This window comes from Tachysurus vachellii, chromosome 5 (assembly GCF_030014155.1).
Source record: "Tachysurus vachellii isolate PV-2020 chromosome 5, HZAU_Pvac_v1, whole genome shotgun sequence".
NCBI lineage: Eukaryota > Metazoa > Chordata > Actinopteri > Siluriformes > Bagridae > Tachysurus > Tachysurus vachellii.
The window spans coordinates 25,957,312-26,010,370 of NC_083464.1; the positions used below are offsets into that span (position 1 = coordinate 25,957,312).

A 53,059-nucleotide genomic window follows, 5' to 3' on the forward strand; every position below is an offset into this window, starting at 1 on the left:
TTTTTGTTGTTGTTTTTTGTTAAAGAAAAAACAGTTGTTTGCTGTTAGTGATTTTCCAATGTAAATACTATTAATGCTAACTGACTTTTTTTAAGTTCTGTGTATATACAGTTCTCAGGTTATTGTTTAGTGTGTAGGGTATAGATGTTATTGTTGTTTAGTGCACATGTATCTCTCTCTCTCTCTCTCTCTCACTCACACACACACACACACACACACAAAACTTCTAACATCTTGCTTGCCTCTCACTCTTAGTACTATTCCATTTGCAGGGTTATGACAATTTTATTTCAAGAACAGAAGCAGAGGAATGGAGGATGCTAGGCAGATATTATAAAATACAATACATATTTGGAAGAACTTTCATGTTTTGTTCCTCACGTTTAGCGGAGCAAAATGGCACATGACTGGAAAAAAATGAGGCTCATTTAGTGTTTATTTACTACAAAGAGAATGAGGAAACACATGTCTTCTGTCTTTAAAATAAAACAATAAATAAAGCTTATAAAGATTTATTTATATTCTTTCCTTTCCAAAAGTCATCATGTCTCAGCTGCAAGCCGCAATGTTATCGCTCATTGCCATCTTTAAAAAATACGCTGGCAAAGATAAAGACGCAAATACTCTTTCCAAGGGAGAGCTAAAGGATCTTCTCAACGCAGAGATGGGAGGCATGTTTGGGGTAAGATATGCTCTTAGACCTTACAAAAGAGATTCATTAGCTTTTATACTGACAGAGATTTTTATTCTGATTTAGAGATTCTGCACAATATTAATGTGTTATATTGAACGATAAAAATAAATAAATCATCCGCTGTTTCTTTGGGTTTTGGTTAACAGGACTGCAATGATCAAGCAAAACTGGACAAGATTTTCAAGGACCTAGACTCTAATTCTGATGGTACTGTGGACTTCAAAGAGTTTGTCACCATGGTGGCCTGCGTTACTACAATGTGCAACAAACAATTGAGTTGCAAACCACAAAAGAAGTGATAAATGGGGACTGACCCTTAACAGCCAAAATGGCATCTTACAATGATAAATGCATGAAGCAGATAAACATTTGAAATAAAGAATTTTAATTCATTTTAAGACAGGCTGTGTTATTTTAATGTGTGTTGTGTGAGTATGCATTTCCAGAGGTAGCAAATAGCAGAACAGCAAATGCAATGTCATATTTTAAATAGAACATTTGAACATAACTGATGAGACGGCGAAACTCTAACACTAATGGACATGAATTAATATATTGGTTTATAATAATAATCTTCTAAAAATGAGGCTTGCAGGGTGTAACTTTTTAAAATCAAAGATCAGACTTGATCCTGGGTTGCTGCACAGATTAAAACATTTAGTTTGAAAATAGTTGCTTCTTAAAAGTCATAATAAACATGGAAATATAGATATAGAGTCAGGTGCCCAAATAAGCAAGAGCAAAAAGTTTAGCTGTTATATGTTAGAGAGAATAAGTATGTATTGCACATTATTCAATTATCCATATAAACAGATAATTATAAACAGATATGCTTGTATTTGAATTAGGGAATATATCAATTTTGAATAAAACAGTATAACGAGAGGCTCTTGCTCCTGTGTAAGATTTAAATGCGTGCATGCAACACGACTGAAAGGTTTGTTGTTTTAGCAGTTAATTGCATGCTATTCAAATGCATGTTTTCGCAGGTGCTTGTGTAATGTGACCTTATAGTCTAACCCGACGAGTGACATGGTTTTCGTGTGTGTTTCATTAAACAGAATAAATAATGCTACTGCAGATCTACAAGCCAGCAACATCATCTGAGCTTTCATAAGATGTTTCAGATGTTTGTGTCTTTGTTTTAGAAAGTCAATAGTTTATAGCAGTACTGTTCATGATATCTACAACCAATATGCAAATGCAATACTGTATGCTAACTTACTCCCTATGTGTAATAGGACAAGTCCTTGTTATGTATCACTTATTCATGTCTTGCTTTATGATGCTTATTATCATTTACAGTGTGCTTTCAGTATGCATTATTAGAGTACTTGATCATTTTGTATTCATTAATTATATATTATATTCATTGATAGATTATAGTAATTGATCGAGTCGCCTTAGCGTCTTTCCACTGACCAAAATTTAATTTCAGTCTGTTTAATCTGTATGTGTTTCTGTTTGTCTTTGGCTCTTCAAATCATGAGGCCGGTTTTCTGCATTATTGCAACACACTGTAGTTTTCTCTCTGGACACACCTAGCTTTACTGTACACACGGAGTTTAATCTGTTCATGAAACCTGGCCAGACTCGATGTACTGGGTTGAGCTTGTTTTAAAGCAACTTACTGTGCAGGTCTTAAAAATGTCTACAGATTTAAGTAAATATGAAACATTTCCAAAATTCTTGCTGGGAACGCAAGAGCTGTTCACATTTTTATAACTTAGGAACACATTTTTATTCCTTAGGAAACCAGACAAACATAGTTTCTATGGTAGGATGAAAGAAAAAAAAAAAAAAAACATTGTAGTGCTACATGGCAAATTTAGATATAGGAGCTTAAGCTGAAGTGTTATTTTTTTGCATCTTAGTGAAGTAATTAAGGTATTTTTATAAATATGCGACACATTTACAGGCATAAATGGAGACGGAGAGGGAAAAGGGGAAGGTCCAGGAAGGCAGGGGGCGTTTGGGGAGAGTGAAAAAGGAGGATGGGGCAATGGATGTCAGCTATTGCATATAAAGGTCAGTCCATCCTCCTCGACTCACTTCCTCCTTCCCTCTCTTCATTTGTGTTGGTCTAGCTCTCAGCTCACAAACTTAAAGGTAAGTATAGACTTGTAGGAACTTTGAATTTTGAACTTGGAATTGTGGGTGTGCTCAAGGAAAGGTTTTGCAGAGTGTATGTTTTGAGATCCTAGACTGAATTAAATTCAAGGTTGTTGTTGTTTTTTTTTTTTTTTTGCAATTCTGCTAGTGATTTTCCATTATAATTTTTTAATGTTCTGTGAATATATACTTTCAGGATATTGTTCAGGATATTGTGCAGGTTACTGCCCTCCTTCTCTCTCTCTCTCTCTCTCTCTCTCTCTCTCATACACACATATAAGTAACCTCCATCAAACATCTTGATTCTGTTTGATTCACTGAGAGTTTTATATGATTCACTTAGAGTTAGAGACTTAGAGGCAAGATTTGCACTGGAGGATGCTAGAAGGAGAAATATTTGACTTTGTTGAATGTTGGCTACAGTCAGCTTTCTTAACTCCATTTTCTTTGTTAACCTCTAGTCTTAATTATAGTGAACAGCCAGGGCGTTGGCCATAATCCGCTAAACCAACTGTTCTACTTTAATGTTCCTTTTTAATCCATCCTCCTTTTTGTGTATTTTTCCATGTCTCCTCCTTCATGGAATATTTTTTTCTTTTTGGGTGATTCATCCAATCACGGCACAGAAGGAAGTATTTACTAACTTCCCTTAGGCCAAAGCTAGGCGTGGCACACTGTGTGTGTGTGTGTGTATGTGTGTGTGTGTGTGTTAGAAGTTGTGCACAGCTTCTCCTTTACTTGCTGTTAGACATTTATTTAACCAATTAATTGCTGTTTTAAAATAATTATAAAGTGCAGTTTGATATTATATTTTTACTATAACCTCCTTTTCACCTTCATTCGTTGTTCAACAGATTATGTTCAGTAGACAAAACTCAGACTGCATGTTCCATGCATCCTTTATTTGTTATCTGCCTGGGGATGAGGCTATACATCTTCTGGCTTTGTAGGTTGCAAATTCAGTGAGAAAATAAAACTTGTGGTAATAATTAAAGTATATATATTTCCAAAAGCCATCATGTCCCAACTGCAGCAAGGAATGGGAATGCTCATCGCTACCTTTCATAAATACTCTGGCAAGGAGGGAGACAAATTGACTCTTTCCAAAGGAGAGCTAAAAGACCTGCTCAACGCCGAGATGGGAGACATTCTTGGCGTAAGATGCTCTTAAACGTTACAGAAGCAATTCATTTTATATTGACAGATTTGGAGATTCAACACAATATAATGTATTAAAAAAATAACTCAACCATCATTGCTTTGTACGTTTTGGTTAACAGAAAACCCAAGATAAAGCGGCATTGGACAAGATATTTAAGGACCTAGACGCTAATCAGGATGGTACCGTGGACTTCCAAGAGTATATCACCCTTGTGGCCTGCATTACCATGATGTGCAACGAATATTTCACAAAAAAGTAATACTGTACATGGCTGACCCATAACAACCAAAACAATGCAAAATACACACCAATTGTTTTTGTATATTTTTTTGTTCCTTCGATAAACAGAAAGAAATGTTTGCCATCTTACAATGATAAATGCATGAAACAGATAATTGTTTGAAATAAACTATTTTAATACGAATTAAAGACAGGCTGTGTTGAATAAAAGTGTGCTTGTTCTGTCTGTATATCAATACATTGTTGAAAATCACAATACACATGCAAATATAGAGATAAAGTCAGGTGCACAAATAATATCAAAGAAAGAAAAATATGACAACAAATAATAACAGATTAACAAATATCCTGTTTTGTACATGCTGAATATTTAACAAGGAGCCTCTGCATATTTGAACTTGTAAGGTCACAGCACATCAACAAATGATTCACTGTTTAAACTTTAAATGTAATCACCCAAAAGTTTTACAAGACAACGAGAATATATATATATATTAAATGTTAGACGAAGCATTAGGATCTATGTGCAGTACTTTGTTATACAATATCCAAACTCATAGTCAACACAGAGCAATACAAGACAGGAATAATTCATGATTATTAAGGAGACATGATATCTCAGGATTAAAATACAGGCTAAGGAGAAACTTTGATAACAAAAGCTCACAATTAAATTTACACACTGCATATTGAGGCTGGGGGGCACGGTGGCTTAGTGGTTAGCACGTTCGCCTCACACCTCCAGGGTTGGGGGTTCGATTCCCGCCTCCACCTTGTGTGTGTGGAGTTTGCATGTTCTCCCCGTGCCTCGGGGGTTTCCTCCGGGTACTCCGGTTTCCTCCCCCGGTCCAAAGACATGCATGGTAGGTTTATTGGCATCTCTGGAAAATTGTCCGTAGTGTGTGATTGTGTGAGTAAATGAGAGTGTGTGTGTGCCCTGTGATGGGTTGGCACTCCGTCCAGGGTGTATCCTGCCTTGATGCCTGATGACGCCTGAGATAGGCACAGGCTCCCCGTGACCCGTGGTAGTTCGGATAAGCGGTAGAAGATGAATGAATGAATGAATGAATATTGAGGCTTAGGTCACAGAACTGCTGCCTAAAATGAACCACCACTACAATGAGGTTTTCCACTAGGCCCCATCTTGTCTTTCTTCTTTTAGAGAAAGAAATTTGGGTTGCAGAAGACAAACAAATGTTTTTTTTCCACTTGGGGAAATGTATCAGGGTCGTTGGCAGGGCTATTTTTGCCTTGGAGATATTTACGTCCATTGGAACATGTGAAATCAGGTCGTTGAACTCAAATCAACTACACAGATGTAAAAAATAAATAAAGGTAAGTTGCTCTAGATAAGGGTGTCTGCTAAATGCCATAATGTAAGTAGCACAGATGATGAATACAAGTGTGTGAATTATGTATGAGCCTTAGATATTCTGTTATCCTTAGTTATGCCAGTGTATTGACTCAGAGATTTACTGTCTCCTTTACAATCTTGGACAGTCCCAGATTGATAAAATAAAGCAGGGAAATTAATCAAAGGTTGATTTTGCTCTCTGGCTTTGCATGCTGGCAGATGAGAGTAGGTGAAACAAACCAGCTCTGAAAACAATATGCAAAAAAAACAAAAACAAATATGTTATGAATGCAAGTAGATGGAAATCCAGATTGTTGGATGAACAGCAGAAAACTTGGTCAAACTGGCATCTCCAGTTCTGGTATGTATGCCTATCACAGAAATCAAATTCCCATTACTTCAAAGCTTTCCTTGGTGTCTCAGGGGTATCAGGAAATGCTGGATGCTGAAAAGGCTAAGAAATTAAAGGTTCCCCTCATGCTACTGTCTATTTTGTCTGTGTTTATGCTCTGCATGGCAAACATTTTGATATAATAAAAGTTGACTTGAAGACAATGCATGGGTGCACTTCACACAGACCATTACTTTCCTACTTAAAATGTCTTCACAACCATTTTGTCTATAGTCCTCTGGGCAGTGCCCATCCCATCTTGAAAAAAAAATTAAAATTAACATCCTGTTTTTTTTTCTGGAAAGTACATTTCACTCCTTTGTCATTCAGCAAACACAAGAACACTCAGAACATGTATGTGGTAGCGTTGAAGTGTGGAAAGTCTATATTCCCAAACCTTATAAGCACTATCTAAGGTATTTTGCAAATTCAAGGGTTCTGAGCTACAACCTCCTAAGATTCTCTCTGTATAGGCAAAAAAACACATCCCTTTTTGTTCCTGTAGTATAGGCCATGGAATAGGATAACACTTTAGCCATAAGTTATAACCATTTACACCCCCCCCCCCCCCCAAAAAAAAAAAAAAATTTTAATTTTTATTGATTAATGGACTGAAAAGAGCTGTAAGAATCTGTAAACAAAATCTTCTGAATGATTCTGAACTGATTCATAATTTTTTTTTATACAGAAGACATTCCCACTTACTTCATCTAATCCTCTCCCACAAATCAACATGCAAAGCATGTAAGTCAAGAACCCTAGACAAGGACCTTGAGCACCACCTACATGTCAAATTGGAGAAGTGTGAATTTCACAAAGCATTAGTGGCATTTCTCTCTCACTCTCTCTCGCTCATATTCTACCGCTTATCCGAACTACCTCGGGTCACGGGGAGCCTGTGCCTATCCCAGGCGTCATCGGGCATCGAGGCAGGATACACCCTGGACGGAGTGCCAACCCATCGCAGGGCACACACACACTCTCATTCACTCACGCAATCACACACTACGGACAATTTTCCAGAGATGCCAATCAACCTACCATGCATGTCTTTGGACCGGGGGAGGAAACCGGAGTACCCGGAGGAAACCCCCGAGGCACGGGGAGAACATGCAAACTCCACACACACAAGGTGGAGGCGGGAATCGAATCGAACCGGGAATCGAATTCTTTTGAATTTCTGATTCAATTTTTGTTAAAGTCAAGTCAAGAAGTAAAGAAGCTTTTATTGTCATTTCAAACATATATAGCTGTTGCTGTACAAAGTGAAATGAGACAACGTTTCTCCAGGATCATGGTGTTACATAAAACAAAGACAGGGCTAAGGATTGTTCTGTTTGCCATTGTTCAATGCTGCCAAACCACCACCCATAATAATGCATGATAAGTATTCTGGTGATCCATCACAATGTAGAGGTTCTTTTTAATTTCGCTCTCAAAAAACTGACAGAACACCAGATGCACCCTAATGTACATTTTTTATGGAGTTAATGATTTTCATCTCTGCTGAAGGGCTTCTTCAGAAGAGTAGATTCACATGGACCATTCAGATAGTAAATGCCTCCATCTTGTGGAGCATTTTTAAAGTCATGCTGATGCTCTAGAAACAAACAGAATCCATTTCTGTTTCTAAAATTCTAGTTGCCCATCAGTCCACTTGCAGCATTTAAAAATATTAGAAAATATCTACCACATAGAAAATAAATGGAAACATATATATATATATATATATATATATATATATATATATATATATATATATATATATATATATATATATATAATATTTCAAGAAAACAATTAAAATGATAAACAAAGCAAAGTATTAATATGTACATTTAATAATAAATGCTGTCCAAACTGTGACAAAAGAAAGAAAGAAAGAAAGAAAGAAAGAAAGAAAGAAAGAAAGAAAGAGGTGTATTATGTATTATGATCCTTACTGACATTTTTTTACTAATTCAGTCATTAAAAAATAAACATGTATATATCCATGAGAAAATATACACCTTTTGTAAACTGGTTCTAAATAAAAATATATCAGTCCAGCTACTATGAACAAACAAATAACCTAAGGTGACAGACTTTTTCCTTCAAAACGTAAGCCAACATCCAGAAACCAGATGGGATAAATAAGTACACCCTTTCCACTTCCACAGTTAATAAATACAATAATTAACTGTCAGGTATTTTCTAATGAAATGCACAAGATTATTTAATCATCAATACAGTAAGTGGGACTACTGCTGCATCCCAATTCACCAATTCTCTCTCTCACTCATTTTCTACCGCTTATCCGAACTATCTCGGGTCACGGGGAGCCTGTGCCTATCTCAGGCGTCATTGGGCATCAAGGCAGGATACACCCTGGACGGAGTGCCAACCCATCGCAGGGCACACACACACACACTCATTCACTCACGCAATCACACACTACGGACAATTTTCCAGAGATGCCAATCAACCTACCATGCATGTCTTTGGACCGGGGGAGGAAACCGGAGTACCCGGAGGAAACCCCCGAGGCACGGGGAGAACATGCAAACTCCACACACACAAGGCGGAGGCGGGAATCGAACCCCCAACCCTGGAGGTGTGAGGCGAACGTGCTAACCACTAAGCCACCGTGCCCCCCTTCAATTCACCAATTATACTATGTAATAAAAGTACTTTTTGTAAAGAAAAATATAAATTAATTTGAGTGTGTAGCAAAAGAGTATGTGAGTACTGGGACATACTAACATTTACATTTACAGCATTTGGCAGACGGCTCTTATCCAGAGCGACGTATAAAAGTGCTTTTAAGTCTCTATCATTGAATACATTAACCCTGGTTCACTAGGTTAGAGACTTAAGATACCTTGAGGAAGCTCAGCAGCGGGGTGGTATGCGAGAACGTAGGCAGGTTGAAAACAAGTCGTGCAGCTGCATTTTGGATCATTTACAGAGGACAAATTGTGTTCATAGGTAGACCTGCAGGCAGCGAGTTGCAGTAGTCCAGTCTTGAGATGACAAGAGACTGAACAAGTACCTGAATAGCCTGTGTGAACAAACATGGCCGAATCCTTCTGATGTTGTAGAGAAGAAACCGAAATGAGCGTGTTGATTCTCCATGAGAATTACCACAAGGTTGCAAGCTGTGATATTGCTTAAGATCATTACTTAGGGAGGAATCACCTGGGATGATCATCAGTTTGAGCGTCAACTGATCAGTTGTCATCCACGATGATATGTGTGCCAGACATGCTGAGATACCGAACAGAAGCTGTGGTATCTGAGGGAAGAAAAGAGACGATAAGTTGTGTATCCTCAGTATAGTAGTGGTAAGAGAACCCATGTAAGGGAGAAAGGAGAGGACCAAATACTAAGCCATGAAGGACATCAGTGGAGAGTCTGCATGGAGCAGATGTCACTGGAGATGTCTCCCCTCCAAGTTACCTGATATGAGCGACCTTTCAGGTAGGAAGCAAACCATTTCCATGTTGATTTGCAAATTCCAAGACTTCTGAGGGTGGACAAGAGAGTCTTGTGGTTAACCGTATCTAATGCTGCTAAATGGTCGAGGAAGATGAGGTGTGTTGATGAAGGGCAGAAGGTCTTGCGAGATGGTCTGGAGCATAGTAAAAGTAAGTGGATCCAATGGGCATGTGGTAGAATTTCAAAACCAGATGAGTTGTAAAATCTCTTTTGTTGCTATGGTTGACAAATGTGACACTGAAGGAGTAGGGGAATCCTGACTGTGAAATGTAACTTCAGTCGGGGCAGAAGTGAAAGTCCAGCAGATTTTCTCAATCTTCTTGTGGTAAAAATAAAAAAGTCTTCTGCAGTCAGAGAGGATGAAGCAGGTGGAGCCCAGGGGGTAGAGTTGAGAAGGGAAGATGTTGTGAAGCTTACAAGGGTCTTGTGCAGAAGCTTTGAGCTTTTCCTTGTATAGTGCCTATATTGTCTCCACTGTAACCACAATAAACTTTGCATTTCAGCTTGTCTTCATTCATTATTCTTTATGTAATATACATATTATAACTTTTCATTTTGCCATTCCCCAAGTTTCCACAATACACAACACATCTCTATAATTCAATTCAATTTATTTGTATAGTGCTTTCAGCAATTCACATTGTCTTAAAAATAAGAATAAAAATAAATAAATGAATACATACATTTAAAGTTTAAAATTGATTTAAAAATATAGTTTATACTATTTTAAATAATATTTAAAATAGTATATGTCTATCCCTAATGAGCAGGAACCAGAGGAATCAGACTCAGAAGGGAACCCGTCCTTATTTGGGCAACACTGGATAGTAAATAATGTAAATGTAAATAATTTCATTTCTACAAAAGATTATGATAGTGCAGCCGTGAGCTCCTGAGGATCTAATGGGTCAGCGCAAATTCTGAGTTCACCATGTAATTCCTTCCTGTCAAAATCTTCAAATGATTGCTGATAAAGACCAGCCCATACAGCTAACTGGTGCAACATTGGTTCAAAGAACTCATGACAGTCTCCGGGCAGCCCTATCCACATCCACAACAATCCCATGAGTCACTGGATGACCATGCAGATCATTATTATAATGCATATATACTATAATGCATCTTAAAAGCAGTAAAGCAATCAAACAAAAATTTCATAATTTCTAAGAGTAATGCATAGGGCTAGTGCCTCTTTGCCAAACTGTCATTAAAAACACTAAGCTGCACTCGCATCCGTCTTAGACTCTTTGTCCTGCAGAAAGCATTCCTCTCCACTGTTTCTGCCACTAACACCTTTCCACTGATGCCCACTCCAGAGCTTGTGCAATGACAGCTAATTACTGTGGATGGACATGGCCAAGGTAGCAGCAGTAATCAAGGAGCTGTGATGCTTCCTGAGTTTTGTCAAGTTCTATGGACACTACATTCATGGCTTTAGTTCCATTACACTTACCCTCCAACAACTATTCTATAACCCTGCACATGAACAAGCCATGTTCCAGCTCAAAGGGGACTTTGCTTCAGCTCCTATCCTCAAACACCTCGACCCACCCAGACCCTTCGTCGTAGATGTAGACACCTCAGAGACAGGCCAAGCTCCATTCAGCTGACATGACATTGGGATACTGGAAATTCTCTCGTTTCTTTCAAAGATTCTTGAACGCTTTGTCTATAATCAACTGTCTGTCTATCTCTCACAGAACAACCTCCAAGATCCCAACCAGTCTGGCTTTAAAGCAGATCATTCCACAGAGATGTCTCTGAGAAACTACATGCTGCTAGATCAGCCAAACTGTCATCCGTCCTCATCCTCCTTGACCTTTCGGGGTTTGATACGGTCAACAACAAGATTATCTTATCCACCCTCAGGGGTCTTTGGGATTTGTGGATCAGCATTTGAATGGTTTGCTTCCTACCTTGAAGGATGCTCATATAAAGTAACATAGAGGGGAGTGACATCTGCTCCATGCAGACTCTCCACTGGTGTCCCACAGGGCTTAGTACTTGGTCCTCTTTTTTTCTCCCTGTATACTCACTCTCTTGGTGAAGTTATTTCCTCACATGGGTGCTCTTTTCACTGCTATGCTGAAGATACACAACTTATCTTCTCTTTCCCACCCTCAGATACCACAGCTTCTCATCGGATGTCAGAATGTCAGGCAGAAATGTCATCATGGATGATGGCTCATCGGTTAAAGCTAAATCCTAGCAAAACTGAACTGCATCTTCATGTATCCACTTAATATTCACTTTATCAGTAAGATATTCATCATTCACTACCTCACATTGACATACTGAAAGTGTCAACCTGTTTGCACATTGCCTCTTGTACATTCCTTTGTATCCTAATATTTAAGATTACAGTTTACTTTCATGCACATTATTTTTCATTCTATATTTAATTCTACAGTATACATCTTTTATATTTTATTCTTATATTTTTATTGTTTACTTTTATTTCACTCTTTCATAGCTATATTTTTCATCTGTGTTGTATTTTTTAATAATTGCACTGTCCATGGAGCGGAGCTGACTCACATTTCACTGCTGGTTATATATGCTCTATATAATTGTGTATGTGACAAATAAAAATCTTGAATCTTGAATCTTGAATCTTAATCATCCCAGGTGATTCATCACCAATTCATGATCTTGCAATATCCATGCATAACAATCTGATCTCCCCTTCAGTCACAACTCGCAACTTTGGTGTAACCTTGGAGAAGCAAGTGTCCTTTTCCTCTCATGTTGCTTATGTGACACGCTCACGTCGGTCCCTTCTCTACAACATTAGAAGGATTCGGCAATTTTTGTCCACACAGGCTGCTCAAGTTGCTCTTGTCATTTCAAGACTGGACTACTGCAACGCACTGCTGGCAGGTCTACCTATGAGCGCAATTCGTCCTCTGCAAATAATCCAAAATGCAGCTGCACGGCTTGTTTTCAACCTGCCTAAGTTCTCGCATACTACCCGCCCTCATCACTCCTTGCACTGCACCTCGCAACCACAGAGCTACCAGCACTGCTCCACCATCTCTCAGGGTATGAGGTAAGTATAGTACAAGACTCTTTTCTGTTCTGGCACCAAGGTGGTAGAATGAACTTCCCCTAGGGGTCTGGACAGCTGAGTCACTGGCTATTTTTTAATGACCAGGGCTATCAAGTGTCACACATTGAGCATGACAGTCACTCATTGCGGCTCCCGCCACACATTGTATTTCTCACGCAGAAAAACTTACTATTTATAATATATTTAATATGCTGCAGCGCCCAAAATGTATCAGTCCGCACCGCTGTCTCTATGGAACTGGGCTCCCCTGGAGTTCTTAGTCGAGCCTGACACTTATCAGCCAATCAAAAAAGAGGCTACACAATAGCCAATCAAATAATAGCACTATTGTATATAGGTGATTTACCGCAACATTCATTCATTCATTCATCTTCTACCGCTTATCCGAACTACCTCGGGTCACGGGGAGCCTGTGCCTATCTCAGGGGTCATCGGGCATCAAGGCAGGATACACCTTGGACGGAGTGCCAACCCATCACAGGGCACACACACACACACACACACACTCATTCACTCACGCAATCACACACTAGGGACAATTTTCCAGAGATGCCAATCAACCTACCATGCATGTCTTTGGACCGGGGGAGGAAACCGGAGTACCCGGAGGAAACCCCCGAGGCACGGGGAGAACATGCAAACTCCACACACACAAGGCGGAGGCGGGAATCGAACCCCGACCCTGGAGGTGTGAGGCGAACGTGCTAACCACTAAGCCACCGTGCCCCCCAGTTACCGCAACAACCAATGAAAAAAGCATATCCTGGAATTGTTCAGCATCATCCTCATTCACCCACAGAGAAAACCACTGGAGCTGCGAGCATCACATTGAGCACAGAGTAAGTCATGATCTCCGTTACAACAAATTCACAACTTGTCTGACACAAACAATAACATTTTGACTGCTGTTAGAGACGTTTCCCAGATCATCAGCATCAGTTTTTCATGAGTGTCTATAACTTAGCCAACAGTTTTACAGCCTGTTCACTGACAACACCTGCTCAGAACAAGTAGTCTAGGGCCAGTGGTTCTCAAACTGGGGGCCCTGAGATGGTGCCAGGGGGCCCCGGTTTTGACACTTTATAAAATAATGAATTTATCATAAATTAAATCTTAGAAAAATAAAGCTACTAACCACCAGCACTACACTGTATAATTTAATATGTTTTGTTTAATTCAAATATTAAGTTTTGGAATGTTTTATGTCATAAATTTTCTTGAGAGGGGGTGGGGTCGGGGGGTGGGCTAGACATATTTAAAATATGTCACTCTTGCCTGTCTTTAAAACTTGAGAACCCTGAATGACTGTTGAAGACCTACTTATTAATGAAACACTTCAACTAGCACGTCTTTCCCTATTTGTTGTATGTACAGTATGTATAAAAAAACAAGACTTTGAACAGTGTTTTAGATTCATGGTATCTAAAGTATGTAACCTAGTGAACCAGAGTTAATGTATCCAATGATAGAGACTTAAGCATTTTTGTACGTCGCTCTGGATAAGGGCGTCTGCCAAATGCTGTAAATGTAAATGCAATAAAGATGCTGCTGGGTGTGTCACAGTGGTGGGGTTGGACCAAAATATGAGATGTTTAATTTAATAGCAGGAGCAATTGACACTAAGGACATGCACAAGAACTGTTCACAGAACAGGACTCAGACAAAAACAATACAAAAGTACAGTCACGAGAATGTGCAAAAACAGACCAAAATCCAAATGATCGGGCAAACAAAGCAACAAGGAGGGCAGGCAAAGGCAAAAACAGAAAAACAGGTAGAGTAACAATAAGAAATCAAACAGAGACAAAGGTGGGATGACTAACAGAAAACTGAGAAGACCATCTGGTGTAGAGGCGATGTCGGCATCCTTATATAATGCCAAGGTACAGTATATAAAATGGATGCCGACCCAGAAGTGCGTGCCGACATTGCACGATCCATAAAGTATGCATCACTATGGAGTTAATATAGATGGGCCCATTGGCAGGAAGAGTGAAAACATGACCCTATGAACCACCAGGCACTTAAACCTCAGACAGGCCTGCAGATAGCTCTTCTTTGCCTGCTTCAGCTTTACTCTTTCCTACTGACTGTGCACCAAAAACACAAATGTCAATGTACTGTCCTGCATTCACTTGGCCAAGCCTGTCTGAGATGAAGGAGCTGATTCTACCCCTATTGTCAGGTCAACCAAAATACTCCATTTTGCAAAGTATCATGGCCTATAAGCATGGCCACACTGATGACCACCTTCTCCCATTGCTCCATGGTGCAGTTCTGACACCCATGCCCATCAGCAATTTGTGCTATAGTAACTCTTATGATTGGAGCAGATGGGCTAGCCTTTGCTCCCCACAGGTATCAGTGGGCTTTGGGGCACCCATGACCCTGTCTAGTACTAACCACTACATACTGGGACCACCGCAGAAGACCTGCCATTTTGGAGATACTCTAGCTCCATCATCTAGCCGTCAGTTTGGCCCTTTTTCATTTATATTACATTTACAGCATTTAGGAGACTAAATACAACTGAACAATTGAGGGTTAAGTGCCTTGCTCAGGGGCCCAGCAGTGACAGCCTGGTGGACATGGGATTCAAACTCCCAACCTTCTGATTGGTAGTCTAACATCTTAACCTCTAGGCTACCACATACCCCACTTTTTCAAAGTCGCTTAGATCCTAATACATTTGAACTGACTGTTCACCTGCTCCCTCATACTGTATATCCCACCCCTTGTCATATGCCATATGATAATCAATATTATTCACTTCACTGGTCAGTGGTTTTGATGTTATGATTGACTGTATACAGAACAGTCATTGTTCTGAGATCAGGTTACTGCTTATAGGTCTATCTAGAAAGGATTCAATTTACAGAGTGTCTTGTGGGAATCTCTTATTTTATAGTTGCTCGTCTGTGAAATTATTTTATTAATTATGTCCAGATTTTTCATGTCGATATTTTTCATAGGTCTCCTTTAGTGTAATGTAATGTCTTTAATGTAAAATAAACATCCAGAATGTTTCATTTTAGTACCAGGAAAACTGATTTGTGGTCAAGTTGAATGCTAGTTGGGCCACCTGATGATAAAGGTTATTACTATGGCAACCAGTAGTAGAAATGCCAACTGGCCAAGAGGCATTCACTAAACTCTAGGGGTTTCGTTACCACGACCTAAAGTGGGCGTGTTTCCGGAGGTCTTGGAAAAACACCCTCTTTCAAAAAAAAACAGCATACTACGAAGGACAAAACAGTCATACAGGTAGATTTATTTTAGAAAACAAATAAATAACCAAACTACGGTTATGGTTAGATTATCAAATAGGCCACGCCTACCCGATGACGCAATATCTGTTACGCTGTTCTGAAATCCCTGGAAATAAGTGCATCCCGTCCGACTACACGTCCCATGATGCACCGTTTTGTTGTTACGTGAAGGGAAAAACAGAAGAAGCGCCTCGTGACGGGTCGGGGGCGTGGCTTCGTTTCTCTGGGCTGCGCTCTTGGGCAACGGATAATCTAATGTATGACCGCGGAGTGTGAGAAAGCGGAGTCCTAACGGAGATTTCTTTTTTTTCCTGGATTTGAAACAACATGGCAGACGTAGTGGAGGGAGAGGACGTGCGCTCGGCTGCGCCCTCCGTGTTGCGCTCCTCACGGCACGGCTCCGGCGGGAACGTTACTGCGGGCCCTCGGCTTGTCCGCATTATCAAGTCGGATTCGGGTTACGGCTTCAACGTCCGCGGCCAAGTGAGTGAAGGAGGTCAGCTGAGGAGCATCAACGGCGAGCTGTATGCGCCGCTACAGCATGTCAGCGCCGTGTTACCGGGCGGTGCGGCGGACAGAGCCGGCATCTCCAAGGGCGACCGCATTCTCGAAGTGTGAGTTACGTTAATCTGCTGTAGCTACAGTTAGCCTGCTGTAGCTAGTCTACTGTAGACGCGTTCATCTAGCTAACAAACAGACCGCGTACTGAAATCGAGCGTAGTTTCAACCATCAATAAATTATATTTGCGGATAAATTGAGACCAGTAGAATTAGCTATCTTCCCTGACATCTTTCAAAAAACTAGCCATATTACAACAAGAATTAGCTTTAGCTCCCTAGGACTGTTATTTCTTTCCCACTTATATTCTGACAATCCCCGTCTCCTGTGTTGAGATTGGTGTAGAAGACGTTCTTGCAAATTTACCCAGCCAATCCGAACCACGGAGCCGCAATATGGGTGACACATGAACAATCAGTTGGGAGATAGAAAAAAGGGCAAGCAGAAAGATCTGATTGACTCTGATAGGAGCCGAATTGTGAAGGCGAGACAACTGCATCAGAGCATCTTCAAAATAGCAAGTCTTATGAGGTCAGTAGTTGGTACCTACCAAAGGTGGTCCAAAGAATTACAACCAGTAAAAGAGATGCAGTTACATTCACTGATGTGATTGAGGATTAAAGGCAAACCCGTTTGATCTGATTCCAAAGAAAAGCTACTATAGCACAAATTGCTGAAAAGAGTTAATGCTGGCTATGACAGGTGTCTGAACCCCAGTGTTGTGCTAGTTACTAAGAAATAGTAACTAGTTACAGTTACTAGTTACTTCATTCAAAAAGTAACTCAATTACTTTGTTGATTACTTACACCAGAAAGTAACGCGTTACTGTTAAAAGTAGCTTTTAGTAAAGTAACGTTCTTTAATATTCCCATTAATATTAAAATATTAATAAATATCCCATTAAAGTGATTTTATTTTATCAAAATCACATTTATTTTCTTTAATTGTTCTTGTTGTTTCTTTAATTGTTTTTATTATGATTTTATCGTGTGCCTCTTATTTTTACATTTTTTTCTCTCTCTTATAAACTGTTTTCTAATTTCTATGTAAAGCACTTTGAATGACGTCTGTGTATGAAATGTGCTATACAAATAAACTTGCCTACAATATAAATAAACTTGCAGACAAATAAACTGATTGTAAATGATATCATCTCAAAATAGCCTTACTGCACTCTATTCATTATTCATTAAACCAAATGAATACGTCGGTCTAAATGAGTCTACACCATCAGGATATATCTATAAGCATGATCCTCGTCAGACTGGTCGTGGAGGTGGTGTTGCCACTATCTTTAGTGATTTCCTTACTGTTACCCAGAGAACACAGTATAGATTTAATTCTTTTGAAGTGCTTGTGCACATGCAGACAAAAAAAATCCATGATGTTTGGATGAGTTTGCAGATTTTCTTTCGGACCTATTGGTTAACTTTGATAAAGCATTAATTGTAGGAGACACTAACATTCACATTGACGATACAAACGATGCTTTAGGACTCACATTCATGGACCTAGTAAACTCATTTGGGCTTAAACAAAACACCACTAGAGCAACACATCGTCTTTAATCACACACTAGATTTAATAATATCACACGGAATAGATGTCACTGATATACAGTAGATACTGTATCATACCTCAAAGTGACCACAGACCATTACCTCATAATGTACACACTACCTATAGAACAGACTAACTGTGTCTCACCACGTTATCGACTCGGTAGAACTATTATTCCAACCACTATAGACAGATTCACAAATAACCTGCCTGATCTGTCTGGACTTCTTACTGCACCCTTACTGCACATTAGACACTGTTGCCCCAATCAGATTACAGAAGGTTAGAGACAAAACACCTGCATCGTGGTATAATAGTCATACTCACACCCTCAAGAGAGAAACACGTAACCTCGAGCGAAAGTGGAGAAAAACTAAATTAGAGGTTTTTAGAATTGCGTATAAGGAAATGTCCAGCTATAGACAGGCTCTAAAAGCTGCCAGGGCAGAGAACCTGAGCAAACTCATTTAAAATAACCAGAGCAATCCCAGGTTTTTATTTAGCACAGTGGCTAGATTAACAAAAATCCAGAAATGTGAACACACTATTCCATCACAGTTCAGTAATGAGGATTTTATGAAATTCTTTACTGACAAAATTAAAAGCATCAGGAAAAAAATAGTTGATGTTCAACATGCGAGAGCACCGTGTGACCCAGTCTCACCTAAAGTGCTACACTCACAACTACAGTGCTTTACAAGTAAAGGACAGGAAGCGCTAGATAATCTTGTGACTACAGCTAAATCAACAACTTGTTCACTAGACCCTATCTGTAATGAGTCTGTCTGTGTTTGGCCCTGTTTCTGTCTGCTGTCTGCCGTGCTGTTAATTGGTTGCTCCGCCCACTCATTGGTTACCATGGACACTAATTGCACTCTATCTCCCCCCCAGGTGTAGGGCTGCAACAAACGATTATTTTGATAATCGATTAATCTAACGATTATTAGAACGATTAATCGACTAATCATCGATTATTGTCAATGCCATTGACGACTAATCAGTAAGTTTTGAACGATTATTCAGCTTTTTCAATTAGTTAAAACATTGAGTTATACATATTCTAACTATAATATAAAAAAAAGAAAATCACTTCAGCTTTTGAAATGGTTGTTTTAATGAACTTTGAGCCAACTAAACAGGTCATTCTCTTTTTAAGCACTGTTTAAATATTCTGTTATCTTTTAATTAAAAAAAAAAAAAATTTACACAAATGAATCAGCTGCATTACAGACAAAAATATATATATATATGTTTGAATGTAAACATCTCTTGGCAGCAGTATTAAGAGCTTCATTTGTAAAACAAGTGTTCAGTTTAATGAAAAGCAGTATGTAACAGTGTCCTTTCTGCACTGGCCTTTTTTGGATTTTCAAATAAATGCTGAATTAAAATGAAGAAAAGTCAGCCTCCACTTGTGCCAGGATGTTTCCTTTTCAAGTGCTCGAGCATGCACGTTGTGCTTCCATGAAACGCAAGTTCTGCCTTGCATGTATTGCACACAACTGCATTTTTGGTTGGAAGTTTTGTAAAACTTTCCCACACCTTGCTTGTTTGTTCGCATTCGCTTGCACTCCGTCATAATTTGCGCTTCCTTTAAAAGTTCTCTTCTACCGCATTTGTTAGGGCTGCATTACACTCTAGCGCTACAGCGCCGTAGCGGTCAAATCGCGATATTGCAGGCCCTTACATTAGGACACGTGAGAACAAACGACTACTCGACAACAAAGATATTTGTCGACAATTTTTTATTGTCGACGTTGTCGACAATGTCGACTAATCGTTTCAGCCCTACCCAGGTGTATCATGTTAGTCACTGATTGTCTCTGCTTGGTGATTGGTTCCTGCTTGCTATATCTACCCTGTTTGTTCACGTCCCTGGTGTTGGTCGTTGTTGTATGTTGTTGATGTTCCTGTTTGCTTGCCTGTTTCTTGTCTTGGTTTATTAAAAGTCTAAACTGCACTTGGATCCTCACTTGCCTTTGTCTCGCCGTGACACTATCCCAACTAAATTACTGAAAGAAGTGTTTCATAAAGCTGGCGAGCCTCTTCTTAATATTATTAACTCCTCGCTATCTTTAGGTTACGTCCCTAAATCTTTCAAGTTGACAGTTATTAAGCCACTCATTAAGAAACCTAATTTAGATCCTAATGAACTATCAAATTACAGACCTATTTCACACCTTCCGTTTATGTCTAAAATACTAGAAAAGGTTGTGTCTGTTCAACTGAGCTCCTTCTTACAGGAGAACAATATCTTTGAAGAGTTTCAGTCAGGGGGGCATGGTGGTTTGTGGTTAGCACGTTCGCCTCACACCTCCAGGGTTGGGGGTTCGATTCCCGCCTCCGCCTTGTGTGTGTGGAGTTTGCATGTTCTCTCCGTGCCTCAGGGGTTTCCTCCGGGTACTCCGGTTTCCTCCCCCGGTCCAAAGACATGCATGGTAGGTTGATTGGCATCTCTGGAAAATTGTCCGTAGTGTGTGATTGTGTGGGTGAATGAGAGTGTGTGTGCCCTGTGATGGGTTGGCACTCCGTCCAGGGTGTATCCTGCCTTGATGCCCAATGACGCCTGAGATAGGCACAGGCTCCCCGTGACCCGAGGTAGCTCAGATAAGCAGTAGAAAATGAATGAATGAATGAGTTTCAGTCAGGTTTCAGGCATAGCACAGAATCATAGCACAGAATCTGCACTTGTTAAAGTTACAAATGACTTGTTCTTAGCTTCGGACCAAGACTGTATGTCACTATTAGTTCTACTTGACCTTAGTGCTGCATTCGACACTATAGATCACAACATTCTTCTAGATCGCTTACAAAATTACACAGGTATTCATGGACAGGCTTTAAGTTGGTTTAGATCCTACCTGTCTGACCGATACCATTTTGTAGAATTAAATGGTGAATCCTCCAGTTTATTGGCAGTTAATCATGGGGTCCCTCAAGGATCAGTCTTTGGACCCCTGTTCTTCTCGATATACATGCTTCCATTAGGGAACATTATTAGAAGACATAGGATTAATTTCCACTGTTATGCTGACGATACAGTTATATATATCTCATCAAAACCAGATGAAATAGCTGAACTGTCCAATTTAACTCAGTGCCTTAGAGAGATAAAAGATTGGATGAGCTGTAATTTTCTGTTATTAAACTCCGATAAGACAGAAATACTACTTATCAGTCCAAAAACAAGTACACAGAAACTCTCACAATTCAACCTACATTTAGAGGGATGTACTGTTACTAGTAGCTCAACAGTGAAAGACCTGGGTGTTATATTAGACAGCAACTTGTCTTTTGAAAATAATATCGCCCATGCTACAAAAACAGCCTTCTTCCACCTTAGAAATATTGCCAGGCTGAGAAACATCCTATCTGTATCTGATGCAGAAAAGCTAGTTCATACATTCATGACCTCTAGAAATAGAAATTGTACCAGCTCCGATCGTCTTCTGTGCGATGTAGATTTTGGACCCTCACTGAGATGAGGCTGACTCTGAGGACTCTGAGAATCCTGATGCATCTAGAGATCTACCAGCTCCAGTCAGACTCTGCGATACTAAAAAGGAGATGTAAACTCCATGTGGTTTTTTGCATCTATACAACATCTGTTTGACTGTATTTTTATAATCACACCCCCCAGTGTCACCCATATGAGGATGGGTTCCCCCTTGAGTCTGGTTCCTCTCAAGGTTTCTTCCTTTACCGTCCAAGGGAGTTTTTCCATGCCACTGCTGCCTGAGTCACCTCAGACTTGCTCATAGGGGATAAATAAATACACATTGTGAACTAAATCTATCTAATATTAATCTTGAATTTTGTATTCTATTAATCTTTAATAGTACCATTGGGTTCTGTAAAGCTGCTTTGAGACAATGTCAATTGTAAAAAGCGCTATACAAATAAACTTGAATTGAATTGAACTGTTTGTTGATCTGTCCCTGGCTAACAGTCCGGTTAAAATCTAGTCGCTGTTGTTTGGCTGGAGGGGCTTGACTCCCTTCGAGTGTGTCCACTGACACTGGGTTAGCTTCTAGCTTCGTCGAGGCATGTAGTTTCTACCTCCAGATTGGAGTTGCTGTTTATCGCAGTAGATAGGACCTTTGAACCAGAAAGACGCAGCTTACATTTGACTAAAAGTTTTTTGTCTTCATGCTCAACTAAAGTGAAATAATGAGCATATTTCCACTTTGAGAAACTTGTCTTGCTCTTACCTTGACTCGCCATTACTGCCGCACATACTTGAATAAACGGAAACTTTATTTAAAAAGTAATGCATTAGAGTATTAGTTACTGTCAAAAGTAACTGCGTTACGGTAACGCATTACTGCCCAACACTGCTGAACACACAGTGCATCACAGTTTACAGCATAAGGGGCTGCATAGTCATAGTGTACCTATGCTGACCTGGTGAATGAATAATGGTACTTTTACATCATGTGGATAGTCAAGTGCAGGCATGTCACTAGAAATGGCCCTAGGATGTACTATGGGAAAAATGCAAGTCGGAATAGACAATGTGATGCTTTTTCTACTGCTCTTTTTGTAATGTTTTGTTACACGGCACGTATTGTCATGCACCAGGAGAAACACAAGGCCCACTTCTGACAAAAAGGCCCAAAATCTGACAATGGCTCTGAAGATTTCATTTTGGTACCTCACAGCAGAAATAGTACCATTGGAATGTGTATGTCTGTCACATGTCCTCAGTGTGAACCTGCTCTCATCGGAAGAGAACTGGGTGCCTGCTAATTCTTGTGTTCTATGGCAATCACTAATCGAGGTGCCCAGTACTAGGATGTGAGCACAGGTCCCACTAGAGCAGCGGTGTCCAATCTGGTGTTATCCGGAAAGGGCCGGTGTGGGTGCAGGTTTTCATTCCAACCAAGCAGAAGCCACACCAGAGTCTACTAAAAGCCAAGAACAACTGATTAAACAGGTGGAATCAGGTGTGGCTTCTGCTTGGTTGGAATGAAAACCTGCACCCACACCAGCCCTTTGTGGATAAGATTGGACACCGCTGCACCAGAGGATGTCAGGCACTCTTGCCACCCTCATGGAGTCTGTTCTGATAGTTTGGTAAAAACATGCACACTTATAGCCTGCTGGAAGTCATTTTGTAAGGCTCTGGCAGTGCTCCAGTTCCTCTTTGCACAAAGGAACAGAAACTGGTCTTGTTGCAGTCTGGTTGTTCTTCTGTGGCCCTTCTCACCTCTCCTCATGCAGTAGCCCATCTTTAATGTCTTTGATTATTATGTAATAAATAAGTCTAAGTAATGTCACCAGATGCACCAGATGTCAGCAAAAGACTGTGTTAATGGGGCGTTTTCTCATTAAAGAACTTCTTTGTTCACTTTGCTGCTTAAATGAGATAAAAATCAAAATGATTAATTTTGGATTATTGTTTATTTGACTCACACAGTGTTCTTACTGGGTGCTCACAAGAATTTAACTTTAACCTTGTTTCATATTTGTCAAGAGGATGAATGCTTTCATTTCATAGTATCAAGTAAACAAATTAAGTGGGTGTTAACCTCTTTCTTATATGCAAATATAAACTTGTTTTCAGCTAAACAAAAGGTTTAAAAAAGCCAGAAAGTCAACTTTAGTCCAGTGGTTCACAGTAAGCTATAAAATATATACTCAATAGGCTGTCTGTTAAATAACTAACACGAGCAATCATTCTTTTCAAAAGCTGTTAATCTAAATTGGCAACAATAGAGAAAAATTGCATTCAGAAATTTTCCACCCACACAAATTAACTACCCACACAAGCTGGAACAATCACAACCATATACAAATTAAAATCATTATATCAAGCTACAAGCAGAATATCTATTAAAGCCATTACATAGCAATAGCATGCAACAATGAGAGCACTAGTGAAAGTGTTTCTGCTTAATATTGTGTTTTACTTTAATTCTTTTTTTAATCCGTTATGTCTTATCTGGAGAAGGCATTGTTGGAGGCATTGTTGGAGGTGAGGACAATGCTAGAACAGAAAGAAAAGTTGTGAGTATGTTTTCTGACAATGGGTCAACTGAGCAGCTCTGAATTCCAGATGAGAGAGACCGGGAAAAACATTTAACTGCATAATGTTTAAATACTAAAATTCAGACACAACTATGAAAACAAATTCAAATTCAAATGTATTTGTATAGCGCTTTTAACAATGGACGTTGTCTCAAAGCAGCTTTACAGAACATAAACCTAAAACAAAAAGTTAATATAAAGATTAATATAATACAAAAAAGTAAGATTAATATTAGACTTATATTTAAACATGTTTGTATTTATCCTCAATGAGCAAGCCTGAGATGACTGAGGCAAGTGTTGGACAAACACCATTAGATGGTAAAGGAAGAAACCTTGAGAGGAACCAGACTGAAAGAGGAACACATCCTCATTTGGGTGACACTGGAGAGTGTGATTATAAATATACATTCTGACAAATGTTGTATTGATGAGTAGGTTGTTGTCCTAAAAGACCACATGTAGTTGGCATATACTCTTAGAATGTCCAAATATGTCATAAAGCAGAGTCCATCTGGAGCTGGTACATCTCTAGATGTCTCAAGATCCTCACATGGTTGGCCTTATCTCAGTGAAGATCCAATATCTTCATGACACGAAAGACAATCGGAGCTGGTACAACTTTTAAATTTACAGTGTCAAACCTACTCTGTCATTTTCTCCCCTGAGAACTCTAAACAATAATATACAGCCACTGTAATTACTAAACCTGCTGAACAGGCCTGGAAAGTCTTTGCCTTTTTTATGCTCATGTTAAGCATTTATTTGTAAATTCCAGATAGTAGAAACTAGACAATCTTAAATCCCTGAGTGTCTACTTTCACATATGCAAATTAAACACTACTAAGTGCAAAGAAAAAAAAGGGAAAAAGAATGAAGCAAATGTAATATTTTGGATAATATGCAAATTTATCTATAATGTTTCCATTTACACGGCTCTTGTGATTTCTAAAGGTGTGGCCGAAGGTGTGTACATAACTGCTTGCAGTTCACATGCACAAACGAGGCCTTAACCTTTTTGTGTAAGTCATTTTCCTTATTGCATTCCCTGTTATTTTACTTTACTTGATCTCTCTGCTATTCTGAGAACATGAACAGATGCTCAAATGCTTATATTATATGGAAATATTCCAGTAAGCCACAGAACTATGCTTTTCTATGGCTAATAATTGAATCCTACACTCACCGCCAGTAAACTGAAAGTCTGGAGGTTAGCTCTTTGACCCAAAATGGTCAGAATGGTTTTGGAGACCATTTGATCTAGACAAAGACATTAACAAAGAAAATTCACAAACTCATGTCTAAAATAGCCATCATACAGCAAGGCGGCCTAGCCGTGCCTTACTCAAATACGAAGAGCAAACTTTGTTACCTGTACACACACAACGTCTTCATAATGGATTTGCTCATGGCTTGGGCTTGCTCTCAGGATTAATAATGACATGTCGACAATCAAGTTCTATGCATTTAGTTTTCTAAAGTTAATAAAAGGATGATGATAGATAGCCATGTAGACCTGTTACAATTTCACACAGTAGTATAACATTTGTTGGGCTACTTGCCCAACTAATTAAAAGAGAGAGAGAGATACAACATGTCCAGCTTATGTGAACACAAATAGCATGTGATATAAAGGAGAAAGAAAATTAAAACTAATCCATAAATCAAGACAAATTAATTTCTACCATGAAACAAAAGCAATGTCATCACATAAACAGAGGACAGTAAGGTCTGCCTACTCAAAGCCAAAGCAGATACCTCAGTGCATGTCAGGAATAGCTGGCTTATAAATCTGATCTTTTTGTAAACCCATGTTTTTTCTATCACATCCCTGTGTGATGTGCTCTCTTCTCCACTGTTTTCATTTCGTGTTTTTTTTTTAATCTCACTTCATTTCCAACTGATTCATATTTTCTGTGCTTGAGGTCTATGTCATTGTATTATGTCTTTAAATTTTGACTGATTCAAGTGATACACTGCACTACATTTTTATTGGCATAGAAGTAAGTCAAAATAACTTTTCTTTCATTATTAATTTCATGTTTTCATGTTTTATTAATTTCAATTTCATTATTAATTTCATATCTGTGCAATTGACCTTTCTGGATTTTTGTAGTTGTGACTTCATGCAAATGTGCTGTGGCAGGAATTTGCTTGGCACAGGTTTTCAATCTACTTGAACGAGTAAAAAGCAAATCTGACTTTCAAATGTAAAATTTTGGTTCTGTTTGGCTTAAGCGAACAATTACTCATGTAAAATTCAGCCTAACAAATAAACATAACAAAAACCAGCAATGAGTTTATATACTGACAACAGGTTACTGTGGATACAGGGAGTGCTGGGGAGGAAATGGTGGGTGAGTGGGTTGAGCTAGGTTAAATGAGGATACATCCTCCTCCTTTCCCACTAACTTTTCTCTTTAAACTAACTCCTTTGCTATGCACATTTTATTTTTTCTCAAACCCACAGTTTAACAGGTAATTCAGGTTTTCATCCTTAGTCTCTTCTGCATTCAGTTTGTTTCCCATTGTGTTTCACACTCTCCTTTACATGCAAACAACCATCTTGCTTTTTTTTTTCTCTGTTCCTAGGCCCAATGTTTTATTGCATAAAAACACACATGCTCTTTCACTCTGTTCAATCTCACTTCCTCTTGCCTTATACTACTTTTATGCAGTGATAAATTTGTGTGGTCATGTCAACAACAAAGACCAGAATCATAGAAACACAGTAGTCTCTCTCTTGCCAGGACAATCGTGAGAGAGCACCTACCACAAACCTCCAGCTGAAGCTGAATCATCAGGCATATGTGTGTGTATGTGTGTGTGTGTGTGTGTGTGTGTGTGTGTGTGTGTGTGTGCAGAGTCAGAATAACATGCATGCACAAAAAGTACATGCATGTTTTTTTCTTTTTTCAGTTTTTCCTAATAATACTTCAGAATTAAGCAGTTTGCAACTGATCAGGGGCGTAGATTACTTTTTATAAAAAGTAAATTCGTCCCCCTCACTTTTTTAGTGGAGAGTTGTGTTCACCACATGTTGAGGTTTTAATGGAGCAATGTATATAAATGCAGAGTGATTTAAAATTCAAAGAGACAAGAAAGTTTAAGATCCGAATTGTGTTGCACAATGTTTAGTAACTCTGCCTGTTGCTCTTGTTGAATAATTAGCAAGTTTTAATTTAAAGGATTATAAGGAAAAAGAGCTGCTTTGACAAACGTTATATAAACTCTTTTATAACGTCTTTTGTTTTAACAAGTGTGTTATCAAAACCCTTCAAATAAGAATAAAGATAATGTTGAACTGAGATTTTACAGCAAGTTTAACTCTGCCAATTCTACATAATATCAAGTGTGTGTCACTGTATGTACACGACAGAGACGAGGACGACGAATAGTGACATTAAAAATGTCATTTTAATAATAAGGAGCAGGTAAATCACACATACATACAACATAGTAAAAACGATAACCAACAGTGGTGATGGGTATAAATAGAGTCCGGGTGAACAGACAGGTGAAGATGGGAAACAAACATGGTGGATGACGGGGTGCAAAGGATGATGGGTAATGTAAAAAATGTAAATAAGTTACAAAGATGTCCCTTTAAGGGTACTGTCCCAGTGGCAAGCTGTTCTATTTCTTTCTTTCTTTCTGTTTTATAATCATATATAATCATAACGCATATAAATCATGATTAAAAAAATCATGATTAAAAATAAATCCCCCCCCCCCATTTTTTAAATGATGGCTACGCCCCTGCAACTGATCATGTGTCAAAACTTATATTTAACACAGAACACAACAGTGTGTCAGCCAAGATGTTAAACATGAAATGCTGTTTTGCAGGTTTGATGTTTTTTTTAAATAATTAAAAAAATAGGGTGTGGACAGTCAGATAATGCATATAAGGGCCAGTCCTTCCCTCGTCTAATCAGCTCATCCTTCTCCATCTTTGTTTTCACTGGTCTAACTCGCTGTCTGAACCTAAAGGTGAGTAGTGAAGTTTTCAAGGAAAGGTTTTGCAATGGTTGTTTTGTACAGATCCTAATGAATTTTGCTTTTTTGTTGTTGTTTTTTGTTAAAGAAAAAACAGTTGTTTGCTGTTAGTGATTTTCCAATGTAAATACTATTAATGCTAACTGACTTTTTTTAAGTTCTGTGTATATACAGTTCTCAGGTTATTGTTTAGTGTGTAGGGTATAGATGTTATTGTTGTTTAGTGTACATGTATCTCTCTCTCTCTCTCTCTCTCTCTCTCTCACACACACACACACACACACACACACACACACACACAACTTCTAACATCTTGCTTGCCTCTCACTCTTAGTACTATTCCATTTGCAGGGTTATGACAATTTTATTTCAAGAACAGAAGCAGAGGAATGGAGGATGCTAGGCTGATATTATAAAATACAATACATATTTGGAAGAACTTTCATGTTTTGTTCCACACGTTTAGCGGAGCAAAATGGCACATGACTGGAAAAAAATGAGGCTCATTTAGTGTTTATTTACTACAAAGAGAATGAGGAAACACATGTCTTCTGTCTTTAAAATAAAACAATAAATAAAGCTTATAAAGATTTATTTATATTCTTTCCTTTCCAAAAGTCATCATGTCTCAGCTGCAAGCCGCAATGGTATCGCTCATTGCCGTCTTTAGAAAATACGCTGGCAAAGATAAAGACGCAAATACTCTTACCAAGGGAGAGCTAAAGGATCTTCTCAACGCAGAGATGGGAGGCATGTTTGGGGTAAGAGGCATGCTCTTAGACCTTACAAAAGAGATTCATTAGCTTTTATACTGACAGAGATTTTTATTCTGATTTAGAGATTCTGCACAATATTAATGTGTTATATTGAACGATAAAAATAAATAAATCATCCGCTGTTTCTTTGGGTTTTGGTTAACAGGACTGCAATGATCAAGCAAAACTGGACCAGCTGTTCAGGAGCCTAGACCATGATATGGATGGTACTGTGAACTTCGAAGAGTTTGTCATCATGGTGACCACCATTACTATAGTTTGCAACGATCAATTGAGTTGCAAACCACAAAAGAAGTGATAAATGGGGACTGACCCTTAACAGCCAAAATGGCATCTTACAATGATAAATGCATGAAGCAGATAAACATTTGAAATAAAGAATTTTAATTCATTTTAAGACAGGCTGTGTTATTTTAATGTGTGTTGTGTGAGTATGCATTTCCAGAGGTAGCAAATAGCAGAACAGCAAATGCAATGTCATATTTTAAATAGAACATTTGAACATAACTGATGATACGGCGAAACTCTAATACTAATGGACATGAATTAAAATATTGGTTTATAATAATAGTAATCTTCTAAAAATGAGGCTTGCAGAGTGTAACTTTTTAAAATCAAAGGTCAGACTTGACCCTCGGTTGCTGCACAGAGTAAAACATTTAGTTTGAAAATAGTAGCTTCTTAAAAGTCATAATAAACATGGAAATATAGATATAGAGTCAGGTGCCCAAATAAGCAAGAGCAAAAGTTTAGCTGTTATATGTTAGAGAGAATAAGTATGTATTGCACATTATTCAATTATCCATATAAACAGATAATTATAAACAGATATGCTTGTATTTGAATTAGGGAATATATCAATTTTGAATAAAACAGTATAAACAGAGGCTCTTGCTCCTGTGTAAGATTTAAATGTGTGCATGCAACACGATTGAAAGGTTTGTTGTTTTAGCAGTTAATTGCATGCTATTCAAATGCATGTTTTCGCAGGTGCTTGTGTAATGTGACCTTACAGTCTAACCCGACGAGTGACATGGTTTTCGTGTGTGTTTCATTAAACAGAATAAATAATGCTACTGCAGATCTACAAGCCAGCAACATCATCTGAGCTTTCATAAGATGTTTCAGATGTTTGTGTCTTTGTTTTAGAAAGTCAATAGTTTATAGCAGTACTGTTCATGATATCTACAATCAATATGCAAATGCAATACTGTATGCTTACTCCCTTTTTTTTTTTTTTTATTTTATTTATTTGAAAGGGACAATGCACATCAATCAACATTTTTTGTTTACACTCAAAATGTAAATGTGCCAGAATTAGCTGAAGAGCTATTTTTCATCTGCAGTCCCTTGGCAGGTCAACACAATATCATAGTACAAAAATTAAATACATGAAAAACACAAAACAAATTAAAACACTAAATAGATAATAATAAATACAATACAAAAATCATTACAGTACCAAAGATAAAATAAGTTAACTATTGATGATTGCAATTTTGAGTGTTTTTAATCCAATTCTTGAGTTTGAATTTAAATGATGAATAGCTGGTGCTCTTTCTGAGTTCAGTAGGGAGACAATTCCAATAATTTGAGGCCCGTACTGAAAAGACTGTTTGACCAAACTTACTTCGCCTATACTGTATAACACAGTCTCCCCTGGTAGCTGCCCTGTTTGCCCTATCACTGTTATTCCTCAGTTTTATGAATTCACGCAATGGTGGGGGTGCAAGCCCATGTAAGATTTTAAAAATGAGACAAGCATCTTGATAATGTGAGAAATTGTTAAAATTGAATAAGTTGTATTTAGTAATAATATTACAGTGGTGATGACTGATAGGTTTTTGATCTAGTATTTTTAAGGTTTGCTTATAAAGGGTCTCAATTGGTTTTAGAGTTGTCATATTTGCTTGGGACCAGCTTGTGAAACAGTATGATATGTGAGAAAAAATCATGGCATGCATAAATAGTTTGGCTGCCTCTATTGTTATATATGGCCTAATGTATCTAAAGTTAGCCATATTATATCTGATGGTATGCTTTTTAAGCATAAAATGGTATGCTGATACATGCTTTTTAAAAGTTAAATTAGAGTCCAAAATAATACTGAGGTATTTAAAATTGGACACTTCCATGATTTTTTCTCCCTCTATAAAAACATCTGCCTGCTGTACATTTGTGGACCTCTTAGAAAAGAACATACAGACTGTTTTGTTAATGTTAAGATGCAGATCTGAGATTTTTAACCAGGCAGAAACATGCACCAATGCTTTGTTTAATTCAGTTCCTGCCTGTTGTTTGGTCTTAGTATGCAAATAAATAACCGTATCATCTGCATACATTTGTATATTAACAGATTGACAAACTGAAGGCAAGTCATTAATATACAGGCTAAACAAAATAGGGCCCAATACTGACCCCTGGGGTACACCAATATTACAGTCAAGGTATGAAGAATGAGAATTACCAATATGTACGCACTGTTTCCTGTTAGTTAAATATGACTCCATCCATTTCATAGCCTCATCTGAGAAATTATAAGAAGATAATTTTGATAATAGTGTCTGGTGGTTCACAGTGTCGAAAGCCTTCTTAAGGTCCAAAAACACGTGTATGTGTAATAGGACAAGTCCTTGTTATGTATCACTTATTCATGTCTTGCTTTATGATGCTTTTCATTTACAGTGTGCTTTCAGTATGCATTATTAGAGTACTTGATCATTTTGTATTCATTAATTATATATTATATTCATTGATAGATTATAGTAATTGATCGAGTCGCCTTAGCGTCTTTCCACTGACCAAAATTTAATTTCAGTCTGTTTAATCTGTATGTGTTTCTGTTTGTCTTTGGCTCTTCAAATCACGAGGCCGGTTTTCTGCATTATTGCAACACACTGTAGTTTTCTCTCTGGACACACCTAGCTTTAGACTTGTAGGAACTTTGAATTTTGAACTTGGAATTGTGGGTGTGCTCAAGGAAAGGTTTTGCAGAGTGTATGTTTTGAGATCCTAGAATCTAGCCATGGGGGTCACAGTCCAGTGACTTCTGTGCCGGTCCCAAGCCCGGATAAATAGAGAGGGTTGCGTCAGGAAGGGCATCCGGCATAAAACATTGCCAAATCTAACCATGCGAATTGTCAGTAAGATTTTCATACCGGATCGGTCGAGGCCCGGGTTAACAACGACCGCCATCGGCGCCGTTGACCTACAGGGCGCCGGTGGAAATTGGGCTACTGTTGGTCGAAGGAGTAGAGGAGGGAGGAGAGTGCACAGACAGAGAGAGAAGAGGAAAGGTAAGAGTGTAGGACTGAGAATAGGGACTCTGAATGTTGGTACTATGACAGGGAAAGGTAGAGAGCTGGCTGATATGATGGAGAGAAGGAAGGTGGATATACTGTGTGTACAGGAGACCAAGTGGAAGGGTAGCAAGGCTCGTAGTATAGGAGCAGGATTCAAGCTGTTTTATTATGGTGTGGATAGTAAGAGAAATGGGGTAGGTGTGGTCCTGAAGGAGGAGTTTGTGAGGAATGTTCTGGAGGTGAAGAGAGTGTCAGACAGGGTGATGAGTCTGAAGTTAGAGATTGAAGGGGTGATGTTGAATGTTGTTAGTGGTTATGCCCCGCAGGTAGGTTGTGAGTTAGAGGAGAAAGAGAGATTCTGGTGTGAATTCGATGAGGTGATTGAGAGTATTCCCACGGGTGAGAGAGTGGTGATAGGAGCGGATTTTAATGGACATGTTGGTGAGGGGAACACAGGTGATGAGGAGGTGATGGGCAAGTTTGGAGTTAAGGAAAGGAACCTTGAAGGACAGATGGTAGTAGACTTTGCTAAGAGGATGGACATGGCTGTGGTTAACACGTATTTTCAGAAGAGGGAGGAACATAGAGTGACTTACAAGAGTGGAGGTAGGAGAACACAGGTAGACTACATCCTTTGTAGAAGAGGCAATCTGAAAGAGATTAGTGACTGTAAAGTGGTAGTGGGAGAGAGTGTAGCCAGACAGCATAGGATGGTGGTGTGTAGGATGACTCTGATGGTCTGTAAGAGGAAGAGGTCAAAGATAAAGAAGAAAACTAAGTGGTGGAAGCTGAAAAAGGAGGAATGTTGTGAGGAATTTAGACAGAAGTTGAGGCAGTCTCTGGGTGGTCAGGTAGTGCTGCCGGATGACTGGGAAACTACAGCAGAAGTGATCAGGGAGACAGGGAGAAAGGTGCTGGGTGTGTCATCTGGAAGGAGGAAAGAAGATAAGGAGACTTGGTGGTGGAATGAGGAAGTTCAGGATAGTATCCAGAGGAAGAGATTAGCCAAGAAGAAGTGGGATATGGACAGGACTGAAGAGAATAGACAGGAATACAAGGAGTTACAGCGCAGAGTGAAGAGGGAGGTGTCTAAGGCCAAGCAGAAGGCATATGATGAGTTGTACACTAGGTTAGACACTAGAGAAGGAGAGAAGGACTTGTACAGGTTAGCTAGACAGAGGGATCGAGATGGGAAGGATGTGCAGCAAGTTAGAATTATTAAGGATAAAGATGGAAGGGTGCTCACAAGTGAGGAGAGTGTACAGAGGAGATGGAAGGAATACTTTGAGGAGCTGATGAATGAGGAAAATCAGAGGGAAAAAAGAGTAGAAGGGGTGAACTTTGTGGAACAGGAAGTAGATAAGATTAGAAAGGATGAAGTCAGGAAGGCTTTGAAGAGGATGAAAAGTGGAAAGGCAGTTGGTCCTGACGACATCCCGGTAGAGGTCTGGAAGTGTCTAGGAGAGGCAGCAGTGGAATTTTTAACTAGTTTGTTCAACAGGGTATTAGAAAGTGAGAGGATGCCTGAGGAATGGAGAAGGAGTGTGTTAGTGCCGATCTTTAAGAATAAGGGTGACGTGCAGAGTTGCAGCAACTATAGGGGGATAAAGTTGATGAGCCATACAATGAAGTTGTGGGAAAGAGTAGTGGAAGCTAGGTTAAGGAAGGTGGTGGAAATTTGTGAGCAGCAGTATGGCTTCATGCCCAGAAAGAGCACAACAGATGCAATTTTTGCTCTGAGAATGTTGATGGAGAAGTATAGGGATGGTCAGAGGGAGTTGCACTGTGTGTTTGTAGACTTAGAGAAAGCGTATGACAGGGTGCCAAGAGAAGAGCTGTGGTACTGTATGAGGAAGTCAGGAGTAGCAGAGAAGTATGTCAGAGTGGTGCAGGACATGTATGAGAGGAGCAGGACAGTGGTGAGGTGTGCTGTAGGTCAGACAGAGGAGTTCACAGTGGAGGTGGGACTGCATCAGGGATCGGCTCTGAGCCCCTTCCTGTTTGCTATAGTGATGGACCAGTTGTCAGAGGAGGTCAGACAGGAGTCTCCTTGGACGATGATGTTTGCAGATGACATTGTGATCTGTAGTGAGAGCAGGGAGCAGGTGGAGGAAAACCTGGAGAGGTGGAGGTTTGCGCTGGAGAGAAGAGGAATGAAAGTCAGTCGTAGTAAGACTGAGTACATGTGTGTGAATGAAAGGGAGGGAAGTGGAACAGTAAGGTTACAGGGTGAAGAGGTGAAGAAGGTACAGGAGTTTAAGTACTTGGGGTCAACAGTCCAGAGTGATGGAGAGAGTGGGAAAGAAGTAAAGAAGCGAGTGCAGGCAGGTTGGAGTGGGTGGAGAAAGGTGTCAGGAGTTCTGTGTGATAGGAAAATATCAGCAAGAATCAAGGGGAAGGTGTACAGGACAGTGGTGAGACCGGCCGTGCTGTATGGTTTAGAGACAGTGACACTGAAGAAGAGACAGGAGTCAGAGCTTGAGGTAGCCGAACTGAAGATGTTGAGGTTCTCTTTGGGTGTGACAAGATTGGACAGGATTAGGAACGAGTACATCAGAGGGACAGCCCATGTTGGACGTTTGGGGGACAAAGTTAGGGAGGCGAGATTAAGATGGTTTGGACATGTTCAGAGGAGGGAGAGTGAGTATATTGGTAGGAGAATGTTGGACATGGAGCTGCCAGGCAGGAGGCAAAGAGGAAGGCCAAAGAGGAGGTATATGGATGTAATTAATGAGGATTTGAAGCTAGTGGGTGCAAGTGTTGAGGATGCAGAAGATAGGGTTAGGTGGAGAGAGATGATTCGCTGTGGCGACCCCTGAAGGGAAAAGCCGAAAGAAGAAGAAGATGTTTTGAGATCCTAGACTGAATTAAATTCAAGGTTGTTGTTGTTTTGTTTTGTTTTTTGCAATTCTGCTAGTGATTTTATATTATAATTTTTTAATGTTCTGTGAATATATACTTTCAGGATATTGTTCAGGATATTGTGCAGGTTACTGCCCTCCTTCTCTCTCTCTCTCTCTCTCTCTCTCTCTCTCTCTCATACACACATATAAGTAACCTCCATCAAACATCTTGATTCTGTTTGATTCACTGAGAGTTTTATATGATTCACTTAGAGTTAGAGACTTAGAGGCAAGATGTGCACTGGAGGATGCTAGAAGGAGAAATATTTGACTTTGTTGAATATTGGCTACAGTCAGCTTTCTTAACTCCATTTTCTTTGTTAACCTCTAGTCTTAATTATAGTGAACAGCCAGGGCGTTGGCCATAATCCGCTAAACCAACTGTTCTACTTTAATGTTCCTCTTTAATCCATCCTCCTTTTTGTGTATTTTTCCATGTCTCCTCCTTCATGGAATATTTTTTTCTTTTTGGGTGATTCATCCAATCACGGCACAGAAGGAAGTATTTACTAACTTCCCTTAGGCCAAAGCTAGGCGTGGAACACTGTGTGTGTGTGTGTGTGTGTGTGTGTGTGTGTGTGTGTGTGTGTGTGTGTGTGTGTGTGTGTGTGTGTGTGTGCATGTTAGAAGTTGTGCACAGCTTCTCCTTTACTTGCTGTTAGACATTTATTTAACCAATTAATTGCTATTTTAAAATAATTATAAAGTGCAGTTTGATATTATATTTTTACTATAACCTCCTTTTCACCTTCATTCGTTGTTCAACAGATTATGTTCAGTAGACAAAACTCAGACTGCATGTTCCATGCATCCTTTATTAGTTATCTGCCTGGGGATGAGGCTACACATCTTCTGGCTTTGTAGGTTGCAAATTCAGTGAGAAAATAAAACTTGTGGTAATAATTAAAGTATATATATTTCCAAAAGCCATCATGTCCCAACTGCAGCAAGGAATGGGAATGCTCATCGCTACCTTTCATAAATACTCTGGCAAGGAGGGAGACAAATTGACTCTTTCCAAAGGAGAGCTAAAAGACCTGCTCAACGCCGAGATGGGAGACATTCTTGGCGTAAGATGCTCTTAAACCTTACAGAAGCAATTCATTTTATATTGACAGATTTGGAGATTCAACACAATATAATGTATTAAAAAAATAACTCAACCATCATTGCTTTGTACGTTTTGGTTAACAGAAAACCCAAGATAAAGTGGCACTGGACAAGATACTTAAGAACCTAGACGCTAATCAGGATGGTACCGTGGACTTCCAAGAGTATATCACCCTTGTGACCGGCATTACCATGATGTGCAACGAATATTTCACAAAAAACCATAACAACCAAAACAATGCAAAACACACACCAATTGTTTTTGTATATTTTTTTGTTCCTTCGATAAACAGAAAGAAATGTTTGCCATCTTACAATGATAAATGCATGAAACAGATAATTGTTTGAAATAAACTATTTTAATACGAATTAAAGACAGGCTGTGTTGAATAAAAGTGTGCTTGTTCTGTCTGTATATCAATACATTGTTGAAAATCACAATACACATGCAAATATAGAGATAAAGTCAGGTGCACAAATAATATAAAAGAAAGAAAAATATGACAACAAATAATAGCAGATTAACAAATATCCTGTTTTGTACATGCTGAATATTTAACAAGGAGCCTCTGCATATTTGAACTTGTAAGGTCACAGCACATCAACAAATGATTCACTGTTTAAACTTTAAATGTAATCACCCAAAAGTTTTACAAGACAACGAGAATATATATATATATATATATATATATATATATATATATATATATATATATATATATATATATATATATTAAATGTTAGACGAAGCATTAGGATCTATGTGCAGTACTTTGTTATACAATATCCAAACTCGTAGTCAACACAGAGCAATACAAGACAGGAATAATTCATGATTATTAAGGAGACATGATATCTCAGGATTAAAATACAGGCTAAGGAGAAACTTTGATAACAAAAGCTCACAATTAAATTTACACACTGCATATTGAGGCTGGGGGGCACGGTGGCTTAGTGGTTAGCACGTTCGACTCACACCTCCAGGGTTGGGGGTTCGATTCCCGACTCTGCCTTGTGTGTGTGGAGTTTGCATGTTCTCCCCGTGCCTCGGGGGTTTCCTCCGGGTACTCCGGTTTCCTCCCCCGGTCCAAAGACAGGCATGGTAGGTTGATTGGCATCTCTGGAAAATTGTCCGTAGTGTGTGATTGCATGAGTGAATGAGAGTGTGTAAATATCGTAAATATACGATATTTAAATATCTCCAAGGCAAAAATAGCCCTGCCAACGACCCTGATACATTTCCCCAAGTGGAAAAAAAACATTTGTTTGTCTTCTGCAACCCAAAATTCTTTCTCTAAAATAAGAAAGACAAGATGGGGCCTAGTGGAAAACCCCATTGTAGTGGTGGTTCATTTTAGGCAGCAGTTCTGTGACCTAAGCCTCAATATTCCAGAGATGCCAATCAACCTACCATGCATGTCTTTGGACAGGGGGAGGAAACCGGAGTACCCGGAGGAAACCCCTGAGGCACGGGGAGAACATGCAAACTCCACACACACAAGGCGGAGGCGGGAATCGAACCCCCAACCCTGGAGGTGTGAGGCAAAACGTGCTAACCACTAAGCCAACGTGCCCTCCTATTAGTGGCATTTCTTTGGTACGTCAATGCTTAAGAAGTAAAACTGGATCAGTCTAATGTAAAAGCTGTCAGCTTATTGTCTCACACAAACACCAACAACTTAGCAAAGCCCCTAGCAAACCTATTTCCAAAATTACTATTTCTTTTGAATTTCTGATTCTGCTTTGCCTATGTTCAAGTCAAGTCAAGAAGTAAAGAAGCTTTTATTGTCATTTCAACCATATATAGCTGTTGCAGTACAAAGTGAAATGAGACAACGTTTCTCCAGGATCATGGTGCTACATAAAACAAAGACAGGGCTAAGGATTGTTCTGTTTGCCATTGTTCAATGCTGCCAAACCACCACCCATAATAATGCATGATAAATATTCTGGTGATCCATCACAATGTAGAGGTTCTTTTTAATTTCGCTCCCAAAAAACTGACAGAATACCAGATGCACCCTAATGTACATTTTTTATGGAGTTAATGATTTTCATCTCTGCTGAAGGGCTTCTTCAGAAGAGTAGATTCACATGGACCATTCAGATAGTAAATGCCTCCATCTTGTGGAGCATTTTTAAAGTCATGCTGACGCTCTAGAAACAAACAGAATCCATTTCTGTTTCTAAAGGTCTAGTTGCACCAGAAATATAATTCAGTAGCCCATCAGTCCACTTGCAGCATTTAAAAATATTAGAAAATATCTACCACATAGAAAATAAATGGAAAAATATATATATCATATTTCAAGAAAACAATTAAAATGATAAACAAAGCAAAGTATTAATATGTACATTTAATAATAAATACTGTCCAAACTGTGACAAAAGAAAGAAAGAAAGAAAGAAAGAAAGAAAGAAAGAAAGAAAGAAAGAGGTGTATTATGTATTATGATCCTTACTGACATTTTTTACTAATTCAGTCATCGAAAAATAAACATCTATATCCATGAGAAAATATACACCCTTTGTAAACTGGTTCTAAATAAAAATATATCAGTCCAGCTACTATGAACAAACAAATAACTTAAGGTGACAGACTTTTTCCTTCAAAACGTAAGCCAACATCCAGAAACCAGATGGGATAAATACAGTAAGTACACCCTTTCCACTTCACAGTTAATAAATACAATAATTAACTGTCAGGTATTTTCTAATGAAATGCACAAGATTATTTAATCATCAATAAAGTAAGTGGGACTACTGCTGCATCCCAATTCACCAATTATACTATGTAATAAAAGTACTTTTTGTAAAGAAAAATATACATTAATTTGAGTGTGTAGCTAAAGAGTATGTGAGTACTGGGACATACTAACATTTACAATTACAGCATTTGGCAGACGGCTCATCCAGAGCGACGTATAAAAGTCTCTATCATTGAATACATTAACCCTGGTTCACTAGGTTAGAGACTTAAGATACCTTGAGGAAGCTCAGCAGCGGGGTGGTATTTGAGAACTTAGGCAGGTTGAAAACAAATCGTGCAGCTGCATTTTGGATCATTTACAGAGGACAAATTGTGTTCATAGGTAGACCTGCAGGCAGTGAGTTGCAATAGTCCAGTCTTGAGATGACAAGAGACTGAACAAGTACCTGAATAGCCTGTGTGAACAAACATGGCCGAATCCTTCTGATGTTGTAGAGAAGAAACCGAAATGAGCGTGTTGATTCTCCATGGTTACCACAAGGTTGCAAGCTGTGATATTGCTTAAGATCATTACTTAGGGAGGAATCACCTGGGATGATCATCAGTTTGAGCGTCAACTGATCAGTTGTCATCCACGATGATATGTGTGCCAGACATGCTGAGATACCGGAAAAGAGAAGGAAAAGAGGAGGAAAAGAGAAGATAAGTTGTGTATCCTCAGCATAGTAGTGGTAAGAGAACCCATGTAAGGGAGAAAGGAGAGGACCAAATACTAAGCCATGAAGGACACCAGTGGAGAGTCTGCATGGAGCAGATGTCACTCCCCTCCAAATTACCTGATATGAGCGACCTTTCAGGTAGGAAGCAAACCATTTCCATGTTGATTTGCAAATTCCAAGACTTCTGAGGGTGGACAAGAGAGTCTTGTGGTTAACCGTATCTAATGCTGCTAAATGGTCGAGGAAGATGAGGTGTGTTGATGAAGGGCAGAAGGTCTTGCGAGATGGTCTGGAGCATAGTAAAAGTAAGTGGATCCAATGGGCATGTGGTAGAATTGCAAAACCAGATGAGTTGTAAAATCTCTTTTGTTGCTATGGTTGACAAATGTGACACTGAAGGAGTAGGGGAATCCTGACTGTGAAATGTAGGTTCAGTCGGGGCAGAAGTGAAAGTCCAGCAGATTTTCTCAATCTTCTTGTGGTAAAAATAAAAAAGTCTTCTGCAGTCAGAGAGGATGAAGCAGGTGGAGCCCAGGGGGTAGAGTTGAGAAGGGAAGATGTTGTGAAGCTTACAAGGGTCTTGTGCAGAAGCTTTGAGCTTTTTCTTGTAGAAGGATGTCTTGGCAGAATATAGCGCCTATATTGTCTCCACTGTAACCACAAAAAACTGCATTTCAGCTTGTCTTCATTCATTATTCTTTATGTAATATACATATTATAACTTTTCATTTTGCCATTCCCCAAGTTTCCACAATACAGTTACACATCTCTATAATTCAATTCAATTTATTTGTATTGTGCTTTCAGCAATTCACATTGTCTTAAAAATAAGAATAAAAATAAATAAATGAATACATACATTTAAAGTTTAAAATTTATTTAAAAATATAGTTTATACTATTTTAAATAATATTTAAAATAGTATATGTCTATCCCTAATGAGCAGGAACCAGAGGAACCAGACTCAGAAGGGAACCCGTCCTTATTTGGGCAACACTGGATAGTAAATAATGTAAATGTAAATAATTTCATTTCTACAAAAGATTATGATAGTGCAGCCGTGAGCTCCTGAGGATCTAATGGGTCAACGCAAATTCTGAGTTCACCATGGACCCAACACTAATTAATTCCTGTCAAAATCTTCAAATGATTGCTGATAAAGACCAGCCCATACAGCTAACTGGTGCAACATTGGTTCAAAGAACTCATGACAGTCTCCGGGCAGCCCTATCCACATCCACAACAATCCCATGAGTCACTGGATGACCATGCAGATCATTATTATAATGCATATATATTATAATGCATCTTAAAAGCAGTAAAGCAATCAAACAAAAATTTTGTAATTTCTAAGAGTAATGCATAGGGCTAGTGCCTCTTTGCCCAACTGTCATTAAAAACACTAAGCTGCACTCGCATCCGTCTTAGACTCTTTGTCCTGACAGAAAACATTCCTCTCCACTGTTTCTGCCACTAACACCTTTCCACTGATGCCCACTCCAGAGCTTGTGCAATGACAGCTAATTACTGTGGATGGACATGGCCAAGGTAGCAGCAGTAATCAAGGAGCTGTGATGCTTCCTGAGTTTTGTCAATTTCTATGGACACTACATTCATGGCTTTAGTTCCATTGTACTTACCCTCCAACAACTATTCTATAACCCTGCACATGAACAAGCCATGTTCCAGCTCAAAGGGGACTTTGCTTCAGCTCCTATCCTCAAACACCTCGACCCATCCAGACCCTTCGTCGTAGATGTAGACACCTCAGAGACAGGCCAAGCTCCATTCAGCTGACATCTGCTTGGGATACTGGAAATTCTCTCATTTCTTTCAAAGATTCTTGAACGCTTTGTCTATAATCAACTGTCTGTCTATCTCTCACAGAACAACCTCCAAGATCCCAATCAGTCTTTCTTTAAAGCAGATCATTCCACAGAGATGTCTCTGAGAAACTACATGCTGCTAGATCAGCCAAACTGTCATCCGTCCTCATCGTCCTTGACCTTTCAGCGTTTGATACGGTCAACCACAAGATTATCTTATCCACCCTAAGGAGTCTTTGGGATTTGTGGATCAGCGTTTGAATGGTTTGCTTCCTACCTTGAAGGATGCTCATATAAAGTAACATAGAGGGGAGTGACATCTGCTCCATGCAGACTCTCCACTGGTGTCCCACAGGGCTTAGCACTTGGTCCTCTTCTTTTCTCCCTGTATACTCACTCTCTTGGTGAAGTTATTTCCTCACATGGGTGCTCTTTTCACTGCTATGCTGAAGATACACAACTTATCTTTTCTTTCCCACCCTCAGATACCACAGCTTCTCATCGGATGTCAGCATGTCTGGCAGAAATGTCATCATGGATGATGGCTCATCGGTTAAAGATAAATCCTAGCAAAACTGAACTGCATCTTCATGTATCCACTTAATATTTACTTTATCAGTAAGATATTCATCATTCACTACCTCACATTGACATACTGAAAGTGTCAACCTGTTTGCACAACATTTTTATTGTTTACTTTTATTTCACTCTTTCATAGCTATATTTTTCATCTGTGTTGTATTTTTTAATAATTGCACTGTCCATGGAGCGGAGCTGACTCACATTTCACTGTTGATTATATATGCTCTATATAATTGTGTATGTGAAAAATAAAAATCTTGAATCTTGAATCTTAATCATCCCAGGTGATTCATCCCCAATTCATGACCTTGCAACATCCATGCATAACAATCTGATCTCCCCTTCAGTCACAGCTCGCAACTTTGGTGTAACCATGGAGAAGCAAGTGTCCTTTTCCTCTCACGTTGCTTATGTGACACGCTCATGTCGGTCCCTTCTCTACAACATTAGAAGAATTCGGCCATTTTTGTCCACACAGGCTGCTCAAGTACTTGCTTAATTTCTTGTCATTTCAAGACTGGACTACTGCAAATGATCCAAAATGCAGCTGCACGGCTTGTTTTCAACCTGCCTAAGTTCTCGCATACTACCCGCCCTCATCACTCCAGCACTCAGCACTGCACCTCGCAACCACAGAGCTACCAGCACTGCTCCACCATCTCTCAGGGTATGAGGTAAGTATAGTACAAGACTCTTTTCTGTTCTGGCACCAAGGTGGTGGAATGAACTTCCCCTAGGGGTCTGGACAGCTGAGTCACTGGCTATTTTCTAATGACCAGGGCTATCAAGTGTCACACATTGAGCATGACAGTCACTCACTGCGGCTCCCGCCACACATTGTATTTCTCACGCAGAAAAACCTACTATTTATCATATATTTAATATGCTGCAGCGCCCAAAATGTATCAGTCCGCACCGCTGTCTCTATGGAACCGGGCTCCCCTGGAGTTCTTAGTCGAGCCTGCCACTTATCAGCCAATCAAAAAAAGAGGCTACACAATAGCCAATCAAATAATAGCACTATTGTGTATACTGTAGGTGATTTAACGCAGCAACCAATGAAAAAAAGCATATCCTGGAATTGTTCAGCATCATCCTCGTTCACCCACAGAGAAAACCACTGGAGCTGCGAGCATCACATTGAGCACAGAGTAAGTCATGATCTCTGTTACAACAAATTCACAACTTGTCTGACACAAACAATGACATTTTGACTGCTGTTAGAGACGTTTCCCAGATCATCAGCATCAGTTTTTCATGAGTGTCTGTAACTTAGCCAACAGTTTTACAGCCTGTTCACTGACAACACCTGCTCAGAACAAGTAGTCTAGGGCCAGTGGTTCTCAAACTGGGGGCCCTGAGATGGTGCCAGGGGGCCCCGGTTTTATGACACTTTATAAAATAATGAATTTATCATAAATTAAATCTTAGAAAAATAAAGCTACTAACCACCAGCACTACACTGTATAATTTAATATGTTTTGTTTAATTCAAATATTAAGTTTTGGAATGTTTTATGTCATAAATTTTCTTGAGAGGGGGTGGGGTCGGGTGGTGGGCTAGACATATTTAAAATATGTCACTCTTGCCTGTCTTTAAAACTTGAGAACCCTGAATGACTGTTGAAGACCTACTTATTAATGAAACACTTCAACTAGCACGTCTTTCCCTATTTGTTGTATGTACAGTATGTATAAAAAAAAAGACCTTGAATAGTGATTTAGATTCATGGTATCTAAAGTATGTAAACTAGTGAACCAGAGTTAATGTATCCAATGATAGAGACTTAAGCACTTTTGCACGTCGCTCTGCATAAGGGCGTCTGCCAAAAGCTGTAAATGTAAATGGGTGTGTCACAGTGGTGGGGTTGGACCAAAATATGAGATGTTTAATTTAATAGCAGGAGCAAATGACACTAAGGACATGCACAAGAACTGTTCACAGAACAGGACTCAGACAAAAACAATACAAAAGTACAGTCACGAGAATGTGCAAAAACAGACCAAAGGCAAAGGCAAAAACACAAAAACAGGTAGAGTAACAATAAGAAATCAAACAGAGACAAAGGTGGGATGACTAACAGAAAACTGAGACCATCTGGTGTAGAGGCGATGTCGGCATCCTTATATAATGCCAAGGTATATAAAATGGATGCCGACCCAGAAGTGCGTGCCGACATTGCACGAACCATAAAGTATGCATCGCTTATGGAGTTAATATAGACAGGAATATATTGACAGGAAGAGTGAAAACATGACCCTATGAACCACCAGGCACTTAAACCTCAGACAGGCCTGCAGATAGCTCTTCTTTGCTTTACTCTTTCCTACTGACTGTGCACCAAAAACACAAATGTCAATGTACTGTCCTGCATTCACTTGGCCAAGCCTGTCTGAGATGAAGGAGCTGATTCTACCCCTATTGTCAGGTCAATCAAAATACTCCATTTTGCAAAGTGTCATGGCCTATAAGCATGACCACACTGATGACCACCTTCTCCCATTGCTCCATGGTGCAGTTCTGACACCCATGCCCATCAGCAATTTGTGCTATAGTAACTCTTATGATTGGAGCAGATGGGCTAACCTTTGCTCCCCACAGGTATCGGTGGGCTTTGGGGCACCCATGACCCTGTCTAGTACTAACCACTACATACTGGGACCACCGCAGAAGACCTGCCATTTTGGAGATACTCTAGCTCCATCATCTAGCCGTCAGTTTGGCCCTTTTTCATTTATATTACATTTACAGCATTTAGGAGACTAAATACAACTGAACAATTGAGGGTTAAGTGCCTTGCTCAGGGGCCCAGCAGTGACAGCCTGGTGGACATGGGATTCAAACTCCCAACCTTCTGATTGGTAGTCTAACATCTTAACCTCTAGGCTACCACATACCCCACTTTTTCAAAGTCGCTTAGATCCTAATACATTTGAACTGACTGTTCACCTGCTCCCTCATACTGTATATCCCACCCCTTGTCATATGCCATATGATAATCAATATTATTCACTTCACTGGTCAGTGGTTTTGATGTTATGACTGACTGTATACAGAACAGTCATTGTTCTGAGATCAGGTTACTGCTTATAGGTCTATCTAGAAAGGATTCAATTTACAGAGTGTCTTGTGGGAATCTCTTATTTTATAGTTGCTCGTCTGTGAAATTATTAATGTCCAGATTTTTCATGTCGATATTTTTCATAGGTCTCCGCTGAAGAAATTAAAGACAGAATTGCCTACTGTCACCAAACTCAGCAAATGTCTGATCATTGTGGAACCATGCACATGTCCATGAGCTAAGTTAATGTTTTTTAGGTTGAAAAAATTATGTTTGTCCACTGTGAATTGCTATATCAGTTTTTTGCTTCCCGTATTTAGTATTGTAGAACATGTGTCAGTGACCCTACACAATATATTCAAAACCCTCTCACTCACTCACTCACTCATCTTCTACCGCTTATCCGAACTTCTCGGGTCACGGGGAGCCTGTGCCTATCTCAGGCGTCATCGGGCATCAAGGCAGGATACACCCTGGACGGAGTGCCAACCCACAATCACACACTACGGACAATTTTCCAGAAATGCCAATCAACCTACCATGCATGTCTTTGGACCGGGGGAGGAAACCGGAGTACCCTGAGGAAACCCCCGAGGCACGGGGAGAACATGCAAACTCCACACACACAAGGCAGAGGCAGGAATCGAACCCCCAACCCTGGAGGTGTGAGGCGAACATGCTAACCGCTAAGCCACCGTGTCCCCCTATTAAAAACATAAAATAAATAAATAAATAAAATTAAAACTTTTGTTTTAAAATTGTATATTCATACAAGGGCCAGTGTCACTTTATGACTCTGGTGCTTCTTGTAACACTTTGACACCATGTTGTGAATGAAGTGTGACCTACCATTCGATCTTGCACAGAAAATACAATCCACTTGAAGCTCAATCGTCCTGTAAACAATTTATTTCTCTCTGGATGGTGGATTTTTTTAAATCACTGATAAGACATGTAAAATCTTTACCAATGTCTCCATGATACACAAAAGATCCAATTTAGCCCTAATCAGATTGGATTTGTTTGTATTCTTCCTTGTCCAAGATGGATTTCCCCAGGGTCCTCTGGTTTTCACCTACCTCCTACTGTGCTGGTATTAGCCGTACTTTACTTTATTAGCCAGAGGCCTGGTTGGGTCAGATAGGATGTGTCTGCATGATGTCCTATGAAGGCCATGACTCCCTTCAAGTGTTCATGGGATAGGCTTTAATTTGGTATTGCTTCTTAAACTATATTCCCAGATACATTCCCTCTCTATGTCAAAAAGCTCATTCTTTTTCAATGTGAGTTGGTGAATTTCCAGCAACACGAGTGTTGGTGATGCAGACCCTAGATGTGGACGTGTCCAGTGACTTGACAAAGTTTCAAAAAGTTTAACTTTATGCAAACATGGACCAACAAGTAACAATGGGAGTGAAAAAAGAAGAGAGCATGTAATTTGATGCAAAAGCACACACTGCTTGTCCTTCATTCATTCATTCATTTTCTACCGCTTATCCGAACTACCTCGGGTCACGGGGAGCCTGTGCCTATCTCAGGCGTCATCGGGCAGCGAGGCAGGATACACCCTGGACGGAGTGCCAACCCATCGCAGGGCACACACACACACTCTCATTCACTCACGCAATCACACACTACGGACAATTTTCCAGAGATGCCAATCAACCTACCATGCATGTCTTTGGACCGGGGGAGGAAACCGGAGTACCCGGAGGAAACCCCCGAGGCACGGGGAGAACATGCAAACTCCACACACACAAGGCAGAGGCGGGAATCGAACCCCCAACCCTGCACCCCTGCTTGTCCTTCATCTTTTATGATATTTAATGTAAAATAAACATCCAGAATTTTTCATTTTAGTAGCAGGAAAACTGATTTGTGGTCAAGTTGAATGCTAGTTGGGCCACCTGATGATAAAGGTTATTACTATGGCAACCAGTAGTAGAAATGCCAACTGGCCAAGAGGCATTCACTAAACTCTAGGGGTTTCGTTACCACGACCTAAAGTGGGCGTGTTTCCGGAGGTCTTGGAAAAACACCCTCGTTCAATAAAAAAACAGCATACTACGAAGGACAAAACAGTCATACAGGTAGATTTATTTTAGAAAACAAATAAATAACCAAAAACTACGGTTATGGTTAGATTATCAAATAGGCCACGCCTACCCGATGACGCAATATCTGTTACGCTGTTCTGAAATCCCTGGAAATAAGTGCATCCCGTCCGACTACACGTCCCATGATGCACCGTTTTGTTGTTACGTGAGGGGAAAAACAGAAGAAGCGCCTCGTGACGGGTCGGGGGCGTGGCTTCGTTTCTCTGGGCTGCGCTCTTGGGCAACGGATAATCTAATGTATGACCGCGGAGTGTGAGAAAGCGGAGTCCTAACGGAGATTTCTTTTTTTTTTCCTGGATTTGAAACAACATGGCAGACGTAGTGGAGGGAGAGGACGTGCGCTCGGCTGCGCCCTCCGTGTTGCGCTCCTCACGGCACGGCTCCGGCGGGAACGTTACTGCGGGCCCTCGGCTTGTCCGCATTATCAAGTCGGATTCGGGTTACGGCTTCAACGTCCGCGGCCAAGTGAGTGAAGGAGGTCAGCTGAGGAGCATCAACGGCGAGCTGTATGCGCCGCTACAGCATGTCAGCGCCGTGTTACCGGGCGGTGCGGCGGACAGAGCCGGCATCTCCAAGGGCGACCGCATTCTCGAAGTGTGAGTTACGTTAATCTGCTGTAGCTACAGTTAGCCTGCTGTAGCTAGTCTACTGTAGACGCGTTCATCTAGCTAACAAACAGACCGCGTACTGAAATCGAGCGTAGTTTCAACCATCAATAAATTATATTTGCGGATAAATTGAGACCAGTAGAATTAGCTATCTTCCCTGACATCTTTCAAAAAACTAGCCATATTACAACGAGAATTAGCTTTAGCTCCCTAGGACTGTTATTTCTTTCCCACTTATATTCTGACAATCCCCACCTCCTGCTTGGGATTGGCTAACGATGTCTCCTGTGTTGAGATTGGTGTAGAAGACGTTCTTGCAAATTTACCCAGCCAATCCGAACCACGGAGCCGCAATATGGGTGGGAAAAAATGCTCCTTTGCTGCTTGCTAGCTAGCCAATCCACCAGACTTTGTTGACATTTTTGGTGTTTAGTGTCACGAGTGTGGTTGCTAGTCAGCAGCCCAGTACGGATCAATGCTTGGAAGGCAGCTAAAAGCGTTGGCGCACGTTAGAGGTATTTAATGTTTAATGTCGACATTTAGTTGAACGTTAATTAGCTAAAAGTATAGACCCCATATCAGCTAACCCAGCCAAGCTATCTGACCAGCTCAATGTGTCACGTGGTGCAACGTCATATTTGGGTCGGAGACAAATTTCTCACGTTTAAGTTCCGTTAGAAAACAAGTTTAGAGCACCTGGATGGAGAGAAGGCGTTAGGATGGACAGTTAAAATAAATAAATAAATAATAATAATAATAATAAAGATTTTTTGGCCTACAGGATTAGAGCTTTTGAACCCTGGTGACCTGTTCAGCTCTTGGTCTGGTCAGATTTACATTCTGAATATAATGCAGTCTTTGCAGCTGTTTTGAATAGTCGCCTCATTTGAAAGAAAAGGAGGTTTGTGTTGAAGGGCCTGTCTTCATTATACATTCTGATCACACACATCAGCACAGTGCACAGACAGCCTCTCTGTTTCTTCAGCATCCTGCAAAGCCAGTGCAGCTGTTAGCACTGTGAGGATGAATTTACAGAAAATAGGCATTGTAGAGAGACGGGTATCGGGTATAAAATGCTTATACATTGGGTAAGATGTTTGTTTGGGTTTTTTATCCCATCCCAAATGGCTAGTAATCAACCCATACTTTGGCAAACATGCTCCAAGGCTCGCATTGATGATCCATCTACTCAGCATTGCCCTGTGTCAGACAAGCAAGCGTGCATTTGCATTTGGCCTACTTGTTGATATTCACAAGGGCACGTCACTGATGCTGGGCTCGGTTGCCATAGCGAGGGATGCGTTTCTCTAGCGTTGGAGGAAGGAAAGATAAACTTCAGCACCAGTTCTGGGTGAATTGGCTGGAACAATTTGTAGTGGAAATATGTAGTGAAAAAAAAAGAAATGTAGTGAAAATCACATAACTTTTTTCTGTGGCTGAAGGTTTTCAGTTTATGTTCGTCATCACCTGGAGTTCATGTCTCTACAGTCATACAAACATGTCCAGTCATACAGCTAAGTGACTGGACATGTTTGAACTTGATCTTTAAAGTGGCCATGAGCTCAAAACCGGAGACAAGACAGTCTCAACAGTGGTAGCTAAGTTCAATTCAAACCTAAGTTGTTTGTGTCATTTTGATTGCACAGTTCAGGGTGCGTTAATTTCCCTTCCAAACCATGTCTCAGTTTTTTAAAAACTTTGTTTATGTGCTGGGGGCACGGTGGCTTAGTGGTTAGCACGTTCGCCTCACACCTCCAGGGATGGGGGTTCGATTCCCGTCTCCACCTTGTGTATGTGGAGTTTGCATGTTCTCCCCGTGCCTCGGGGTTTCCTCCGGGTTCTCCGGTTTCCTCCCCCGGTCCAAAGACATGCATGGTAGGTTGATTGGCATCTCTGGAAAATTGTCCGTAGTGTGTGATTGCGTGAGTGAATGAGAGTGTGTGTGCCTTGTGATGGGTTGGCACTCCGTCCAGGGTGTATCCTGCCTTGATGCCCAATGACGCCTGAGATAGGCACAGGCTCCCCGTGACCCGAGGTAGTTCGGATAAGCGGTAGAAAATGAATGAATGAATGAATGAATGAATGAATGTTTATGTGCTCATGTCTGCTTCAATTGCCACTTTAAAAACTAAAAGGCTTGCTACACTTCTACAATGCACTATGCACTATGTATTATACTTTAGGGGCTTTTTCTTGACATGCACGTCTTGTTGTTGACATTTTCTTTGTGAACGCATTACTCACAATATTTATACTACAGAGTTGAGTAGAACTGTATTTAAGTATGCAATTGGGGATGCCACTTAGGTTTAAACATGTATGATGCCACTATGGAAACTGTGAGCCTATGATGTGCGGTAACGTGTGAGATGAGGCAAAATAAACAGCGTTTGGAGATGTTGACGTGTATTACTCAGAAAATAAGTTACATATTTGATTTTATTGTACTGCCTAATCTTAATTCTTTTCCTTCTCACCTCGTATAAGTGGAGACTTATACCCTCATTACCATAGGACAGACAAATAAACCTGCTAACCTGCTGACAAATAACCTGTAGCTCGGGACAGATCTGAGGCACATTGTGTAGAAATGTTGCAGTGGACAGAAATCCTACAAAATGAACTTGTGGAACTTTTAGGCTGCTCTTGGAATTAGAAATGATCTTGATATGAAATGTTTTTTACTTCTCGCTCATCTGCATGCATCAGACTCAGATCAGTTCTCCTCTTTGACCCCTCACATTGCCTTCTGCTAGATTTCTACACATCCATCTAGTCCAATGAGTTTGAAGAGCTATTACACTCAAATTCTTCAAGAAAGTGAATCAATCTTTATTGGGAGCACAGAGCGACTCAGTGTCAACTCGTACCCACAGGATCCATCATTTGCATCTTTGAACTAAGAATTTGAATAATGTGTTTATAAAGGATTAAACATGGCCTCCTGGTGCAGTTATACCGACTACATGAAATGAAGTTATTCAGTATAATTAAATAGTCAAATTAAGTTGAATAAATAATAGTTTTGGTGGAAGAGACTTACTTGATGAAATGAACCATCCTCATGAAATATTTATTTATGGTTAGTGTTATAATCATAGTGATACTACTTACTAATAATAATAACATTATTATTATTATTATTATTATTATTATTATAGTTTCTTAAAAAATGTTTTTTATGTCTTGACTGAATACTTTATAGCATCTCTTTAAACCTGACTGATTTTTTTTCCCCCTCATTGTAAAGGTTCCCAAAAATAAAGTTTATAGCCGTCGTACTTACAGATGTTGTGAATCGATACGTGTTCAGTCCATGCTTATTTCTGTACAATGATCGTTTGGTAGAACACAAAGTTGGTTTGGTTGTGTAGGATCTCACAGACACTAGGGTTAGGCTTTGGGTTAGGACATTACCGGTAAAAAAAAAAAAAAAAAAAGGGCCACTCGACGAAAATTTAGGAAACTTTAAATTCAGGAAGAGCAGCTGACTTAACCACAGTCCTACAGCCAGAGAGAGCTGAAAAGGGAAGTGTTCCTTATACTAACCTAACAATGGGGTGCGAACGTTTTGTGAGAAAAAGCGTAGAGGGACAAGTTAGTGTTTAGTTAAGTAACTTGTCCCTAGTCCTTAAATAAATAAAAAGTCTCACAAAAATAAATAAACAAAAATCTCCACATGCACTATTTCTTACAGCAAATAATAATCTTGGATGGAAGCACTACCTGTATTGTTCTTTGCTTGATCTATCGCTTTGCTTGTATATTAAGAATACTGTGAATTGTGAATATTAAGTTTGTGAGCAAACACAAAAACATTCATATATCAATTTAACTCTCGTCTCATTTTTATTCCATCAGCCATTCATGTCTTTTTTTTTTAGGGGTTCCAGAGTGTTTCATAGGTAGCAAACTTGATTGATTAGCAGCCATGACACATACAGAGTGACACAAAGAGCGAGCGAGCGTCCCGTCATAGGTGTTCATGGGTCTTCGCTACACCTGAACGACAAGAGACACTTGTTCAAGAAGAACATAAATTCTTGAACAAAGAGGTGGAAAAAAGCTTATCTAAGCAGATCAGCCGAGCCCCGAGCAAAAAAAGGACGTTTGCAATGCCTCCAGCTTTTTTAGGCTCATGATGACACAGGCATGACTCACACACACACACACACACACACACACGGGAGGAATTTCACCTCCATTCAGAGCAAATGTATCTATTCTTGTATTGCTGAACCTGGAGTAAGTCATTAAGAAGCCTCAGAGGTATTTGAAGCCCATTCACACATCGGCTGCGTGAGCACTTCTCTATCCGTTTCTATCCCTCCTTCAGCCCCCAAGAGTCAGGCGTATGAGTTAATAACCATGTTGCTAGTCTGAAAGGAGAATAGAGTGCTGCAGGAACAAGATGAGATGCACTTCTGGTTCCTTCATTTCAAAGTCAGTGGGTTTTTGGTTAAATGCCCAAACAGCCTGTCGAAGGTCTGTGGTTTATTTTTTTTTTTTTTTTACATTTTTTTTCCAGGAGATTGTTGTTTCTAAAATGTTGGTTAAAGATTGGGGTTAGTAACCAGGAGCCTGATGTTTCAAGCCCTTGAGCAAGACCATTAAAGAATGTTAAAGAAAATGTTAATGTTTAATGCAGGATAAGAATTGAAAGAATCAGCATGCGAGGTTTGGGCCCTCAGATACAAAATCCTGTATTTCTGTATATCTTTATTACCTGAAAACAGGACCTGGTGTTGATCGTTTGCCGTGCTATTAATTGATCGATTCGTTGGATGATTGATTAATAGTGTTGGAAACTGATTGGTTAGGATATAATGGGGGGGGGGGGATAGTGGTGACCCATTATCTTCGAAAAATAGTGAAAGTAAGAGAACTTCTGGGATTTGGACAAAACAGCTGTGTAGCCTTGAGAAAATCACTTATCAATGAGGCTAATGGGGAAAACTGTCATATACTAGAGAGACAAAAGATATGAAAAAAGGTCAAGTGTTCTGACGAGTCCAGATTTTACCCTGTTGCAGAGTGAAAGGCAATCAGGGTATGAAGAAAGGTGGATGAAGTGATGCACCCATCATACAAATAAAACTGGACTAAATTGTAAATTGTAAACATTTGTGCAATATGATGTTATTGGAAAATAATCAACTTCCCGGTTGTAACACCATTACACCAGTCCACACAGGAAAAGATGCTATGATAGAATGTTACAGCTAGATGCTTAGCATCTGACAGAAATTGAACAGCGCCTCATATCACATGCTTTGTACGGTCACAGACACCTTACGTGTTGTGTAAACAGTGACTGTGGCGTTTGAGAGAAAAATAATAATGATGTCATATGGTGACAACAAAAACTCATCAGTTAGAGCGAAGAGGAGACAAGATGAAAGGCAGATCAGAAATGACTGAGTATTT

General features: G+C 39.7%; 4 protein-coding genes across 7 annotated transcripts in view; all 4 read left to right on the forward strand.

The window, feature by feature from the left end:
• The first annotated feature begins 2,673 nt into the window (after positions 1 to 2,673).
• On the forward strand, positions 2,674 to 4,418 carry LOC132846192 (ictacalcin-like). Its single transcript, XM_060870799.1, has 3 exons — positions 2,674 to 2,803; positions 3,820 to 3,962; positions 4,087 to 4,418. Exons 2-3 carry the CDS (start codon positions 3,825 to 3,827, stop codon positions 4,225 to 4,227), a joined length of 279 nt encoding a protein of 92 aa, XP_060726782.1. The 5' UTR covers positions 2,674 to 2,803; positions 3,820 to 3,824; the 3' UTR covers positions 4,228 to 4,418.
• An 11,470-nt stretch (positions 4,419 to 15,888) lies between these two features.
• On the forward strand, positions 15,889 to 27,910 carry LOC132846194 (sorting nexin-27-like). Its single transcript, XM_060870801.1, has 2 exons — positions 15,889 to 16,383; positions 24,874 to 27,910. The coding sequence occupies exons 1-2, from the start codon at positions 16,097 to 16,099 to the stop codon at positions 24,986 to 24,988; spliced, it is 402 nt and encodes a 133-aa protein (XP_060726784.1). The 5' UTR covers positions 15,889 to 16,096; the 3' UTR covers positions 24,989 to 27,910.
• Positions 27,911 to 35,669: 7,759 nt separating this feature from the next.
• On the forward strand, positions 35,670 to 36,404 carry LOC132846193 (ictacalcin-like). Its single transcript, XM_060870800.1, has 2 exons — positions 35,670 to 35,969; positions 36,094 to 36,404. The coding sequence occupies exons 1-2, from the start codon at positions 35,832 to 35,834 to the stop codon at positions 36,355 to 36,357; spliced, it is 402 nt and encodes a 133-aa protein (XP_060726783.1). The 5' UTR covers positions 35,670 to 35,831; the 3' UTR covers positions 36,358 to 36,404.
• Positions 36,405 to 47,209: 10,805 nt separating this feature from the next.
• The window catches only part of LOC132846195 (sorting nexin-27-like), a 31,024-nt gene continuing 25,174 nt past the window's right edge, over positions 47,210 to 53,059 (forward strand). For 2 of the 4 annotated variants that reach the window (XM_060870803.1, XM_060870802.1), the window contains exon 1: positions 47,212 to 47,620. In XM_060870803.1, coding sequence (XP_060726786.1) covers positions 47,334 to 47,620 — 287 coding nt within the window. In that variant the 5' untranslated portion in view covers positions 47,212 to 47,333. Of the gene's footprint in view, positions 47,621 to 53,059 lie in introns of all 4 variants that reach the window. The other 2 variants (XM_060870804.1, XM_060870805.1) reach the window with 2 other exon arrangements.

Bases quoted from the DNA above. Each gene is read 5' to 3' on its own strand.
- LOC132846192 (XM_060870799.1), top strand. From the start codon at position 3,825: ATGTCCCAACTGCAGCAAGGAATGGGAATGCTCATCGCTACCTTTCAT. The intron at 3,963-4,086 runs GTAAGATGCTCT...TTTGGTTAACAG, and splicing joins AGATGGGAGACATTCTTGGC to AAAACCCAAGATAAAGCGGC.
- LOC132846194 (XM_060870801.1), top strand. From the start codon at position 16,097: ATGGCAGACGTAGTGGAGGGAGAGGACGTGCGCTCGGCTGCGCCCTCC. The intron at 16,384-24,873 runs GTGAGTTACGTT...TGATTTCTAAAG, and splicing joins GGCGACCGCATTCTCGAAGT to GTGTGGCCGAAGGTGTGTAC.
- LOC132846193 (XM_060870800.1), top strand. From the start codon at position 35,832: ATGTCCCAACTGCAGCAAGGAATGGGAATGCTCATCGCTACCTTTCAT. The intron at 35,970-36,093 runs GTAAGATGCTCT...TTTGGTTAACAG, and splicing joins AGATGGGAGACATTCTTGGC to AAAACCCAAGATAAAGTGGC.